The following is a 60,948-nucleotide window of genomic DNA, read 5'->3' on the forward strand; positions in this document are numbered from 1 at the left end:
CAGAATTCATAGTGGAGAAAAACCTTATATGTGCAATAAATGTGGGAAATCTTTCAGGGGCAGCTCAGATCTCATTAAACACCACCGTGTTCATACTGGAAAGAAACCCTATGAATGCCCTGAATGTGGGAAGGCCTTCAGTCAGAACTCACACCTTGTTAGTCACCAGAGAATTCACACTGGAGAGAAAACCTTTGAATGTAGCAACTGTGGGAAGGCCTTCAGTGGGCGCACAGCTTTTCTTAAACATCAGAAACTTCATACTGGAAAGGAGCTTGGGGAACACAAGAGAGTCCACAAACAGGACTTATTCTAATAGGTAACAGAGACCTAATGAACGTAGGAAAAGCCTGATGGAGACCACATCATATTGCACAATAGAAGGCTTTTATTGCTGAAAACTCTTTGAAGGTAGGAAAACATTAGAAGAGCCTACTGGATGGAAAACATATAAGTGTAATGTGGGAAAGCTCTTGGACATAATCACCTTTTTTCTGCCTCAGAGTTGACACTGGAGTATGGTCCCCAGGATAAAATTAATTGAGAATGTTTTAGGGGACTTCCATTGTTAATAAAATCATTAGAAATCACTTTGTCACCAACCCCCAAACTAAATTCTTCATGGAAGGAGCCATTTCAATCTCGACTACCTAGTCCAGTGACAAGTATAAATCTGTTTTAGGTACTTTAGAGTGATTAAATCTTTGTCTGGGATGAGTTCTTCCCGTTAGATATATATTTTATACATATTCCCCTTTTATCTCCTTATAAAAATATGCTTATGCATATGTGATAATACTAATTAGAATGATCCATTAATTCAGGGGTCTCCAACCTCCAGGCAATGGACGGGTACTGGGCTGAGGCCTGTAAGGAACCAGACAGCACAGCAGGAGGTGAGCATCGGGCGAGCAATCAAAGCTTCATCTGCTGCTCCCCATCACTCGCATTACCTCCTGAACCATCCTCCTCCCCCTCCACCCCTGATCCATGGATAAACTGTTTTCCACAAAACCGGTCCCTGGTGCCAAGAAGGTTGGGGACCACCGCATTAATTTAGAGGAAACAAAAAAATAATAGAAATGACTTGACAACAGGAGAGCTGAAGGCCAGGACACAAGAGCCAAGTGAGGTATTCCCCAGAAAAAGAATGGTGATGATTAGGAGTATCAGGAAATGAAAGAGCAAAGAAAGGACAGTGGGTGTTGGGAATAGAATTAGACTGAGCACCAGGGAAGAGCATTTAGGTGACCTGAGTTGCTGGGAATTAGAAGAAAGCAACAACTGTGAAAGGTCAGGTGATTAGAGGAGAGTAGTTTTATCTTGAACCAGAGCTTTGTAATTATTTGAGAACTGGAGAGTCTAAGTAGAACTCTGAAAGAGATCAGTGGGGGTTGCCTTCAAGATGGCAGAGAAGTAAGACGTGGAGATCACCTTCCTCCCCACAAATACATCAAAACTACATCTACATGTGGAACAACTCCTACAGAACATCTACTGAACGCTGGCAGAAGACCTCAGACTTCCCAAAAGATGCCCTCAGGTGACCTGAACACAGAGGTGGGGCCAAATCCAAAGCTGAACCCCAGGAGTTGTGCGAACAAAGAATAGAAAGGGAAATCCCTCCCAGCAGCTTCAGGAGCAGCGGATTAAATCTCCACAATCAAATTGATGTACCCTGCATCTCTGGAATATCTGAATAGACAACAAATCATCCCAAAATTGAGGTGGTAGACTTTGGGAGCAACTGTAGACTTGGGGTTTGCTTTCTGCATCTAATTTGTTTCTGGTTTTATGTTAATCTTAGTTTAGTATTTAGAGCTTATTATTATTGGTACATTTGTTTATTGATTTGGTTGCCCTCTTCCTTTTTTATTTTACATATATTTTTTTTTCCTTTTTCTCTTTTTGTGAGTGTGTATATGTATGCTTCTTTGTGTGATTTTGTCTGTATAGCTTTGCTTTTGCCATTTGTCCTAGGGTCTTAGAGTTCTGACTGTCTGGGTTTTCTTATTTTGTTTTGTTTCCTTTGTATAGTTTTTAGCACTTTTTATCATTGGTGGATTTGTTTTTTGGTTTGGTTGTTCTCTTCTTTCCTTCTCTTTTTTTTATTACTTTTTAAATTTTTTATTTTTAATAATTTTTTCTATTTTAATAACTTTATTTTATCCTTCCTTCCTTCCTTCCTTCTTTCCTCCCTCCCTTCCTCCCCTTCCTCCCTCCCTCCCTTCCTTCCTTCCTTTCTTTCTTTTTCTCCCTTTTCTTCTGAGCTATGTGGCTGACAGGGTCTTGGTGCTCTGGCCAGGTGTCAGGCTTGAGCCTCAGAGGTGGGAGAGCCAAGTTCAGGACATTGGTCCACCAGAGACCTCCAGCCCCTACATAATAGCAAATGGCAAAAGCTCTCCCAGAGATCTCCATCTCAACGCTAAGACCCAGCTCCACTCAACGACCAGCAAGCTACAGTGCTGGACACCCTATGCCAAACAACTAGCAAGACAGGAACACAGCCCCACTCATTAGCAGTGAGGCTGCCTAAAATCATAATAAGTTCACAGACACCCCAAAACACATGACCGGACGTGGTCCTGCCCACCAGAAAGACAAGATCCAGCCACATCCACCAGAACACAGGCACCAGTCCCCTCCACCAGGAAGACTACACAACCCACTGAACCAACCTTACCCACTGGGAGCAGAAACCAAAAACAATGGGAACTACGAACCTGCAGCCTGTGAAACGGAGACCCCAAACACAGTAAGTTAAGCAAAATGAGAAGAGGGAGAAATACACAGCAGATGAAGGAGCAAGGTAAAAACCCACCAGACCAAACAAATGAAGAGGAAATAGGCAGTCTACCTGAAAAAGAATTCAGAGTAATGATAGTAAAGATGATCCAAAATCTTGGAAATAGAATGGAGAAAATACAAGAAACGTTTAACAAGGACCTAGAAGAACTAAAGAGGAAACAAACAATGATGAACAACACAATAAATGAAATTTAAAATTCTCTAGAAGGAATCAATAGGAGAATAACTGAGGCAGAAGAACGGATAAGTGACCTGGAAGATAAACCAGTGGAAATAACGAATGCAGAGCAGAATAGAGAAAAATGAATGAAAAGAAATGAGGACAATCTCAAAGACCTCTGGGACAACATAAAACTCACCAACATTTGATTTAGAGAGGTCCCAGAAGAAGAAGAGAAAAAAAAAGGGACTGAGAAAATATTTGAAGAGATTATAGTTGAAAACTTCCCTACTATGGGTAAGGAAATAGTCAATCAAGCCCAGGAAGTACAGAGAGTACCATACAGGATAAATCCAAGGAGAAACACGCCAAGACACATATTAATCAAACTATCAAAAATTAAATACAAAGAAAAAATATTAAAAACAGCAAGGGAAAAGCAACAATTAACATACAAAGTAATCCCCATAAGGTTAACAGCTGATCTTTCAGCAGAAACTCTGCAAGCCAGAAGGGAGTGGCAGGACATATTTAAAGTGATGAAAGGGAAAAACCTACAACCAAGATTACTCTACCCAGCAGGGATCTCATTCACATTCAATGGAGAAATTAAAACCTTTACAGACAAGCAAAAGCTAAGAGAATTCAGCACCACCAAACCAGCTTTACAACAAATGCTAAAGGAACCTCTCTAGGCAGAAAACACGAGAGAAGGAAAAGACCTACAATAACAAACCCAAAACAATTAAGAAAATGGTAACAGGAACATACATATCAATAACTACCTTAAATATAAATGGATTAAATGCTCCAACCAAAGACACAGACTGGATGAATGGATACAAAAACAAGACCCGTATATATGCTGTCTACAAGAGACCCACTTCAGACCTACGGACACATACAGACTGAAAGTGAGGGGATGGAAAAAGTTATTCCATGCAAATGGAAATCAAAAGAAAGCTGGAGTAGCAATTCTCATATCAGACAAAACAGACTTTAAAATAAAGACTATTACAAGAGACAAAGAAGGACACTACATAATGATCAAGGGAATCCAAGAAGAAGATATAACAATTGTAAATATTTATGCACCCAACATAGGAGCACCTCAATACATAAGGCAAATGCTAACAGCTATAAAAGAGGAAACCGACAGTAACACAATCATAGTAGGGGACTTTAACACCCCACTTTCACCAAGGACAGATCATCCAAAATGAAAATAAATAAGGAAACACAAGCTTTAAATGATACATTAAACAAGATGGACTTAATTGATATTTATAGGACATTCCATCCAAAACCAGCAGATTATACTTTCTTCTCAAGTACGCAAGGAACATTCTCCTGGATAGATCATATCTTGGGTCACAAATCAAACCTTGGTAAATTTAAGAAAACTGAAATCGTATCAAGTATCTTTTCTGACCACAATGCTATGAGACTAGATATCAATTACAGGAAAAAGTCTGTAAAAAATACAAGCACATGGAGGCTAAAAAATACACTACTAAATAACCAAGAGATCACTGAAGAAACCAAAGAGGAAATTAAAACTACCCAGAAACAAATGACAATGAAAACACAACGACCCAAAACCTATGGGATGCAGCAAAAGCAGTTCTAAGAGGGAAGTTTATAGCAATACAGTCCTACCTCAAGAAACAAGAAACATCTCAAACAACCTAACCTTACACCTAAAGGAACTAGAGAAAGAATTAAAAAAACCCAAAGTTAGCAGAAGGAAAGAAATCATAAAGATCAGATCAGAAATAAATGAAAAAGAAATGAAGGAAACGATAGCAAAGATCAATAAAACTAAAAGATGGTTCTTTGAGAAGATAAACAAAATTGATAAACCATTAGCCAGACTCATCAGGAAAAAAAGGGAGAAGACTCAAATCAATAGAATTAGAAATGAAAAAAGAGAAGTAACAACTGACACTGCAGAAATATGAAAGATCATGAGAGATTACTACAAGCAACTCTATGCCAATAAAATGGACAACCTGGAAGAAATGGACAAATTCTTAGAAAGGCACAACCTTCTGAGACTGAACCAGGAAGAAATAGAAAATATAAACAGACCAATCACAAGCACTGAAATTGAAACTGTGATTAAAAATCTTCCAACAGGGGCTTCCCTGGTGGCACAGTGGTTGAGAGTCCGCCTGCCGATGCAGGGGACACGGGTTCGTGCCCCGGTCTGGGAGGATCCCACATGCCGCGGAGCGGCTGGGCCCGTGAGCCGTGGCCACTGAGCCTGCGCGTCCGGAGCCTGTGCTCCACAGCGGGAGGGGCCCCAGCAGTGAGAGGCCCGCATACCGCCAAAAAAAAAAGAAAGAAAAAAAAATCTTCCAACAAACAAAAGCCCAGGACCACATGGCTTCACAGGCAAATTCTATCAAACACTTAGAGAAGAGCTAACACCTATCCTTCTCAAACTCTTCCAAAATATAGCAGAGGGAGGAACACTCCCAAACTCATTCTATGAGGCCACCATGAATCACCCTGATACCAAAACCAGACAAAGATGCCACAATAAAAGAAAACTACAGGCCAATATCACTGATGAACATAGATGCAAAAATCCTCAACAAAATACTAGCAAAAAGAATCCAACAGCACTTTAAAGGGATCATACACCATGATCAAGTGGGGTTTATCCCAGGAATGCAAGGATTCTTCAGTATACGCAAATCAATGTGGTAAACCATATTAACAAATTGAAGGAGAAAAACCATGTGATCATCTCAACAGATGCAGAAAAAGCTTTTGACGAAGTTCAACACCTATTTATGATAAAAAAAACTCTCCAGAAAGTAGGCATAGAGGGAACTTACCTCAGCATAATAAAGGCCATATATGACAAACCCACAGCCAACATCATTCTCAATGGTGAAAAACTGAAACCATTTCCACTAAGATCAGGAACAAGATAAGGTTGCCCACTCTCACCACTATTATTCAACATAGTTTTGGAAGTTTTAGCCACAGCAATCAGAGAAAAAAAAGAAATAAAAGGAATCCAAATCGGAAAAGAAGAAGTAAAACTGTCACTGTTTGCAGATGACATGATACTATACATAGAGAATCTTAAAGATGCTACCAGAAAACTACTAGAGGTAATCAATGAATTTGGTAAAGTTGCAGGATACAAAATTAATCTTTTTTTTTTTCTGCGGTATGCGGACCTCTCACTGTTGTGGCCTCCCCTGTTGCAGAGCACAGGCTCCAGACACGCAGGCTCAGCAGCCATGGCTTACGGGCCTAGCCACTCCACAGCATGTGGGATCTTCCTGGACCGGGGCACAAACCCGCATCCCCTGCATTGGCAGGCAGACTCTCAACCACTGCGCCACCAGGGAAGCTCGCACAGAAATCTCTTGCATTCCTATACACTAATGATGAAAACTCTGAAAGAGAAATTAAGGAAACATTCCCATTTACCATTGCAACAAAAAGAATAAAATACCTAGGAATAAACCTACCTAAGGAGACAAAAGACCTGTATGCAGAAAACCATGAGACACTGTTGAAAAAAATTAAAGATGATACAAACAGATGGAGAGATATACCATGTTCTTGGATTGGAAGAATCAACATTGTGAAAATGACTATACTGCCCAAAGCAATCTACAGATTCAGTGCAATCCCTATCAAACTACCAATGGCATTGTTCACAGAACTAGAACAAAAAATTTCACAATTTGTATGGAAACACAAAAGACCCTGACTAACCAAAGCAATCTTGAGAAACTAAAACGGAGCTGGAGGAATCAGGCTCCCTGACTTCAGACTATACTACAAATCAAGACAGTATGGTACTGGCACAAAAACAGAAATATAGATCAATGGAACAGGATGGAAAGCCCAGAGATAAACCCACCACATATGGTCACCTTATCTTTGATAAAGGAGGCAAGAATATACAATGGAGAAAAGACAGCCTCTTCAATAAGTGGTGCTGGGAAAACTGGACAGCTACATGTAAAAGAATGAAATTAGAACACCCCCTAACACCATACACAAAAATAAACTCAAAATGGATTAAAGACCTAAATGTAAGGCCAGACACTAAAACTCTTAGAGGAAAACATAGGCAGAACATTCCATGACATAAATCACAGCCATATCCTTTTTGACCCATCTCCTAGAGAAATGGAAATAAAAACAAAAATAAACAAATGGGACCTAATGAAACTTAAAAGCTTTTGCACAGCAAAGGAAACTACAAACAAGATGAAAAGACAACCCTCAGAATGGGAGAAAGTATTTTCAAATGAAGCAACTGACAAAGGATTAATCTCCAAAATATACAAGCAGCTCATGCAGCTCAATATCAAAAAAACAAAAAACCCAATCCATAAATGGGCAGAAGACCTAAATAGACATTTCTCCAAAGAAGATATACAGATTGCCAACAAACACATGAAAGGATGCTCAACATCACTAATCATTAGAGAAATGCAAATCAAAACTACAGTGAGATATCATCTCACACCAGTCAGAATAGCCATCATCAAAAAATCTACAAACAATAAATGCTGGAGAGGGTGTGGAGAAAAGGAAACCCTCTTGCACTGTTGGTGGGAATGTAAATTGATACAGCCACTATGGAGAACAGTATGGAGGTTCCTTAAAAAACTACAAATAGAACTACCATATGACCCAGCAATCCCACTACTGGGCATATACCCTGAGAAAACCATACTTCAAAAATAGTCACATACCACAATGTTCATTGCAGCTCTATTTACAATCGCCAGGACATGGAAGCAACCTACGTGTCATCAACAGATGAATGGATAAAGAAGATGTGGCACATATATACAATGGAATATTACTCAGCCATATAAAGAAACGAAACTGAGTTATTTGTAGTGAGGTGGATAGACCTAGAGACTGTCATACAGAGGGAAGTCAGAAAGAGAAAAACAAATACTGGATGCTAACACATATATATGGAATCTAAAAAAAAAAAATGGTTCTGAAGAACCTAGGGGCAGGACAGGAATAAAGACGCAGACATAGAGAATGGACTTGAGGACACGGGGAGGGGAAAGTGTAAGCTGGGACGAACTGAGAGAGTGGCATGGACATATATACACTACCAAATGTAAAATAGATAGCTAGTGGGAAGCAGCCACATAGCACAGGGAGATAAGCTTGGTGCTTTGTGACCACCTAGAGGGGTGGGTTAGGGAGGGTGGGAGGGAGACGCAAGAGGGAGGAGATACGGGGATATATCTATATTTATAGCTGATTCACTTTGTTATAAAGCAGAAACACACCATTGTAAAGCAATTATACACCAATGAAGATGTTAAAAAATATCTATCAAGAACTAAAAAAATTTAAATAAAAAATAAATTAAAAAAATAAAAAGCTTGTGAAAATGTAAAAAGAAAAAAGAGATGAGTCATCTTTAACCTGATAACTGATATTGGTAATTAGGCTGTGCATTTATATCTGTGCATTGCATATCTGTGCTATCAAACTCAATCGTCAAATATTTCTTGTACCCTGTGCTACTGGTAGATTGTATATGAACTTACACAAATCAGCAGATAAGAAAGTTACTGAATGGGACAGTGTAAGGCAAGAATTTCGAGCTCATATCTTTCCTCAGTGGGAGTGGCTTGTGAGATGCACAGAGGGGATCAGTGGTTCTCAGCGGGGGTGATTTTGCCTCCGAGAGGACATTTGGCAATGTCCAGAGACATTTTGGTTGTCGCAACTGAGAAGAAAATATTGGCATCTAAAGACCAGGAATGTTGCTAAATATCTTACAATACATAGGTCCTCCCCAACAAAGAATTATCTGGCCCTAAGTGTCAATAGTGTCATGGTTGAGAAAACATGCCCTTGGATATTTAGAACACGTCACCTGGGGCCACTTAAGCAAGCACTTCAGTGTGATGTGGGTGGTGGCAGTGCATCCCAAGGGGAACCCAGAGTCTGATAGAAAACTGTAGTTTGATGAACTGTTTCAGGAGAAGCAACGTGGTGTAGTGAAGGGAGCACAGATGTGGGTTTGAATCCCAGTATGACATATTGGCTTCAGGACCTGGAACAAATGATGTAACCCTGATCCTTATTTTCCTAATAAAATGGTGATAAAATTATCTACCCCATGGTGTAATTGTGAGGTTTAAATGAGAAAACTGAAATTACTGTTGACACATAGAAGGACATCTAGAGCTTCAATCATGTTAAAATAGAAGATGAAGTATTTACAAGCAAAATATATAATGTGTAAGATACAGTGGAGTCCCATGGCTGGTGTAAAGAATATGACCCCCTGGGACTTCCCTGGTGGCACAGTGGTTAAGAATCCGCCTGCCAATGCAGGGGACATGGATTCGAGTCCTGGTCCGGGAATATCCCACATGCCGTGGAGCAACTAAGCCTGTGCGCCACAACTACTGAACCTGAGCTCTAGAGCCCAAGAGCCACAATCACTGAGCCCACGTGCCACAACTACTGAAGCCTGTGCACCTAGAAGCTGTGCTCCGCAACAAGAGAAGCCACCGCAATGAGAAGCCTACGCACCACAACGAAGAGTAGCCCCCGCTCGCCACAACTAGAGAAAGCCCGCGCGCAGCAACAAAGACCCAACGCAGCCTAAAATAAATGAATAAATAATTAAATTTATTTAAAAAAAAAAAAGAATATGACCCCTTAAAGTTCAAAGCACTGGGGGCTATGGCTTCCCCAGAGGGGCATCCTGAACAGTAGTGGGATGTCTTGAAGTGGAGAAGCCCATCCACATCATCCCTGAAAGCTGGCTCCTGGGGAATTCCCTGGCAGTCCAGTGGTTAAGACTCAGTGCTTTCACTGCCCTGGGCCCAGGTTCGATTCCTGATTGGGGAACTAAGATCTCCGCAGGCCGTGTGGTGCAGCCAAAATAAAAAGAAAGAAAGAAAGCTGGCTGCCTGCCTGTGGATGATGTGTGGCACGAGGGGTCCAGGAGCCTGCCTGCCCCCATCACCTGCCTCAAAGGTTTAAGCTCTTTAGCAACTTCACATAAATTACTGAATGGTCTTTTTATATCAGAATATCTTTATATTTGAGATGCAAAAGGAATTCAAAATAGCTATCCTCAGTGATACACTTGGATTAAAAATTAAAGATACTTAAATTTTTTGAGTTATCCCAGACTCTATTCAAAACCTTTAGCTAACCAGAACATATTTGCATTCTATTTTTATAAAAGAAAGGAATTGGAAATTAATTCTGAAAAGACTTTCCCCGTCTCCTTTACCTGTATTTATAGTGCTGTACAGTGAGAGTGATGTTTTTTAGGATAAGCAGGATATTGAAAATGGACTTGAAGGTAATTTAATGCAGTGGTTTCTGACTTTTAAACACCAAAGCCCTCTTTTTTACTCCCTTGTGCCCTGTGTTTCAAAAGCTTTTGTTTGCCAAACTGCATTTATTAAAGAATAATTCTTTTATTTTTTGCTATTCAAATTCATGTACAACCACTAATCATACTTCTGATTGGTATGACATAACCAGACTTAAGTATTAAAATTCCTGTCCAATTTGTAAACCTGAGTGCCACAGAATAAGATCTACCTGTTAGGGAGTAGCCTACACTGGAACTTTGGGAAAAGAGCCTGAAGGATGAAAATTTACCTTCATGAGACCTTAAAAAGCTAAAGAACTAAACTCAGGACCAAAGCTGAGAGAGCATCAAATCTCTTTGAGGAACAGGGGTGATTGGAACGTGGGTTAAGCATTGGCTCCATGTAAAGATTTCATAGGAAACAAGATTGCTACAACCTGGGGAGAGAGAGTGTGTGAATATAGTAGAGGAAGGGAATGTTACCCAATAATGTGCCAATTTAGTCCACTTTTCTTAATTTTTGATGCCCTTACTTAAAGAAGCCACCATCTTCATCTCGTGTTATTACCACAGCCTCCCTGCTTCCATTTCTGTACAGAGCAGCCTGAATGATCGTTCTTTAGAATAAATCTGATAGTGCCACCCCTCTCCGGACTTCTGCAGTGGTTTCCCACTAACCTAAGCCTGAAGCCCAGCCCTTAGCGGGGACACATGTCCTGATCTGGCCCCATTCACCCACTCCTTCGATAAATATTTATTGAGCTTCTAATATACCACAAGCACTGGGGGGTATGAAGAGCAGAAACAGACAACAGTCTCTGTCCTGGAGCTTATTTATAATAGCAGAGGAGAGATTAATTAGAATCTTTTTTTTTTTTTTTTTTTTGCGGTATGCGGGCCTCTCACCGTTGTGGCCTCTCCCGTTGGGGAGAGCACAGGCTCCGGACGCGCAGGCTCAGCGGCCATGGCTCACAGGCCTAGCCGCTCCGCGGCATGTGGGATCTTCCCGGACCGGGGCACGAACCCGTGTCCCCTGCATCGGCAGGCGGGCTCTCCACCACTGCGCCACCAGGGAAGCCCTAATTAGAATCTTAAGTTAAATTACAACCATTGGAACTGGCACAAAGGAGAGGCATGATACTGCAGTGGGGACCTTTCTGCAAAGTGCTCACCTTTCTAAACCCAACATTTACCCCTGAACTATCTGCAGTTCCCCAAGCACCTAGGCACTACCCTCTTGCCTTTCCACGAGCTGTTCCCTCTGCTAGGAGGGCTCTCTCCCTCCTTACCTAGCTCCACTATTTTTTTAGTACTTCCCACGTGTTGGGTACTGTGACAAGGACTTACCACCAATTTCCTCTTGCATTCTTTGGCTCAGTCTTAATTGGTGGGTACTACTGTTATCCCCGTTTTCTACACAGGAAATTAAGGTCAAGAAGGCGACGTAATTTGCCCAGAGACCCGAAACTAGTAAGTGAAGAAACTGGGATTCAAGCCCAGGACTGCCTGACTCCAAAGCCCATTTTCTTAGGCACTGAAGTACTGTGTCTCCCAACTCCTTCACGTTCACCTCATTCTCCCCGGTCGCCTTCCCTGACACACACCCAGTCGGAGTTGAGCGCTTCCACCCTGTTCCCACTGGCCACAGCCACCACAACACAGTAATTTTAACTTTCTAGTCACCACACTAGACGGAGCACACCCTAGACAAAGACCGGATCTGCATCTTTGCAAGCTCAGTGACTGGGGAGGAGACTGCAGCTCACGTGGGTGGAAGTGCAGCATCCCCACTCCTCGGGCTTGTCTAGGAAGACCGGAGGACTGGACTTGGTGGCCATCCGGTTCTTGCGCCCCGGGGGTGCGGGGCGAGGGGCGGGCTGGCCTGACTCCGAGCCTCCCCTGGCTGGCCGCGGCTCCACCCGTGACAAGTTGCTGGTGGGGGTGGGGGGGACACAATGGCCGAAGCGGCAGAGGTAGCATTAAGTGATGGGGACACTGAGGGTGGCCCGGCGGCGAGGCCCCGTAGTGGCGGTGCGTGCGGCGCTGGGCTCCTGGGCTCAGGTCTCTGGCTCCGAAGGTCTGGCCCAGCCGCCAGGGCCCCAGTCAGTCACGGTCTCATCCCGTGGTCTCCCGCTTGCAGCCCCAGCCCGCAGCTTTGAGGTCCTCCGGGCGGCCCACCCAGCCCAGGTAGGCAGGATGGCCCTTCCTGGCTCAGTGCCTCCAGGGCTGTTATCTACGGGAGCAGAGACCGTACGGGATGCGGCCAGGCCGGGTGCGCTGCCAGTCCACGCACAAGGCGGTCTCCGCGAGAACCGAGTGCGGGAGAGTGAAGGGGACAAGGTCATGCTGGGTAAGGAGCTTCTTCAGTGACTCCAAGAGTTATTTATGGGGACCTTGTGACCTTCGCAAAACAAAGTTTCTTCTGGGTTGGATGAGGGTCAGGTTGGTGGCTTCTTGGATTTGGAACAAGCATCACAGACCTCTGAATCCCTCTGGGATACAGAACTGTCTCTGTTCCGTTTTGAACTATTATCTAGAAAGTCAGGCTCACTGCGCCAGTGCTCGTCCCTCCCACCCCCACCCCCCAAAAATGCCTCTAGCAAATAAAATGAGACATCCTGATGCCTTGCAGTAATTCCTGCACTCAACTAAAGTAAGTTAGATTTGGTACAGTAATAAACAGAATTAAAGGTTTCTGAACAGTGATTAACATGACGAAAGTGATGCATAACTAACAGCATTGTCCAGTCTGAACTGAAGCGGGAAAATCTGGGTGTCAAGATCATTAACCAAGTAACAAAATTTAAACTATCCATTATTTATTGAGCGCTAACTCTGCCAGGTGTCATTTTAAGCACTTTACATGTATTTAATCCCCACAAAACCTCTTTTAAATGCTATTACTGTCCACATTTGACAGATGAGGAAACAAAGGCACAGAAATGTTAAGTAACTGAAGGTCACACGGCAAATAAATGGTAGAGGCAGACAAGGCAGCCTATGTCCAGAGCCCATGTTCCTAATGACTATGCTCCAGTCTCTTATGGTAATCTACTGAAATCTGGAAAGCCATGAGTGGTGCCAGGGGGAAATTACGGGAATGGAAAGAATGACGTTTTTTTCTGGAAAATTAACTGGACTTCATAGTAAGCGTATTAGTTTCCTAATTACCACAAACTGAGTGGCTTAAAACAACAGAAATTTATTCCCTCACTGTTACGGAGGCTACAAGTCCAAAATCAAACTGTTGGCTGGGCCATGCTCCCTCTGAAGCCTCTAGGGAAGGATCCTTTCATGCCTCTTCCAACTTCTGGTAGCCCTAGGAGTTCCTTGGTTTGTGGCAGCATAATTCTAATATCTGCCTCCATCTTCATATGGTTGTCTTACTTCCAGTTCTCTGTCCAAATTTCCCTTTTTTTTTTTTTTTTTTTTTGCGGTACGTGGGCCTCTCACCGCTGCGGCCTCTCCCGCCGCGGAGCACAGGCTCCGGACGCGCAGGCTCAGCAGCCATGGCTCACGGGCAAAGCCGCTCTGCGGCATGTGGGATCCTCCCGGACCAGGGCACAAACCCGCGTCCCCTGCATCGGCAGGCGGACTCCCAACCACTGCGCCACCAGGGAAGCCCTCCCTCTTCTTATAATGACACCAGTCATATTGGATTCAGGGCCCACCCTAATGACATCATCTTAACTTGATTACATCTTCAAAGACCCTATATCCAAATAAGGTCACATCCATAGGTGCCAGGTAGACATGAATTTTAGGGGGACACCATTTAATGCAGCACAGTAGGGAAAAATTATTCAAGAATAATGTAAGATTAGGAGCTTGGGGCAGGGCATTACCAGAGACAAGAATATTAGAAAAACATGTCAGTTTCAGAATTGTAAATTTAGAAATAATCTGGTTTCCAAGAGAAAATATTCACCATTTCATTTGGTTGTGAGATATAGATTTTGTTCAGGAAGTCCAGCTGGCTCTTTAGCTGGGCCTTACGCTCTGATCACCAGATTTCAGGGTCTGGTCCTACACTTTCCAGGTCCAGAAATTTTACTTTGTCAGTGTACCTATCCAGAATTATTCAGGCCAGGGAAATAGACCTACCCAAACCACAAGAAAGTGGTATAAAAAACAGGGGAAAATACAACTGCCTGATCAGAAATTGAGTGGGCTGTCAACACATTTTCTATCTAGGAAAACCTATAGAGGAAGGTAAATTCTAATTAGAAGTTTGCTTAGGGCTTCCCTGGTGGCACAGTGGTTGGAAATCCTCCTGCCAAAGCAGGGGACACGGGTTTGAGCCCTGGTCCAGGAAGATCCCACATGCCACAGAGCAAGTAAGCCCATGTGCCACAACTACTGAGCCTGCGCTCTAGAGCCCGCGAGGCACAACTACTGAGCCCGCACGCCACAGCTGCTGAAGCCCATGTGCCTAGAACCCGTGCTCGGCAACAAGAGAAGCTACCCAATGAGAGGCCCACACACCACAACGAAGAGTAGGCCCCGCTCGCCGCAACTAGAGAAAAGCCCACACGCAGCAACAAAGATCCAAGGCAGCCAGAAAAAAAAGGAAGAAAGAAAAGTTTGCTTAGTGGGCATGGAAACAAAGCAAGGGCATTGTCAGGTAATATTAATGCAGATGTCATCCTGCTCTGATCACTTGGTATATCTACGTGCTCTTGGGAGGAGGGCAGGTGTCTGCCAAGGGGACAGAGAATATCCCCATGAGCTGGAGTGAGCACCCTCCCCTGAACCAGTGCTGGAGGCACAGGCACATTTTTGCTCTCTGAGTCCATCTTTTCTAGATGTAGAAACCTAGTGTTTCTTCATGTCAGGTTTAAGACAATTGATTAAGTTCCCCTGTCTTGATTATTATAATCATACTCCATCCAGTGCTCCTCTGAAACCAGGTCCTGGTAACTGTGATTGGACTTAGGAATTCCAGGATTTCCTTACCTCTTTGAGTTATTTCTGCATGTGGATAATTTCAGCCATTATATGTTGATACTTGCTGGTTTATTATTAAAGAGTAATCTCTTCCAAGTTCTATTGGCATCTTTACTTTGCTCCTTTGAAGGGATAGCAAGCCCACCCATCCTTCCTTTACCTCCACTACTCTCTATACTTCCCCACAGACTTATGTAATCCGGCACAGTGCTGTGTTCTTACTGGGCCCAGAGACAGCCTCTGCATTTAAAGTGGTGCTTTGAGGCAATTACTTTTCAGTCCTTCATGGTTGACAGTTGAGATAAAACTACTTGCCATTCTTCTCCCTATTTATTGGGTATATCCACTAAATGGCCAAGAAGATGAAACTGTAACTAAGGGTCTCACCTCTCAGGCAAAAATATGTCATAAACAACTCTTGAAGTATCAAGGTTGCTCACCATGATCCACCTAACTGCCCTTCTCACCTCCAGAGGTGGGCTCCCAGCAACCAAGTTTATCCTGTGTGATACCCCCTAGCCCCTACCACCACCAATTACAGTCAAAGTCAACATTTGACCTAAACTGGGATAACTGATTCTCTTTTCTAAGATTTTGGAAGTGGAACTAAAGAAATCTAGTTAATACAGGGCTGGTCTTTTGCATAAAGGAAATTTTAAGATCCAGGAGCTAAGGTACTAAAGGAAAAAGACAGTTTGCCGAGAGAATGATGTGGACTCAAAGTCTGATTCAGTAGCTCTCCCGTGTGTTTCTGACAATCAGCCGAGTTTGGGAACTGCTTTTATAGACCATAGAGACCAAAGTTAGGTTTAGAAGCCTTTCTCTTTCCCAGATTATAACACCATTTTTGAGAATCTAGAAGCATAACCCAATCATAGAAATGTTTTACTTTGAACATTTGTTTCCCCTTATAAGAATTTCTTTTCTCCTAGCATAGTGGAGGGAAGCCATATATATGTAACGAATGTGGGAAAGGCCTTAAATCAAAGCTCAGATCTGATTATCCATCACAGCATTTATACTTTTAACTTACGTTTCAGATAATGAAAAGAAAACCAAGAAGGAGGAATGGAAGCTAAAGCAGGAAATTTCTGAAGAAACAGGATCAGGACACCCAGTACAAATACCCCATGGATCTAAATTCTTAGGACCCAGGGAAAGTGAGAACAGCTTGGAGAGGCAACAGGTAAACTCAGCAGAGGCTGGACTGCTACACTCTTCTTTTGAGGAAAAGGGGTTCAGCCAAGTGAGCATTACCCTTAAGAAAGGAAAGCTTGACATTGATAAGAAACTGAGAATTTGTGATCTGACCCCAACTGTTACACATCAGAGAGTTTCAACAGAGGAAAGAACCTATAGGTGCAAGGCATGTGGCCAGAGCTTCAAACAGAAGTCAGGACTTACTCAGCATCAGAAAATCCATACCGTAAAGAGAAGCTGTTAGTGCAATGAATGCGGAAAGGTCTTCACCAGGAGCTCTAACTTGGTTATACGTCAGAGAATTCACACGGGAAGGAAGCCTTATGTTGGTGGTGACTAAGGCAAAGATTTTAGCTGAGCTCCAATCTCATGTGACATCCACGAATTCATACCAAGGAGAATCCCTATGAATGTAATCAGTGTGGAAGAGCTTTCAGGGAAAGCTCAAATCTTATCCTGCACCAGAGAATTCATAGTGGAGGGAAGCCATATGTATGTAATGAATGTGGGAAGGCCTTCAATCAAAGCTCAGATCTTATTATCCATCACAGCATTCACAGTGGAGAGAAACCCTATGAATGTAATGACTGTGGGAAAGCATTCAGTCAGAGCTCCCATCTTGTTAACCACCAGAGAATTCATACTGGGGAGAAACCCTATGAATGCAGCGAATGTGGAAAAGCCCTCCGGCAGAGTTCCCTTCTTATTCAGCATCAAAGAATCCATAGTGGAGAGAAACCCTACAAATGCCCTGAATGTGGAAAAGCCTTCTGTGGGTGCACAGTTTCTCTTAAACATCAGAGACTTCATATTGGAGAAAAACTTGAATATGAGAAAGCTTTCAGTTCAGATTCAGAACTTAATGGACAGGAGAGAATTCACAAGGAAAAGAAATCTTATGAATATAATGAATGTGGAAAAACCTTCCTAGGCAGCTCAGATCTTATTAGATATCAAACAATTCACACTGGAGAAAAACCTTTTGAATGCAGTGAATGTGGAAAGGCCTTCGGCAGGAACTCAGTCCTTATAGAACATCAGAGAATCCATACTGGTGAGAGGCCTTATAAATGCAGTGAATGTGGGAAAGCGTTTAGGGGGAGCTCTCAACTTATTCAGCATCAAAGAATTCACAGTGGAAAGAAACCCTATGAATGCAATGAATGTTGCAAGACTTTTAATCAGAGCTCAGACCTTATTCGACATCACAGGATTCATAGTGGAGAAAAGCCCTATGAATGTAATAAATGTGGAAAAGCCTTCAGATGGAGCTCAGACCTTGTTAGGCATCAGAAAATTCACACTGGAGAGAAAGTTCATGAATGTAATGAGTATGGAGAAACTTTCAGTCAGAGCTCAGGTCTTAGCATCAGAGACACCACACAGAATCCTAGGAAGACAGTAATGATAAAATGTCTATATATATATATATATATATTTGTTTTTAAATACTGTTGTGTCTACCTTTAGCCATCGTAACTATAATACTTGGAAAATTCTAAGCTTCTTAAGAGTGATTTTCATCTGATTCAGTTTAGAGTGTTCAGCCTCAGGCTGTGTGCAGATTTGTCCTTCCTAAACACTTTCCACAAAGACCTTGATGGGGTAAGCCTTTAATTACATTTTCACTCCTTACTTTATCATCAGAGGTTCCACACCACAGGGAAATCTTGCAAATGGAAGAACTTGCTTGTAAAGCACCTACATCATCACAAAATTGTGTCCTTGTGTGTCTTCTTCAGCAGCACCAGGAATCTAATAACTTTTCCCATCTTTTTATCCATAATATGAACTGTACCAAGGGAATATAAGATAGGTGTGATATCCTGAACTCTAGAATGAATGGCTCTTCCTGGGACAGAGTCTAATCCAAAAGTCTGAAAATGGTCCTGATGTTTTCTCATTAGAATAAATGTCAATAAATAGAGTAGATTAGAGAGTTTGAGCTTGTTCTTCCATTCCTAGTAAAATCAGATACAGAAGCAGCTAGTTTAATTAGGAAAAGGAAGTGACTAGTAAATCATAGGACAGTTACCTTCTTTCATATAAGGGTAGAAGTTGTGATGAAATCTCTTCTGTAGGATTTTAAAGTATAATGGCACTTTGGAATCTGACATACTGAAATCCAGGTTCTGTCACTTTTAATCTATGTAATCTTAGGCAATTTTTTTTTATGTTTCTGAGCCTTGGTTTTCTCATATGTAAAATCAAGATAACAATACCTCCCTTGGGCTATCGTGAAGATTAAACGAGATAGTTTTGTTAAGCATTTAGCAAAGTTCTAGACACATAGTATACAACAAATGATAGATGTTTTTGTCAGTAGTTCCTATGGGCAGTGATTATCTAAGGCATTTTGAAGGAAAGGAGACAACATATTCTCCCAGGCTAAAGCCTTCTGGAAAATTACATGATTCTGCATTTCCTGATCCTACTTGAAGTCAGAAGGGGCTTGGCTTAGTGTAAGTAAATGGTAAGGATTGGGGAAAGTGGGGGTGGGGCGGATTTATACAAATTTTCAAGGATGCTGTATCTTTTTTCTTCTTTTATTTATTTATTTTTTTTGTGGTAAGAACACTCAACATGAGATTAACCCTCTTAACAAATTTTTAAGTGTATGACACAGTCTTTTAACTATAGGCACAGTGTTGAACAGCAGACCCCTAGAACTTACTTATCTTCCATAACTCAAACTGCACCTGCCAAACAGCAACTCCCTATTTCTCCCTCCCCCCAACCCCTGGCAACCACTATCCTACGCTTTGCTTCTGTGACTTTGACTCTTATAGGTACTTCGTATAAGTGGAACCATGCAGTATTTGTCCTTCTGTAGGATGCTATATCTTGGAATAATAAAGTTAGCAGTGAATCTGAGAAAAGTTATATAGCACTATAGAGTTGAATTAAGATTTTTCTTGGAGAGGCTAGCGTTAAGCTGAAAGTATTAAGAGGTCAAATCAATAAGTATCTTGCAAATATGATAGTGAACTTTAATTCCTGTAGGTGGCTTAACTGGTTTTGAGACAGTAATAATCAGAGAAAATAAGGAGGTCTCAACTTTTTCACATGGTAGAAGGCAACAAATAAAAGTCCAGGACCAGATGGCTTCACAGGCAAATTCTATCAAACGTTTAGAGAAGAGTTAACAAAACCCTGACACCAAAACCAGACAAAGATATCAAAGAAAGAAAGGAAGGAAGGAAGGGGGAGGGAGAGAGAGAGAGAAAGAAAGAAAGAAGGAAAGGAAGAAAGGAAAGGGAAGGGAAGGAAGAAAGAAAGATGGAAGGGAGCAAATTACATGCCATATCATAAAAGGCAAATTGTAGTGAGTTGGAAAGGCTCTTTCGACCATCTGAACTATTTCAAAGGAGTCAAGGCACTGTTGTATGGTTTAATTTTTGTGTTCTTATAACTCATCGGGTCTCCAGTCCAGTCACCTTTCTATCCATTGTCCCTCCCTGGTTTTTACCCTTTCTTATTAGATACCTCTGTCCAACACTTCAGCCACTCTTTTACCAATATCCTTTTTGCCTCATTCTTCAGTCACGTGTACCTGGCCAAAAGAAAACTACCATGGACAGTCCTAATTGTCCTTCCCTGAGCCTGCACCTGGGTTGAGGAAGAAAATCACAAACCTAGGGAGACATAGGCCTTTGGGCACTCAACACTAATACAATTCTAGTCAGCACTCTCTCCCATTGTCTGTAATACCACTAAACACCTCCCCCTCTCTTTGCACATCTAACCACCCACCCACCGCCCTTCTTAGCACGTGATCTCTTCACAAAGAAAGTAGAGACCTTTGCACAGCAACATTTTCAACTTTCTGCTTCCATTCCTTTCCCTTACACATCTCTCATATACTGTACCCAACTTTGCTCCCTTCTTAATAGAACTGCCTTTTCTCATATCTAGGGGGTCACCTTTCTGTCTGTGCTTTCTATTCCACTCCCTCTGGGACCTCACCGCATCCCATTATCCCATCTTCTTCCTGTATCTTCACCTCTCTGCTCCACTGCCCCTTCCCAGCTGTGTACAAATATGTTCAAGTATCTTGCATCCTAAAAACCAAACAAAATTCAACCCCAACCCATTTTTTCCCTATATCATCTCCCTTTGTAGCCAGTTTTTGCAGGATCTTAGTTCCCCAACCAGGGATCAAAACCGCAGTGAAAGCACAGAGTCCTAACCATTGGACCACCAGGGGATTCCCACATTGTCTCCAATTCTTAACTCTCTTCCTCAACCCATTGAGGTCTCTCTCCCAACACACTATCAAATCTGTCTTTACCAAGCACACCAGTGACATTGGTCACTAAATCTCCTCTTGAGCTGGCTCCTTTCCTCCAAACCATTTCTTCCCTGAAGCAGGATGGGTTTGAATGTAGCAGTTGAGGATGTTGAAAATAGAGCAGGTAAATATGTTGATGTCCTTTGGCTGCAGCTAGAGTACAAATAATTTCTCCTTTCAGCTTCTGAATCTCTCATGAAATAAAGATTTGGAGGAAATTTCTCCCTACCTCTGATGTTTATGAGATTAGAAGACCTAAAATTCTGGTCAGTCATGTGACACTATGCCCATGTCTTGTATGGTTGGGCATGAGTTAAGCCTATGGTGAAGAGGGCCTTGAACAGCTGGGGACGAGCTTGGAAGGACTGGTTTCTCTGTCTCTGGAGTTTTATTAGAATCTTGGGTAAAATGATTTTTCCTCATTACCTCTGAAGGGTATCCATGACCATTTTTTGGATGTGTGATCAAGGAGACTGTACCCCCATGTGCTTTCTTTCCTCTTAGCATAAAGAATCTGGATCAGATCTGGCAGCACCTTGAGATCCTGAGAGTGAAAGTGAACTTGGCTTCTCTGAGCCTTGGTCTTCCATTGCTGTTCTACTTGCCTCAGAACTGTTCACCTGTTTAATCCATCATACACACCACTATTTGATTTTCTTGAAATACTGCTTTTATTATCTCACACACAGACATGCAAACTCACATTCAGAAAGTAGCCAGTGGGTGCCCATTACCTAAAGTAAAAGTTCTTGGCTTGGCATTTAGTTTGAGGTCTGGTCTAATTACTGTCCCTAAACAGCTAATGCGTTGTCCTGACTCTTATCTCAGGCTCTCCTGATCCCCTGCGGCATTCAGAGTCCCCACCGCTTAAACTAACTTTTTCTTTAAACACAGGCAACGTGTCTGACAGGTTCTGGCACACACTCAATTCTTTAAAGGAAAATGCCTTGTCGCTTTTTTTTTTTTTTACATTGTTCATTGTAAGAAAAATTCAAACACTGAAGCATGACTTGTTTGAATGAACAAACCAAAGTCCTTTGTTTCTCCAGTCTCACAGCTTACAGGAAGCCTTTTTTTTTTTTTTTTTTTTTTTTTTTTGCGGTACGCGGGCCTCTCACTGTTGTGGCCTCTCCCGTTGCAGAGCACAGGCTCCGGACGCGCAGGCCCAGCCGCTCCGCGGCATGTGGGATCTTCCCAGACCTGGGCATGAACCCGCGGCCCCTGCATCGGCAGGCAGACTCGCAACCGCTGCGCCACCAGGGAAGCCCCACATTTAGCTTTTTGAAAGCAGGGAACTACGTTTTGTTTTTTTTTTTTTTTTTTTGGAACTACGTTTTTGTATCCCCTCTCCTCCAACACAGACCTAGATTTACATATATATTTTTGTTCAATAAATGTTTGAATGAATGTCCGAGTTTATAATTTTCTAGTTTTGTGGCAGTTGTTGAAAACTATAGTCATCACAGGAGCACAGTATGTGTAATTTCCTTTCTTTTCTTTCCATTCCAGATGTAACCATAAACTAGTCACTGCAGAAAAAAATTCAGGTTAAATTATATTTTGCTTGCTTGGTCAAAGTATCCATTTATTTCAAATTAAACTTGGTGACTGGTTTCTAGTTGAGTGTTTTTGTTGTTTTGGCTGTGCCACGCAGCTTGTGGGATCTTAGTTCCCTGACTAGAGATCAAACCCGGGCCCGGAAGTGAAAGTGCCAGAGTTCTAACCACTGGACCTCCAGGGAATTCCCTCTAGTTAAGTATTTTAATGATTCCCATTTAAAACTCAGTTGTTTGCCAGAAAGTGGTGCTTCATGTTACATCTAAATGTAATTGCTCTCTAGCACTTTCTTGGGGTCTTCTTACCCACCCCCTGCCACCCCCAGTCAGGGTTGTTTTATATATATTTGGCTGGTGCACACAATTTTGGTAATTTATATTTTGCCAGAAGATCATCCATTTCATCTAGGTTTTCCAATATCCTACCCTAAAGTCCTACCCTAATGAAATGGTCTCTAATTCTTTTCATCTCTTCTGATTCTATGGTTATGTTCTATTTCTCATTCCCATTCTGGTTAATTTTTCTTTTTCTTAATAAGGTTTTAAACAAGTTTATCGGCTTTATTGCTCATTTCAAAGAAATTAGCATTTGAATTTATCTCTTCTTTTTAATTTTTCCATGTTTTTTTAAAGTATTTATTTACTTATTTATTTGGCTGCACTGGGTCTTAGTTGCAGCATGGGGGATCTTTTTTTTTAGTTCCAGCCTGTGAACTCTTAGTTGCAGCATGTGGGATCTAGTCTCCCTGCATTGGGAGCGCGGAGTCTTAGCCACTGTGCCACCAGGGAAGTCCCCATTAATTAGCTTTTATCTTTACTGATTCACTCTTCTTTGCTTCTTTGGGTTTATTTTACTATGATTTTAAAGTTTCTTGGGACTTCCCTGGTGGCACAGTGGTTAAGAATCTGCCTGCCAATGCAGGGGACACGGGTTCGAGCCCTGGTCCGGGAAGATCCCACTGGCCACGGAGCAACTAAGCCCGTGCACCACAACTACTGAGCCTGCACTCTAGAGCCCGCGAGACACAACTACTGAAGCCCACGCACCTAGAGCCCGTGCTCTGCAACAAGAGAAGCCACCGCAATAAGAAGCCCATGCACTGCAACGAAGAGTAACCCCCGCTCGCTGCAACTAGAAAAAGCCCGGGAGCAGCAACAAAGACCCAACACAGTCAAAAATAAATTAATTAATTTAAAAAAAAAGAAAATTTAGCTTAAAAAAAAAGTTTCTTAAGGTGACTTAAATTGTTTTATATCTATTTTCATTAACAAGTGAGGTAGTTAAGGTTATACATTTTCAAGCATGGCTGTTGCTAGGTCCTATAGATTTTACCACGAAGTGTTCTGTTTATTGCCTGTCCCTAAACAGCTAATGAATTGTCCAAATTCTTATCTCAGGCTTTCCTGATCCCCCCTGCAGAATTCAAGAGTTTGTAATTTCGCTTTTGATTTCCTCTTTTGATCCAGTTGGATTCTTTTCTTTCTGATTTTTACTAGTTTGCTCAAGTTCTAGTGCATCCTATTTTTTCCCTTGTTAATTTGGACGTTCTACTGTACTTTTCCATTCTCATAATGGTTACCTCCCCTAGAACTCATAATCAGACGCATATTTCTCTCATTATTGGAAAAGAAGATGGCAGTGATTTCCTCTATCAACAAGTCCTTTTTCCCCTACCCCAGTAAACTGCAACCTTACATTTCTTTTTACTCCTCCGCAGGAATTGTTTTTTATTTACTAACGGACACGCATAGGCCGGTGGTTGGGAATATTTTCTCCCTGGGGGTAACTTCCTCCTCGGCTGTGACCCTTTAATCAGGTCTGGGAAGATGTAACGAGAAAACAGAACGCAGAGGAGGAAACGCTGCAAAGAGGCCACGCACAGGCTGGAATTTCCCTGCCGTTTAAATCGGCTTGGACGGCCCCTGGGCCTACAACTGAACAGAAAAGCGAGGCCCTCCAGCCATTAAGCCAAAAGGCCCGCTCACACCGGCCCCGCTCCCCTGTCCAAGGACTGCGATTCCCAGAGCCCTCCGCGACCGGAGAGGTCGCGGCCGCGGGTGCGCAGGCGCACACCTGCCCCCGCGGGTGGGCTGGAACCGCGCTACGCAGAAGTGGTCAGATGGGAGCTCCGGGACCTGCGAGGTGAGTCTTAGCGGCGGCGCCCCGGGTGTCGCTCTTTGGCCCGCGCTGCTATGGCCAGTCCCGGAAGGCAGCGGCGGTTTCTGCAGTGAGCACACCCCGCAGGCAACCCTGTGAGGAGCCGAGGCCAGACCGCGCGGAACGGGGTCCGGGTCCCCACGGTTCCCGCGCCCGGTTGCACGGATTACGTCACGTGTTGTGGAGGGCGGTGGCTGGCCCGGTGCGCCTCTTCTCTTTTCTGGAGATCCCAGGGGTTAAAGTGAAGGGCGGGGAATTGTAACTGGTATGGAGGACAGCCCCCTCCCCAGGCGATCGGGCGGTCCCCTGCCCAGTGCCGTGCGCAGGAGTTCAGCTGCGGGCTGGCGCCGCCGGAACATCACCCCGAGAAACAGCCTTCTGCGCTCGTCTTCCGTGCTTCCTTTGTCCTCGGCCAGCGCCCCTGTTTGTGTGCCTTTAATGGCCTCTGGGCGCGTCCCACCTCCTTCCCTTTAGATTTTCCTGACGCTGGACACCTTACCCGAGACCACGTCTTGCCCATAGCAGCCGCATCTCAGGACCCTACTACAGATCCTGGGCGTTTGAATAAGATTGCCTCATAGGAATTTTAAATTTTTCTTTTGTTGTGGCCACTACAGAAACTTGAGAAAGAGTGGAGAGGCCATCTGGGAGGAGGCTGCCTCTTCAATACCTCTGAGAGTCAGTCACCTTGCACTGAAACGTTCCTCAGCTCTGAGCTCTGGAAACTTGAGTTTTGCTTAAGACTTGTTTCTTCCAGTGGGATCCCGGAACACTTTTTTTTTTCCTGCTGTTTTCTCCTGCTATAGCATTTATCTAGTTGTATTATCTAGTGTAGCAAACTCTTTACATATCTGTCTACCAGATTGTAAGTATCTCAAAGGCAATGACTCTTACTGGAATAAGAATCTGGAGAGGAATGGAGAAAAAAGTATTAAAGGGTATAGTACAGGGTTTGACTCTTGGTAGATTCTGAGTGTGTGTTAATGAATTAAAAAAAAAAAAAAAAAAAAAAGAATGGGACTTCCCTGGTGGCACAGTGGTTGAGAGTCCGCCTGCCAATGCAGGGGACGCCGGTTCGTGCCCCGGTCCGGGAAGATCCCACATGCCGCGGAGCGGCTGGGCCCGTGAGCCATGGCCGCTGAGCCTGCGCGTCCGGCGCCTGTGCTCCGCAACGGGAGAGGCCACAACAGTGAGAGGCCCACGTACAGAAAAAAAAAAAAAAAAAAAAAAAAGAATGATTTCTACTTATGTTACAGGGTGCCCCTGAAAGACTCCTGCTAGTATGGGCCTTCTACAGAGCCAGTCCAGGCTAGGATGGCTGGATCACTAACAGCAGCTGAAACTCTGGCCCTTCAGGATACACAGGGTCAAGAGAAGATTATGATGATGGAGCCAAAGGAAGAGGAACAGTCTTGGGAGTGTGAGACCAGGCTACATGGGAACCGCTCTCCCAGTCAGGAGATCTTCCGCCAACGCTTCAGGCAGCTCTGCTACCAGGAGACTCCTGGTCCCCGGGAGGCCCTGAGCCAACTAAGGGTGCTCTGCTGTGAGTGGCTAAGGCCCGAGAGGCACACCAAGGAGCAGATCCTGGAGTTGCTGGTGCTGGAACAATTCCTGACCATCCTACCGGAGAAGCTCCAGTCCTGGGTGCGGGGACATCACCCTGAGAGTGGAGAGGAGGCTGTGACTGTGCTGGAGGATTTAGAGAAAGGACTTGATGAACCAGGACTGCAGGTGGGAAGGGGAACATACGATCTGTTGTGGGAGCCAGATCAATGACCTTCAGGCTGGACAGAGGGGCAGCAGTAGGGGGAGTTGCCAAGTTCAAAACTCTTTTGGGCCAGGCAGAGCAGTGAGTGTGTGTTTCTGTGTGTTTTTTCTGCCCTCAAGTCCTGAATAAGACTCTAGCTCCTCTTCCTGCCCCTGTGCTGACTCTGAGGAGGCTCTCCAAAGTCTCCTTGGAAGCTTTGGCTCCACAGAAACCGAGTGGTGCCTGATCACCTCCAGGTCCCAGGCCCGGTACACGGACCTGCACAGGAAGAGCCGTGGGAGGAGAAGGAGCCTGTGGGAGCAGCCCAGGAGAAACCAAGCATCCAGCTCCAGCCTAAGGAGACCCAGCCTTTCCCAGAGCGTGGTGAGGAGCAGGATTCTGTGGGGAGGGAGAGGAGGAGGAGAGGGTATAAAGGGCACAGAGGAGGTGGTCAAGAGTTGGCTCTCCTCATCTTGCCCTTACTATTCTTACCTCTTAGGTGAGAGACGTAGCCTGTTTCATCACTCACAAAATTAGGAATAACAATAACCTACCTCATGTAGTAGCTGTAAGGATTAAATTTCAATCATAACCTGGCTGTAAAGCCTCACCAGCATCTCCGGGCTTTAGAGGGCCCTAAAACAGGACCAGAAAATACTTCATTCACTTCCTGCCTCATCATCTCCACTGCCCTGGGCTACAGGCCAGCCTGGAAATCTTTTTCAACTTTCTCATGACTCCCAAAACATACTTTTTAAGCCATAACACACTCCGCGTGAGACACAGCCTGTCATCACCTTTATCTACCACCTACGCCCCACCTAAAAACCCTATTTGATACTCTCTTCTATCTACACTTCTGCCCTTCAGATTCACCACAAAAACTTCCTTTCCGGCCTGCCTTCATCCCCACAAACATCCTCTCCTCCTTCCTACGGCAAACTCTAGAGGGAGAGCCTCAGGACCACACACTGGCCTTGCTGAGTGCTGTATAACCTCATGAACCATCGGGAACGTGACATGAATATTTTGCTAATCAAGAAGACTCTATTTAAATACTTCATTTTACACCACAACCCCACCACCATCAGACAAAAGCCTATGAAAATTCAAATTCTTGTTGGCAACAAAATGGGAAAAACTAGAAATGGAGATTAATCTTAGTGTCTGCTCCATAAGTATGTTTTTATTTCCCAGCACTTCCTTGCCTTTCTTGCAGAGTTCTCCTTGTCTCCTTTACTTCTGTTTTGTAAGTCTCTCTTCAAAGCTAACTACTGTTTGACTTTTTTTTTCAGCAAGCATGTTTCAGATTTCTTTAACCACAAGCATTTAACCTGAAAAAAAATGTATTTTTAAAGTCTTGCATTACCTTATAGCAATTGCTTTTTGTCCTCTTTAGACTACAGAAAGCATTACAATTAAAAGACAAAAAGCGTTAGAGATGTTTTAAAAACCAAAACGCAAAGCACTCTTCTCTTCATTTTTTAAGGAGCAGGTCAAAGGGAAAGGCAGAAAGCACCAAGAAGGCAGTCGTCCCTTCAGTAAAGGAGCCAGCTGCTTGGGGATCCTTTTCTGTGGCTAGAGATTTGTGGGGCAGGGAATGACAGGGAAGAGGTGAAGGTCACGGAGTCAGGAGGAGCAGGGTCTTTGCGCGTTTAGGAACGTCCCTTTTCCCTCAACCTGTGATTCTCATTTTCCCCTTCCCACACAACATCACTCCCCAGTTTCTTGAAAATATTATTTTTGCTCATATTTTTTAAGAGTAAATCCTAAAAAAGAAGGTCCTGCCTTGAAATTTATTTTTCAAATAACATTTTTGCAGTGTTCCGTTAAGGAAAATTTAGAAAAAACAGATAAGGGGGAGGGGTGAGAAAAAAGGAGAAACCTTCTCCCCTACAAAATCCCATCACCAACAGATGACCAGTGTTCATATTTAAATGACTTTCCTTCTGAATTTTCTCGTCTGTGTATATTGAATATTTTTTAAGCTTTTATTTTCATGCCAGAAATCCTAATCCAAGTGTCATTTCTCTATACATCCAGAACAGGTATATTTACATTTTCCATCAGTTGTTGCAGATGATGATGCAGAGCCCAAGGACAAAGGGTCGTTGCCAGAACCACCCATTACTGACGTGGAATCACAGGTGCTCAGAGAAAAACTCACCACCAGCACCTCTACATTTGAAGCTGCCTCTGAAGTTGAGGCCCCTTTAGAGCAGCAGCAGAGAAATCTCAAAGGGGAAAGGCTGAAGCAGTCCCCCGCTCAGGGGAAAAGCTTCAGGCAGATGGTCGTCACCCTTAAGACAACTCCCACAGGGAAGAAAGACCATGAATGCAGTGAATGTGGTAAAGCCTTCATTTATAACTCACACCTTATAATCCACCAGAGAATCCATTCTGGAGAGAAACCCTATAAGTGCAGTGACTGTGGGAAAACTTTCAACCAGAGCTCAAACCTCATTCAGCATCAGAGAATTCATACAGGAGAGAAACCCTACGAATGTCATGTGTGTGGGAAGTCCTTCAGGTGGAGTGCTCACCTTGTTCAACATCAGAGGGTTCATTCAGGGGAGAAGCCCTACGAGTGTAATGAGTGTGGGAAGGCCTTCAGTCAAAGCTCATATCTAAGTCAGCATCTGAGAATCCACAGTGGAGAGAAACCTTTCCTATGTAAAGAATGTGGGAAGGCCTACAGATGGAGTTCTGAGCTTATCAGACATCAGAGAGTTCATGCCAGAAAAGAGCCTTCCCAATGGACTGTGGGTGAGAAAGTCTCCAGACAGAATTGTACTTTTGTCTGATCAGTTTTAGGACTATATTCCATAAAAGTTATAAGCACCTTAAGATTTTTCCTGTGTCTTTCTTGATTTAGGAAAAAATGTTTACCTAGTCCCACCTTCAGCTCATCGCCTCATGCCCTCTGTTTGAGATGACTGTATCAACTAGCATGCCTTTGGCTGCGAGTAACAGCCAAGATGCCGAATTCATTAGGGTTCTGGGCCTGGCACAGAGCAGCTGTGCAGGCAGTGCCATCCTATATTAGTATTATTGTGAATGGGCCTTTGGTCCTGGCCCTTCCTCGGCCCCATACTGAGCTGCCTCTTGGGACAGGGTCACATCTACAAGTGTCCAGGCATGAGACAGAAACCACACTTGTTCTTTGAGCAGGAAACGTTTAATACAAAGAAGTGCTAGCTAGTAAAGGGGGATTATCTGTTAAAGGAGGTAACGAGATCTTAATATAGGAATAGCAGCATGGGGAACAGCTACTACCTCTAGGACTGAGGGAGAGCATCAGAGGAAGAAGCAGACCTAGGAGAGCCAACCCTCCCCCGCACCCCCAGCCCAAGACTGGACAGGTGAAATTCAGGCCTGACTGGACAGGTGTGGCTGCCCCAGGGGTATGTGCGAGCTGGTCTGTACAGGCTTGCAACAGCCAGTTCTGCACTTCTTTTCGCCAGCCTGCACTGAAATTGGTCATGGTGAGAGTATTCATGCCGTGGAAATCAGGAATGCTACAAATCAGGGCTTTTCTTTTTTAACTAGTTGTTAAATATTGACACTGGCTGGTGAAGTTCATCAAGGCGCTGCAGGTCAGAGCAGGAAGCCACTGGTCGAGGTGCCCGCAAACTCACCAGAGGACGGGTGCTGCACTGTAAGGACAAGAAGGAAAACTACCAGAAGGACAAGCCCCTTCCTCTTTGCTTTGTCCCTCCAGTGCCCTTTACTGGCAAAGCCTGACACTGTGCCAGCTGGCAAAGGGGAGATGTCGACAGTTCCAGCTCCAGTCTCATAGAGTACGGCAGGGGACGGCAGACTTGGAGTGAGGAGGTGATTACTTGCTAACTGGCCCGTGTTATAAACTCCTTTCCACCTCAGGACCTCTGTCCTCATTCTCCATTCCCTAACTCCATGCTCTCCTCCCAGATAGTTACATAAGTCACATTTTACTTTGTCTAGATCTCCACTTAAGTGTCACCTCTTGAGAGAGGCCTTCCCTGACTCTGAGATACAAGTTTTATTTCTCTCTCACATAAATGTCCAGACATGAGCAGGTGGTCAGCAAACAGCCCACAGGCCAAATCCATCTTGCGGCCTGTTTTTTTAAAGCCCACAAGCTAAGAATGGTTTTTGCATTTTTTTAAGTGTAAAAAGCAGGAAAGAAGAGTTAAGTGACAGACTGTGGCTCACAAAGCCTAAAATATTTACTTCTGGCCCCTTACAGGAAATTTTTTTCAAGCCCTGGTCTAAGGGACAGCTCAGTTTAATTTCACCAGGTACGTCAGGGACCCACCTTGCTCCTCTGTCCCCTGGATTAGGATGTGTTTGTCTGCATGGTTGATGCTGGATCCTTACCGTATCCACATTCCATTTCCCAGGAAGAGTGAAGTAATGGTCTCAAGGACTGGCAATTTCCTTTTCAGCAGGTGTCGCAGAAGGGGACCCAATCCTTTGGTGAAGATTCAACTACACAGCCACATCTACCTACCAGGGAGGCTGGAAAACACCTCTAGCAGGGTGACAATTTGCCCAATTAAAACTGGAGAAGGAGAGAACAAATTTGGGAAGACCATGAGCGTGCTCCACCCCATGGAACATCTCCCCACTTCTGCAGCCTGGTGCTGCGGACTGACTGGCGAAGGAGAGTCCTGGTCCCTGAAAGGGCAGAGCAGGATCTGGGAGGCAGATGATGTGGTCAAGACGTCAAGGGTATGGATTAGAGCTCTGGTCTTGGTGGTGGTCACTCCAGAAATAGCCATCATTTTGACTGCAGCACCCTGTATTCATCACTGAAAAGAGCTGAAACCAGAATAATTTGTAGGCAAAATGTTGACCTGAGGCCATCTCTTCTGACTTCGTTAGTGCAAAAGAAGCTATTCCAACAGCAGAGGTTCTGTATACTTAGTTTGGTTGTATTACAGGAACTAGTTCCGTATCCAAGAGGGGCTCCTGGGATTTAAAGGTGCCATACTGGTCCAATCATAATCTGTTCGTGTTTCTATGTATGAGTGCCCTGCTCACATGTGCATTTTGGAATTCACTGATAGCAGAAAGTTCCCCTAGCTGTGCAGCTGAATAAACAAAAGAACTTGTACCTGCTAACGAGTGTGGTCTTTTGTCCACAGCAGGAGATAGAGGAAGAAACAGATTGTTCCCCCTCTCAGGAAGCTGATAGGCAGCCTGTAGTTGAGAGAACCCTTTCAGCAGCAGTGGTCAGTTCAGCAGTGGTGGGCTCTGCAGGCAGGCAGCCAGTACAGATCCCAAAGCTCAGGACTCACTAGCTGTGGTGATCCTGTGAGTTCATGAGGGCTGCCCGAACAAAGTACAATAGACTGGGCGGCTGAAACAATAGAAATTTATTTTCTTAAGATTCTGGAAGCTAGAAGTCCAAGATCAAAGTGTTGGTAGGGTTGGTTTCTTCTGAGGTCTCTCCCCTTGGCTTGCAGATGACCACCATCTCCCTGTGTCTTCACATGGTCTTCCCTCTCTGCATATCTGTGGCCTAAATTCCTCTTATAAGAGCACCAGTCATCGTGGGTTAGGGCCCACCCTAATAACCTCATTTTAACTTCACTACCTCTTTTTTTTATTTTTTTACGTACGCGGGCCTCTCACTGTTGTGGCCTCTCCCGTTGCGGAGCACAGGCTCCGGATGCACAGGCTCAGCGGCCATGGCTCACGGGCCCAGCCACTCCGCGGCATGTGGGATCTTCCCGGACCAGGGCACGAACCCGTGTCCCCTGCATCGGCAGGCGGACTCTCAACCACTGCGCCACCAGGGAAGCCCTCACTACCTCTTTATAGACCCTATCTCCAAATGCAGACACATTCTGAGGTACTGGGGATTAGGACTTCAACATGAATTCTGTGGGACACATAACTCAGCCTTGGGTAAATCACTCTCCTAGTCTCAGCTTTCTCTTCTGTAAAATGGGGGAAATAATAGTACCCATCCATAGGTCATGATAGGGATTAAATTCAATAACACCTAGCCCAGTGACCGGAACAGGTAACATTAAAAAATGTTAGCTTAGGGCTTCCCAGGTCAAAAATATTTAAAGGAATTAAAAAAAAAAAAAAAAAGTACCCAACAACATACAGTTTACAATGCCTGGCACCCAATCAAAAAGGCATGCAAGAAAAAGGAAAACATGATCCATAATGAGGAGAAAAAATCGATAGAAACAGATCCAGCAATGACACAGATGATAATTATTAGACAAGAACACTGAATGCAGCTATTATACTCCGTATGTTCAAAAAGGTAAAGGAAAACATGAGCACGGAGAAAGACAGAGAAGAGATATTAACAAGACCCAGACTGAATTCTAGAGATGAAAGATATGTCTGAGATGAAAAATGTACTGGATAGAAACTATCCAAAATGAAATACAGAGATTAAAAAATACATTTTAAAAAAAATAGATGAACAAAGCATCAATCAGTAAGTTGTGAGACAACTTTAATCAACCTAATACATGTGTAATTAGAGTCCCAAGGGGAAGAAAGAGGAAAGCAGAAAAACATTTGAAGAAGTAACAGCTAACAACTTTCCAAATTTGCTGTAAACTATAAATCTACAGATCCAAGAAGTTCAACAAACACAAAGCAGAAGAAACGTGAAGGCAGATACACCAAGGTACTATCAAAATTGAATTGCTTAAAGCCAGTAATAAATACATAGGCAGCAGAATTGGCTGAGATATGGAATTTCATTTTAGAAACAAGAACTAAAACTTATAAGCAGTAGAAAGAAGTTTTGACTTTTCCTATAAGCACTTCACAATGGAATTCCCACTTGTAAAGGAAGAAATCTTCTGTGGTAGACCTGCAAACATAATACATTGGCCCTGACAAAGAAACAGTGTTATAATGGTAATTAGATTCCCATGTCAACTCACAAGGGCTACTTAGTGTCCTTAAGGTAGATGAAATAATGTACATTTAAGACAAAACACAGAAAGAAAAAAAAAACAGGAAATAAAAATAAGTACAATGTAGTGGTTAAGATGCAATTTTTATTCTCTTTGAATTCTAACGCTTGTGGGAAAGCATCTTTAACTTGGGGTAAATCAGAGGAGAAAGAAAGTGGGTAAAAGAGAAAAAGAAACTGCATTTATTGGGCTCCTACTATACACAAAGCAGTGGACTGTCAGATATACCATTTTGTACTATACTCCCACAAACTTGAAGCGTGGGTATTTTCCCCACTTTATGGATGAGGAAATTGAAATTCAGGGAATAACCAAGATTAGACAATCCACGATGAATTCTGAAGGGATTTCTGGGTGTGTTTGGGGTCTTTACAGGCTGGTGGCACTGGTTATTTGGTTGTTTGCCTTAAAAACAAATGGCTACTTTTTCCTTGATTCACTTGCATTTCCTGCATTACTGCTGTTTCTTTGCTTAATTGGAATTTATTTCTAGCTAATGAACGGGTCCATGTGGCATAGAGAGAAAAAAGGGACACTTTTCCCCAAGGTACCTGAGAAAACATTTTAAGAGAAAAAGAAGCTCTCCCGCTCTCCCTCTCTTCCTTCTTTCCTCTTTCCCTCCCTCTCCCTCCACCATGTGAGGACATAGTGAGAACATGGTCACCCACAGCCAGGAAGAGAGCTCTCAGTAGGAACCAAATTGGCTGGCATCTCAATCTGGGATTTGTAGCCTCCAGAACAGTGAGAAAATAAATTTCTGTAGAAAGGAATGAAGGAAGGAAAGAAAGAGAGAGAGAGAGGAAGGAAGGAGGGAAGGAAGGAAGGAAGAAAGAAAGAAGGAAAGAAAGAGAAAGGAAGGAAGGAAGGAAAGAAGAAAGGAGGAAGGAGGAAGGAAGGGAGAAAGGAAGAAAGAAAGAAAGGAGTTAAAGAGGCGTTGCCTGTATTCAACGGACAGAACATCCAGCCTGGCAGGGTTCTGCTGTAGATAGTGAGGCTCCCAACATATGGTTTGTCCTGCAATAGATTCTAATCCTTTCAATAACAAGTCATTTAAAAACTAATTTTCAAGGAATTCCCTGGCCATCCAGTGGTTAGGACTCCACGCTTTCACTGCTGAGGGCCCAGGTTCAACCCCTGCTCAGGGAACTAAGATCCCACAAGCTGTGTGGCTCAGCCAACAAAACAAAACAAAACACACAAGAACAACTAATTTTCAAGATTATCCTGAGCATACTACTACATATGAAGAAAACATAATCCTGTGATGATGCTGAAGCAGCTGCAAAAGTAAGAATACTGAATCCCAGCAAATACATTTAAGATATAGCTCACATGAAGAAAAAAATATAATATATCCAAGAAGATGGAAATAATGTATAAAAACAGAAACGAGATCAAGAAGTAAACAAAGCCTCTTATGAAAGAAAGATTTTGAGGATGGTACAGGTGAAGTATCTGATTTGGGTTTTGTTTTGTTTCAGTGCTGAAAGTTGCAAGGAGAAGAGGTGTGTTTAAAGCAATCTGTGGCTATCTTGTATTTGAGTAAATCGTATAGTGGATCAATTCCCTCAGCTAAAGAAAGGTTTTGGTTCAATGTTTAACATTTTACGTGTCCCCATATCACATAAAGAGATATAATTTATATTAGATGGGTGATATAGACCTTTAATGCCATGGCCATCATTTTAGGGGATAAAGGATCTGCATAGAAAAATAAAGGACAGCAAAGGCATTATGATTCTACATTCAGTTAATTAAATTTGAAATGTCCAATTCATCATTTATGGCCTCTTATTTATTTAAGTCATTCATTGGTTAATTTCTGAGTGGCAACCCTGGGCTGAATGCGATACGCTCTTCTACAACAAGGTAGCCCTGTCCTCAAGGAGCAGGACAAAATTAGCTGGCACAAAGGGCATTTCCAGTCTAGTGACATCAGTAGAGAAGAGGAAAGATCAGAGCAAAGTTTCAGGTCGGAATGAAAGTGTCCTACAGTGAGTAAATCCCCAGATCGCTGTGCACTGTGGATGCTCTGATGCTGAAACTGGTGAGAGTTCTGATCAGAGGCTTTTCCGCATTGGTATTCCAAGGGCCTCTCCAGTACAAGTTTTCTGATGAATTCCAAGGTGGGAATTCTGTCTGAAGGTGGAATTCATTACATTAGCAGGGTTGCTCACCAGTGTGAACTCTCTGATGCAGAGAATCTCAGCTCCACCCGACCGCATGAAGACCCCTCGGGTCTCTCCCACATTCGCTGCACTCCTGGGATTCCTCCCACTTGGGAGTCAATGGAGTGGAGTGTGGATTATAGTCCTGTGACTAAAGTTCCGCCCTGTCCCCACCACAACCCAGCTCAGAGAATGCCAACATAACCAGCAGATCAGGGGCACAGAAGCATTTTTCTCCTTTCTAGATGATGTTTTGGGTAATCTGCCCACTCCAATGCTTAATCACCCTTCTTAGCAAAAGGCCTCAAATAATCAACTCTGCTGGCCACCCTGTGCTCATTCCCTCCACATCTGTCGTCTCAGTTCCTCCAGCAGCCTCAGAGGATAGTGCTTTCTTCCTTCTTTCTGAAGCCAAACCTGCCTTCTGTACCTTGAGTATGTCCTTTCCCACTGCCACTAAATTAAATTTTAATAATTAGTTATTAGATAAGTATCTTAATTGGCCTGGTTGGAAATTCGAAAGAACCTGGGCCGCGGCAAGGACTCCATGAACATCAGGGAACGGCGGAATAGATCCCACCCTGGGATGTGAAATGTCCTCACAAACGACAAATCACGGCGGCCTGAGAGACGCCAGCCCAGGTCCCGTCCGGCGGGCGCCCCAGTACTTGACTTCGGGGTCAGCAGCGCGCAGTAGCCCACTCTCGGGGCCCTCTCGCACCTCAGCCTCCGGCCCCCACCGGTCACCAGCAAAAAGGCACCCCGGGCCTCGACCAATCACGCCGCGCGCCGCCCCGGCCCGCCCCCGCCCGCCAGGTGGCGCACGGACAAGGGTCCCCAGGCTTCCGAGAGCGGCCCCAGCCTCAGGGCTCGATGAGGCTCTTATCAGTACCTCTTGGTCCCGGAGGCAGTGGTGGCCGAGCGATTTCGATGACTTAGAGGTTCGTCGGTGCCGGCAAAGTTGGGTCCACCGATGAAAACACTGTCTGCAAAGCGTAGTACAAATAAACATCAGCATTCTCGTCAGCGGCACCGCAGGAGAGATGCGAGTCACGGCCGAGCCCCAGTGCGAGGCCCGGGCTGGAGAAAAGGACGTGGCAGGGACGGCCAGCGGGTGCAGAGGGGTGAGCTCGCGTCCTGGGTCTCGAGGAGGGGGCCGCGCCTGCCTCGTCGGCCACCGCTCCCCAGCTCTCAGGGAGGAGGCGGGCTTCCTGCTCCGTGGGAGAATCGAAGCCTTCTCGCCTATTCCCACTCCGCAGCGCTGACCTCTCCTGCATAGCTCAAGTCCCCACCAGCCTCTTAGCGCTTAGCCCCCCGCGCGTTGCACAGGTCCCAACGCGTTGTAGGGGCTCAGCAGGTGGTTGATGAATGTGCAGGGGCCCCGTTATTGAGGCTCCTCTCCTCAGGTTATCACCAGAATCACCACGTCCCGCTTCCCACTGGATTTTACTGAGGCTCCAACTCCCGTTCACTTTCAGGGGTTCACCCAGGCGGATAGTCTTGGCATAGCTTCATCCCCAAAGCTGAGGGATGTGATGAGGTAGAGGTTATTGCGGGTTACTTGGTAATTTGTTTTATAGGTAAAAGTTTGATTTCAGGACCGTGTAAAGGACTACAGAGGTCCAAAGATGAGTTTCAGATGGTCCATGAGTTCCCTGAATTTGCATGCACATTTTTCTAGATAGAGCTTTCCTGAGTCTCAAAGACCCTGTACCTAACAACCTAAGGAAACTGCCTCAGACCAGGAGTCACACAGGAGAACATGTCAAAACAAAACAATAATAAACACCAGCACAGAAATCTCAGTAACATTTTTTTTAAATCCAGAATATCTTTTTTTTTTTCCCCCCTGCACCGCAAGGCTTGTGGGAACTTAGTTCCCTGACCAGGGATCGGGCCCTCAGCAGTGAAAGCACGGTGTCCTAACCACTGGACACCAAGAAATTCCAGATCCAGAATACCTTACATTAAGTTGATAATCCTGAAAAACTATCTATCTAGATAAACAAAGTAGGTAACATTTTCCCTGTCATGAAAGATAAAAGACCTCACCAAGCAAAGCAGAAGATCAAGGACCGAGTAAACAGGACTTCCCTGGTAGTGCAGTGGTTAAGAATCCGCCTGCCAATGCAGGGGACATGGGTTCGAGCCCTGGTTCAGGAAGATCCCACATGCCGTGGAGCAAGTAAGCCTGTGTGCCACAACTACTGAGCCTGCATGCCACAACTACTGAAGCCCACGAACCTAGAGCCCATGCTCCGCAACGAGAAGCCAAGCAATGAAGGCTACGCATCGCAACGAAGAGTAGCCCCTGCTCACTGCAACTGGAGAAAGCCCTCACGCAGCAATGAGAACCCAACACAGCCAAAAATAATTAATTTAAAAAAATAAATAAATAAAAGGACAGAGAACAGCTTACGTAAAACCAGAAGCTACCAGAGCACATTGGGGGTACTAAGGTGAAATTTATAGGATGGCAGGAAAATGGCATACAAAGTCATATTAAGACCATAATGAAACAATGTACTTTGGAATATACTTAGAAAGGCATCAAATCAGTAAAATTGTAAAGAAATACTTTATTTACATAAAGTGTTAATATACCAGTAAAACTGTTTAATTAGGGAAGGATGAAAATGTACATGGTTAGGTCTGCAAAAATTCTGAAGGGTATTTCTGGGTATTTTGGTAGGTTTTTGAGATTGTGAGGCCTGGTATTTTTAATGGGTCTAAAATTAAGAAAATTCACATCTTTTCTTTCCTTGATAGAATTCTACTTGCACTAGATTATGACTACCAGTCAATTATATTATGGTCAGATTTTGGCTCCTAAGAAAATTGAGGGGGAGGGGGCAAACAAGGAAAAGAGAGAAATATTTCTGAGCTAGCTGGGTGTAAGGTGGATAAGGGCAGGTAGTGAGGTTACAGGATGTGTGTGTAGTGCATATAACAAGGTGAAAATAATTTCACTCACCAGAATTTCTCTTGGGAAAGAATTAATATATGTTGGAAAATTCTTCTTAGAATGAGAGGTGAGAACTTCTTCCCCTAATATGATCAGGCACAACAAAACTTGGTCACTAAATTGCCTTCTAGTGTTCCAATGAGCGGTCTGTTATTGAAGGGCCTAAAAAGGAGCTGAGGTGACAGTCCTGAGAGGGGAGGACAAAGAGAAAAACCTTCAGTGGCAGTTTGGCAAAGAAAGGACTGCTGAGAACGAGATGTCTAGTAGGATACAAACCCCCTTCTCCACCTCTTACACACCAGAATCTTGAGTAGAGTCCGTATTACTCATGGATATGTTTCTGTGAGGGGATCCTTTCTGGGGAGCTTGAAGAGGTGCTGAGTTCTATATTAAGGGCTGGCAAGGGGTGAATGTGCAAATAAAATATTCAAACACAGGAATAAGAAGTTAAGGGAATAAGTAACATCCAGGTTTCACATGAGAAAGATATGTTTGGGTATAATTCAATTTGAGCTTGAGTGATGAAAAAAGGAATGAGAGCACACTGCACTTGTAAACACCCTATGGAAAGAGATGAGTTAAAGAACTTCTACTAACGTCTAACTACTAGAGACAGAGGTACCTGGAAGGATGTGGAAACTGTGTAATCAGCTTTTTTGTTTGTTTTGAGATGGACTTTTTTTTGTCTTTACTGTATTTGTTACAATATTGCTTCTGCTTTATGTTTTGGTTTTTTGGCCTTGATGCTTGTGGGATCTTAGCTCCCCGACCAGGGATCGAACCCACACCCCTGCATTGGAAGGCAAGGTCTTAACCACTGAACTGCCAAGAAAGTCCCCATCAAATGTTTTACTTGTACAGCCCTTTTCTCAAGCCAAGAGCATGAGCCCGGGGGTGGGGGCACATATTGGGGTACAGAATAAACCCACTTGATGGGTTTTGGCTATGACCAATTATGTTTCCAAGGACATGATTTAAATCCATTATATTCAAATTCATGTAGTAATTAATAATGAATAGAAAATGTACAAAGGATTTCGAATAAGGCAGTAATGCATGCACCTATTCACAGTACAACACAGTGCTTAGGAGCACAGCTCAGGGCTGGAGTCTTGGCTCTAGCACTTACCAGCTGTGTGATCATGGGCAAGTTATTTGACTTCTCCCCTGCCCCTCACCTTTCAAATTGGTGTAAGAGAACCCACATCACTGATGGTTGTGCAACTCTGTAAATTAACTAAAAAGCATTCAACTGAACACTTAAACAGGTGAATTTTATGGTATGTAAATTATACCTCAATAAAGCCGTTTTGTTTGTTTTTAAAAAAAGAGTACCCACACCATAGGGAGGCTGTGAAAACAAAAATGTAAACTGTCTGGCGCTGTGCCTGGCACATAGTAAAAATTCAATAAATACTAGTGATTAGTATTAGTGTAATAAAGAGGTTAAAGAATAAAACACTGAAGATATATAAAGTTAAATTTTTTTAAAAGAAAAAAGGAATTATTGGGCCAGTTGAAACTTGAGATCACTTAGTTCAACTCCCCTCATTTTACAGATGAGGAAATTAGGGATCAGCAGGTGAAGTGCCTTATTCAAGGTCTAGTTCTAAGACCAGACCCCAAGCAAGCTGGATCCCCGTTAGTGCAATTCCCACTACCATTCACTGCCTCAGAAACATTGACACATGAAAATTTGAGGATGTGTTTCCTTGAAGAAAAAAAAAAACAAAACACGTAAGAGAACACAGAAAACACATGTAGAAATGCTGAAGAAAGAGAATTCCAAAGCCAAGGGCAAATTGAGAAGAGGCTGTCACATCCTGGCCTATTAGCCAGGGACCCCAGCAGTGGGGCCCAGGTCATGGGAGCTTAAGTGCTTTGGCAAGGCAGGGTCCTGGTCAGTCAGGTGAACCAGCTCATCACTGTGGCCAGGTGCCTAGTGACAATGAAGCTGCAGTCCTCTTTGTTATTTCCTGACACAGGATCTGTCAGCAGCAATACAAGCTGGGGCCCAAAGTGAATGCAGCAGAGTTCTTGGGAGCACTCAGTCTGAACGGCCCTGAAATGAGAAAGAGCTGCAAAAGAGCTGCTTCTGCCCATGCTGAGTAGTCTGGCCCCACTTGTTTATCCCCTGGCCTTGCTAATCAGCCCCTCTGGATTCTGAGGGCCTTCACTTAACAATGCTATAAATTGCTTGTCAGTTTCCTCTATCATGGCACCCTCTCAGATGACTAAGGAAGCCTAGCAGGAGATGGGAAATGACCCAAGCTTCCCGCTTCTTCATTAATGCTGCCATCTTCCAAGGGAACTTGATAGCGAGTTTGGAAGATTTTGAAGCTAATAAAAGCTTACTAAATTCCAATGCTAAACAGTGGGAAAGAGAGAGGTGTGTCTTCTAGGCCATGACTTTAACATTTCAGGGGTAATATTCGAGGGGTCAACTCTGTCATTCCTAGGAAGTGGTGGAATCATGTTCCTCCATTTTTCCTGAACAGTAACAATTTGGGCTAGATGGCCAGTAAAGACCCCTAATGTTATGTGATCCACTAGTGGGGAGGAAGGAAGGAAAGGAAAAAGGGATAGTGGAGAATTAAGGCCTGAAACAGCTTTTATGATTTAACTCAGTACACTGAAACTTCTCAATGAATAGTTCATAAAAGTGCCTCATCCTTTTTGACCAACTGTTTAAATAAAAATCAGTAAAAGGACAGAGGAGGTTCTGTCCATTCATTTGATCTGAGAACTTGGGGTACAGACTGAGAACAATAAGTCTGACTTCAGCTTTTCCACATAAGGCTTTCATGCTTTGCAGATCATTCCATACAGTGAACACTTTGATGTCGGAGGAGGTGAGAACTCCGACTAAAGGTCTTCTGACATTCTTGGCACTCGTAAGGCTTCTCTCCAGTGTGAATTCTCTGATGTATGATAAGTTGGGAATGCTGGCTGAATGTTTTCTCACACTCATTACATTCATAAGGTTTCTCTCCAATGTGAATTTTCTGGTGGAGAAGCAGCTCAGAGTTATCCCAAAAGGTTCTGGCACATTCATTACACTGATGAGGTTTCTCTCCAGTATGAATTCTCTGGTGGACAATAAGGTGAGAGGTCCGCCTAAAAGCCTTTCCACACTCAAAGCATTCATAGGGTTTCTCTCCAGTGTGAATTCTCTCATGTCTAAGAAGTTCTGAGTTTCCCCTAAAGGCCTTCCCGCATTCCTTACATACGTAGGGCTTCTCACCAGTATGAATTCTAATATGTCTAATAATCTCTGAGTTCTGGCCAAAAGTTTTCCCACATTCATTACATTCATACGGTTTGTCTCCTGTATGAATTCTTTGATGCCGGATGAGCTCAGAACTCTGACCGAAGCCTTTCCCACATTCATTACACAGATAGGGTTTTTCTCCAGTATGAATTTTCTGGTGTCTAATGAGGCCTGAACTATGCTTGAAGGCTTTGCCACACTCATTGCATTCATGATATCTTTCTTCAGTATGAATTCTCTGATGCTGAATAAGCTGTGAGCTAACCCTAAAGGTCTTCCCACATTCATTACATTCATATGGTTTCTCCCCAGTGTGGATTCTCTGATGTAGAATAAGGGCTGAATTCTGACTGAAGGCTTTACCACATTCTTCACATTTATAAGGTCTCTCTCCAGTGTGAATTCTGTGATGGTGGATGAGATGTGAACTCTGAATGAAGGCCTTTCCACATTCATTACAAGCAAAGGGCTTCTCTCCAGCATGAATTCTCAGGTGCCTTCGAAGGCTTGAGTTAGTTCCAAATGTTTTTCCACATTCTTTGCATTCAAAGGGTTTCTCTCCACTATGAACTCTCATATGCTGAATAAGATGTGAGTTTTGATTAAAGGCTTTCCCACATTCTTTACATGTATGAGGCTTTTCTCCCAGAGAATTTCTATGTGTTTTATTAGGTCCTAAATTCTCTATGAAGTTTTGGCCAGAAGCAGCAAATGTGCTAACTGCCTCTGCTGTAGTATCTCCCTGGTACGTGATCAGGTTTGAGCTAGGATTGTAGGCTCGCTCACTTTCATTATTCTCATGGTCTTTCTCACTTGAGGGTGATTTCTTAAAGATAATCAACCCTGATGCAAAGTCTCTCTCCTCAGGGGACACCTGCTCCAGAACCTCTTCTGTGGACTCTCTGGAATGCTCCTCCAATATGTCTTCTTCACATGCTGCTCCAAACTCGTGACCCTGATAAACCACCTTTGGAAGTTTTTCTAATATTGCCCCATGTGGTTCAGATTCTTCAGAAATTTCTTCCTTGGGAATTACCTCCTTGTTCTCAGTCCCCATCTCACAATCTGAAATGAGAGAGGGTAAGTCTGTGAAGTGGCTGTATCACAGCTAAATGAAGCCAATACTAGGGAGTATGGAGCTTGACATGGTTCTGACAGCACCCAAAAGCACTCTCTGTATCTGGTGAGATTACAGGACGCTGCTGAAGAGAAGAGAAAGATTTAGGATTATGGTGGACATGCTACACAAAGAGCAGACGCTGACTGAGAAGAGTGAGGGAAATTATCAGAGGAAGAGATTTAAGGAGAGAATAGGAAATGGATGGTAAGAAGATGCTGATAAAAGTTCCATAATATTAACAGTGAATTGAGGCAGAACCTGAGGTTGGTAATAAAAACATTTAAGGAAAATTGTGGCCATATTAATAGATGGTATATGGAAAAGGTTGGGAAAGGGACAAAAATGACTAATATAACCTTTGGGTTTATAGAGGAAGAAACCAGAAATGAGTAGCAAGAAGAAATATCTTTAGCCCAGTTCTGTGGTGCTCACCAGCTCTAGAGAATAGGGGATTGTATATGTTGTAGGCATTACCTATTCAAAAGGTTAATGTGACTTAGCTATAACAGGGACAGAAGGAACCACCCTTGGCTCCCGTATATTTGGATAAAGTATGGTTCTAGCTTAATTTTCTCCAGATGGTTACTAAATTGTATCAATACCTAATTTTCCCTAATAATTTGAAATGCCTCCTATACCATAGTCTAAAGTTCCATATATATCTGGGTCAATTTCCAGGCTCCATTCAGTTCTATTGATCTATTCCCTCTCTAACACCAAACTGTTCAACCTACTGTAGCTTTAAATTTTTTAATATGTTAGAGAAAGTGCTCACTTGTTAATCTTCTTTTCAAATATTCCTGTCTATTCTATTTTTCCAAATAAATTTTAGTATAATTTTGTAAAATTTCCAAACTTACCCTGATGTTTTTATATCCATCACGTTTCTGTATGTCTTCTCTTTTAGTGAGTTTTTTATATTTTCTAACTGGTTGTTATTATGTGTGTGTGTGTGTGTGTGTGTGTGTGTGTGTGTGTGTGTGTGTGTACACATATATATACACATACATATAGCAATGCTGTTGATTTTTACTTACTAATATTGTAATTGGTCCCTTTATACAATTTTCTTAGCACTTTTTTTTTTAGTTTTTTAAAAATTTATTTTATTTATTTTTGGCTGCACTGGGACTTCGTTGCTGTGCGTGGGCTTTCTCTAGTTGCGGCGAGCAGGGGCTACTCTTCGCTGCGGTGCGCAGGTTTCTCAATGCAGTGGCTTCTCTTGTTGCAGAGCACGGGCTCTAGGTGTGCGGGCTTCAGTAGTTGTGGCACGTGGGCTCAGTAGTTGTGGCTCGCAGGCTCTAGAGCACAGGCTCAGTAGTTGTGGCGCACGGCTTAGTTGCTCCGTGGCATGTGGGATCTTCCTGGACCAGGGCTCGAACCCGTGTCCCCTGCATTGGCAGGCGGATTCTTAACCACTGCGCCACCAAGGAAGCCCCTCTTAGCACTTTTATAAATCTTAAAGCCTATACTTTTTTAAAACTTCTAAAAGGCTGTGGCAAGGATTTTTAGTTGTCTATCCCAATCTCCACTCTTCCCCACCTCATCAGCAACAGAATAATGAATTTATTTTTGTAGCAATGAGGCTGCCTAAAGAAATATATTCTCAGCCTTCTTTGCAGCTAGATTTGGCCATGTAACTAGCTTCTGGCCAATGAGACAGTAAAATGCAAATGACAGCATGAGGGACTTCTGGGATATCTCCTTAAAAGTAAGGGGATACATTTCTTCACCCTCTTCTGTGCTGTGCCTGGGGCATGAAGTGACAGCTGAAGTGCCCTCCTGGACCATGAGTTCACCAGCATACCTTACAGTGGGACAAGAACAGGAAGGCACCTGGGTCCCTGATGACTCTGTGGAGCTGCCATACTTGCCCTGGAACGCCTGCCTCTGGACTTCTTTTATCTAACAGAGAAAAAAGCTTTTTCCTTGCTTAAGCTATTATGGTTTTTTAATTTATGAAGCCAAACTTGCTCCTAATTGGTACAATGGCCCCAAGGATTTAGCTGTCCCCTCACAGAAGATCCAAATGCTGGGGAAATGAGCCCAGCTTCTGTTCAGGTATTAAGCAACCGGGAGCTAATATTGAAGAGGAGAGGCCCTTTGCCTAGAGCAGTGCATCTGTGCACCACAGCAAATCTGAGCAACACAATCCTCCCATCAATAAAAGTGTTAATTGCAGAAGGTGATTCTCAAGGGGGAATGGGGCAGCTATGGGACTTCATCCTTACGTTGCAGGGTCATGGAATGGTTTTTAAGCCAAGGAATGACACAGTTCATGGTCAGATTAGCATTTCAGGTAGATATACACAAGTGGCCATTTAGTGGCTGAACCAGAAAGCAGCAGACAAGGACATAAAGGAGATCAGTTAGAAGTCTGATGCAGTCATCAAGGCAAAGGGTGATGAGATCTAACTAGGGTAATAGTGGTAGTGTGAATGAAGAGGAAACAGACTAGAGAAGTGCTTGAGAGGACAAATTCTCTAAGACTTGGGGTATGATTGGATATAGGTGTAAGGAAGGTGTAATTAGATGGAGAGTGATACCACCAAGGTTGGGTATATTGAGGAGCAGCTACGTTAGGGGGGAAGATGATAAATGAGCTGTGTTTTGGACAAGATGAGTTTCAACACATCCATACAGAAGTACCAAGGAATCAGTCAAAATATATTGGTCTAAAGCTTAGAGCAGTCAGGACTAAAGATACAGACTTGAGAGTACTCAGCATAGACAATAATGAGTATAGTTGTGACAACTGTCAGATACTGAAGACAGAAACCTAGAAAGCCAAGGCCAACATTGAAGAGTACTCCAGTTAACTTCCATGTTCCCCTCCAGATCTTTCAACTTTTCTTCACCCTGTTCTCTGCCCCAGAAGGTAACCTATATAGCACTCATCAAGGGGCCCTCTGGCTTCCAGTTGTGTTCCACCAATGGGGAGCCCTAGCAGGAGGCTGGAAGGAGGGAGGACAGTGAGGTCAGAGTATTTATCCTCCTGGTTCCTTCCTATGAGATCACCTTGGGTTCATGGTGTCCCTCAATTGAAGTTCATTACTCCTCTCAAGGAATCATCCTACCCAGTTGTCTCTGTGGGCTCCAGGCCCTCCCCTACCTCTTGCCTCTTCTGGCCTAGGGCTGGTGACTACTCTGCTATTGCCAATCCCAGCTTTCCTCAGTATCCTGCCTACACCTACATCTTTTATATTAACTTCTTTGCAAATAAACCCTTCTCAAATTATCCTAATTTGAGCGAAGTACCTGTTTCCTGTTAGGACCCTAATGATAAAGGGGTAGGTAGAGGAAGAGAAGCCTGCCAAGAAGAGAAAGAATGGTTAGTGAAGTAGGAGAAGAACCAGAAAAAGTGTCATATAAGTCACCAAGGCAATGGCAGAGGGAATTACAAAGCGTCACACACAGTTGATAGATCCAGTAGGATAAGAACTGGAAAACGTCTGCTGGGACAATTAGATGGTCACAGATGACATGTAAAAACAGAGTCAATGGAATGACAGAAGCAGAAGCCAGGTGGCAGTGGACTGATTAATTAATTTGCTGCTTCTTTCAAAAAATCTGGGTGAAAGGAGAGGACCAAGATGGGCAGTAGTGTAAAAGGTCAAAGAAAGTCAAAGAAGAATTTTCTCTGATGGTAGAGATTTGAACATGTTTATATTAGAAAGGATGGTGCCAGTAGAGAGAAAGGTTAAGAGGGAAGAAAAGATGAGATTACTGAAGAAATGAAGATCCTGAGAGGCAGGAGAGACTGGGGTCAAGTGGTGAGGGAAGGGGAAAGGGGTGATTTTGGGGTGCCCTTTGTACTGCCCCTTTTCTCTGCCCAGCCTCCAGTCATCCACAGGATCCTACCCTCTGGCCTCCCTAATCACTCAGGGGTGCAGCCCTGGTAAGCCCTCTTTCCTGACACCTGGAAGGAACCTGATCTCCTACTGAAATCCTGAAGTGTTGGAAGCTCTTTGCGCTACCCCTAAAAATGACCTGGAATCTTCTTCAACTTTCCCCCACTCAGCGCCTTCTCTAATTTTCCCCTGGAATAAGGGCAGGCACACAAAAACTGGATTTCTCCTTTTCACTGAAATTTTTGAAAATTATAGATAATGTGTACCTATGTAACTGTAAGAATCCATTGTAGAGAATTCAGCTATCTTCATCCATGGTACTATTTGAGTTAGAAAGCACTGTCTTAAATAAATTTCTCTCTAATGCTCGGCCAGGAACAAGTTCTACAAGCTGGTACTTCAGTCCCTATCTACTTCTGACCCCCTCGCTGGCCTTTCCTTTTCACCAGCATCTCTCCTATAGTTACTTCTTTTCCAACATCAAGCTCCGTACAAAGTCAGCATTCATAAAACCCACATCTGTCCCACACCATATGGAAAATCACGTGTCCACAGTAAAACAAGATGCAAGACATAGAAGTTAGGTATGTATATCTATCCCCAACTTCAACACCTGGTTCAAAATTCTAGTCCAGAAAGTCTTCCCCAACTAAAATTTGCCCCCTCTGACTATTCTTTTACTTTGCATTCCACCAGTGACACAATATTAATGCCATTTGTTAAATATTGTTTTGTTTAATAGACACCTTCTCATACACAAATCAATGCCATCCTCCTTTCTATTTTCTTTGGATGCACTGTGCGGCATGCAGGATCTTAGTTCCCTGACCAGAGATCAAACCCATGCCCCCTACAGTGGAAGCGCAGCGTTCTAACCACTGGACCACCAGGGAAGTCCCAAAGCCATTCTCCTTTTGGTTGATTTTCCAGAGGCACAGATACACATTAGACCTTGTCCTCATATGGAAACACTCTATTACTCATAGCATAAATTTAAATTTCCAAACATAATTTCTTGTGTTTGTCATTTCTTCACTTTTCTAAATTTGAAATTAGTTGTTTCTGGAGAGAGATAAGATGGATGTGCCATCTTAGGAGTAGGATGACCACTCTTGGTCCTCAGTCTGGGGGATGACAAGCATCTACTGGGTCTCCATAGTTCAGAATAGGGTCTTCAACTCTGCAGATCTGGAATTTTTTTTTCAATGCACTCAGAAATCCTCATTCACAAAATACTGATGCATAAACCAAATATCCACCTATTAATTAACCATGAGAAATAAAACTTCAAAAGGACCATACTGTCTACATGAGAAGCCACCACATAAAACCCAAAAAATTGTTTAGTTGGCTTACAATCACAGCAGGAAGATTTTTTTTTTTTTTAATGAACGATGCTTAAATAATGATTCTTGGCCTGGAATTAGGTTAGATGAAGAAACGTCAACTGGAAAATCTCTAAAAATACTAACTTCCAGGTCCCACATCAGACCTCTCAGAGTCAGAATCTCCAGGAGTAGGCAAAGGAATGTGTATTTTTAACAAGTGCCCAGGTGATTCTGATGCCCTATCAGGTTTGGGAACCACTGTGTTAGACAGTCTGAGTGACTGGAGTTATCTAACTCTCAGTCTGGTGCATCCATCTCTACCAAGGTCTGGTCCACCAAGCAGATCAACACATGTGCAAAGCAGCAGGATTACAGATAACACTGCCAGTTCTTGCTCTGCATTCTTTTTTCCTGCCCTCCAACTTGACCCCTCCCCCAACCCTACCCTAAACTTCTGGGAGCAGACAGGGAATATAATACAACTGATTAGGTCACATTTCCATTACGCTTATCAGACTGACCCTAGTTACTGTGACTGGACCTGAGTTTGCCCAAACTGCCTAAATCAGAGTTTACAGCAATCTCTTAGGATAGCAATATCACTTAGTCCTCTAAACTTATCTGCCAAAAACATATTGTGATTTTTAGTAAAAAATCATTGAATAATCTATCAGCTGACAGCCTGATTAGGTCTTTTTTAAATGTTGTTAAAAGCAAAGATTGGAAAAAATTAAAAAATTTAAAAAAAGCAAAGATTGGGACTTGAGGTATAAAAGGTCCAAGAATCATTTACTCCCTCAGTAAATTGTCCCCCTGTGTGGCACTCCAGAGGTTTTCCCACCCCAGAGTGATATGCTATAGTAAAATTAAGGAGGGCATGGGTGAGAGGTATGTCTTTCTTCTGTAAAGGAGGAAAAGAGCAATTGTGAAAAAGGAGGTGGAAAAGAGAAATCTATAGGCCACAGGTCCACTCTCAAGCACACTGGTGGTAGGCAAGGGTACAGACTTAAGTCAAGGATCTAGAGACTGATGTCCTTTCAACAATCCATGCACTTACAGATGTTACAGAAAATGTTTGTGGACTCCCTCAATATATGTCATTTGAAGACTACTGCACTTAACAGCATTCTGGGCAGAGCATGGGGTGAGCAAAGCCTCAGAGACTTAGGAAGTACAGGAGGAATAAGAAAAGGAACAGAAAGAACATTCTGACCTCAATGTAGCATGTGCAGAGTTGGGGTAAAGAAGGAGAGAAGATAAGTGAGGACGCACTAAACTTCTGGGGAGTAATGAAAGCTCTTACTATGTGCCAAGCAACTTACACACATTCTCTTGTTACACCCTTACAACCTCTTGCTGAGACAAGTATGCTGGAGGCATCAGTGTAGAGAGGAGTGAAATCAGCCCATCGGAGTGCTTTCCTGACTTTCTCCATCAACACTTTTGACAGCCCCAGAGCAGGCTGGGAATCTGGGGACACGTGTGGTGGAAGAATGAGAAAGTGAGGGACTTGAGGATGTTAGCCAGGACACAGTTGAGATGACCAAGTGAGACAAGGAGACAAATGAAGTGGGGGAAGGAGGGAAGAGTGGAGGTTACAGACAGGGTGAAGGATGTGGTGAGCATACGGATCCAAGGGCAGGAATCCTGCCAACTGGCATGACGTTTAATTTTGAAATGTCAAAATTTATAACATACCAAAAGTAACATCCTTTGCAACTATTCAAATTCATGATGAAAAAATGATGAAACATTTTGGATGTCAACTTACAAACACGTAAGGGGATACACAAAGCTTTTCAAATTATTTTATGGGATATTTGAGCAAAAAAGTTTGCAGTGGCCTCGCACTCTTTGCAGGAGATCTGACCTCACCCAAGAGCTCCAGGAGTGAGCTCCAAATGAGTTAAACCAGTTAAGTTAATACCATTCCCCTTGCCAGTAACTGTTCAGAACAGTAGGGATTGTTTCAGGAATGGACAAATGCCTTCATCTGGGTCAATGATACTCTGAGGAAGTTTGCTGGGAACTTCTGGGAATAGTTTCCTGCCGTCCTGAGAGAACCACAGTAGAGACTTCTACATATTGTTGCCTGGAACCGCTGCTGCCATTTCACTACCAGCTGTGGATGAAGGCAGGACAAGCTGAGACAATTGAGGGGAAATGGAGCCAGCAGGGCCACTAGATTCAGTCATTCCTGAAACCACTTTACCTCTTGACTTCCAATTATGAGAGCTTATACACTAGTATTTTTTAGGCCAGCTTGAATTGTATCCTGTGACTTATAGACAAAAGCATCTTAATTCATAAAAATACTTTCCCTTAACTTCTGAAAGGTCAGATCCTACTAAATACTCAGTATCCAGTACAAGGATCACCTCCTCCCCAAAGTCTTCACTTACACCTGCAGGAAGGAGGTTATCTCTTGGTCCTCTGAATCAGCATTTCACTCACCTCTTTCTTTGTACTACAGTTATCATGTCGCTTCCTGTTCACTGCTCTCCAATGGCTACAGAATAAAAACTTCTTAACATGGCTCATCATGCCTTCCTGGTCAGGTCCCTGTCTCCCTTCCCATCTCCTGTCCCATGCTCTCCAATGACAGGTGGGAGCTGCAGTCATGCTCAGGGTGCTGCAGTTCAAACACTTCTTATTCTTTAAAGCTTCTCTGCCTTTGAGAACAGGTTATTCCCACTTCCTGGAATACTACTGCCCACCTTTTACACTTAACAAACATCTACAAGACTCAGCTCAGACACAGAGAGTCCTCTCTGTCTTCTTCTCTGTCCCTAAGACTCCTTCACCTTGTTGCAGCTACCTCATTGTACTGTTACTCTATTTTCATCTCTGCTTCCTTCTTCAGACCATGAACAAGGATGATGTTCTATTCATCTTGATATTCCCAGCGCCAAGCACATTTCGGGTACCTGCTAAATATCTGTTAAATGAATTTGTGTAAATATCTTATTTACATAACTAATCTGTGACACCCTTGAGGACTATCTGGATAGTTCATTCATTTTGTATCTAAAGAGCCTAGATCGGTGTCTGACACATAGCTGACGTCAATAACTATTTGTAAAAATAAGTTCCTTCTGCCAATCTGGATGACACTTAATTTAAAGCACTGTTATCCTCTTTTCCTCTGTCCTCCTGGTTTCCACAATCAAAAGGCTCTATTAACTCTGCACTGAAATCTGTCTCCTTTCCGTAACTAACCCTCTTAAACCAATATCCGGCCCTGGGCACAGTCTGCCAGGAGGCCTGAAGTTTATGACACTGCCCGCCATTTCGTCCCCGCAGCTTACTTGGGGATGGAATGTCAGAGGAAACCACAGCTCCCATCATCCCCCACGTAAGGACACCCCCGCGGAAGGGGGTGTCCCTGCTGCTCCTGTGCCCGCGGCTGACAGGCAGGGAACCAGGACGGAGACGGACCCTGGCCGCGTCCAGGGTATGTGCCGGTGGGGACCCGGTGCGGAGTGGGGAGACCATAAAGTCCAAGGTCACAGAGAGAACCCGAGTCAGGCACGGGCCTAAACGTCGGGTTTTCGCGGGGCTCGTGGGCCAGGGGTTCGGGAGCGCAGCACCCTCCACCCCCGGCCGGGACAGAATGAGGTCTCACCTCAGGCAGCTACCGCCCCACACACGCTCCCCTCGGGCTCCCCGCGCTGCTCCGCCCGCTGCCTCAGAACCCGCAGCTGTTGTCTGGGTTTCACTGGCTATGGGCATCAGCCACTTCCGGTACCCGGGCGGCACTCCAGCCAATCAACGCGCGCCGCACTCCCAGGAGGAACAGGTGGTCGGCAGGCCGGGGTCTCCTCACCCTTTCCAGGCTTGCTTTGCGCCGGTTCTCGCGCTCACCCTAGCCCCATCTCGCCGCTGCCCTGCCACACCACCTCTCTGAAGTGGCCCTGTGCGCCTGGCGATGCCCCACTTCAGCCCCAGGATCACTGACGAGCTAGGTCCTCCGAGTTTCCTAGAAAGGCTCCAAGGACGCACTTCCGCCCTGGGATCGGCCGCTCTGCGCGCTGCTGTCGCTCCCCAAGCATTGATCTGTACTTGAGAAATTGAAAGTTGGCTTCGCTTTCTCACCGGGCAGAGATCACGCGCCCCCCTGCATCCCTTATCCCGTCACTCCCTCCCTTGAACTACACGAGTCTGGTAAACACAGACCCCTACATCCTAGGAACAGGCCAGTCATCTGCTGGGGGCGAAGGGAGACCCGCTCTTGAAGTCAAGGAGGGCTTACTGGAGGGAGTGATGTCTGGGCTGAAATCTGAAGGTTGAGCGGGAATTACCCGGGTCAAGAGTGAAGGGGACAGCGGTTCCGGCAATGGGAACGGCATTCTCCCCTAGCCTCCTTATTTCTTGAACAGCTTGACCCTTCTCAACTCAGCACCTTTGTGCTTGTTACTTCCTCTGCTTCTTGTTATTCAGGTCTCACTTCAAAGGTAACTCCATAGGAGAAGCCTTCCATCCTATCTAATGTTGCCTCAAACTATGATACCCCTCCCAAATATCAGTTACAGGGAAGGACTATGATTGGCCTTGTTTAGGTCTGGTGCTCACCCCTGGACTAATCATTGTATTCAGGGGAAAGGGATAGTAGGTTTAGCCAAATCTGGGTCACTTGTCTGCCTCAATTGTGGGGGCAGTCTTCTGTGTTTGCCTCACCATAATCCTATGGAACAGGGAAGGGAGTGACTACTCACAGAAAGTGATATTATGTATATATCTAGTACACCACCTATCAGGAAAAAAAAGAAAAAAGAAAGAAAGGGGAAAAGAAAGCTTTTGCTTGAGTTCATGGGATTAGGCCCTAGACTATAGGGTCCATCACTTTAGCCATTCTCACACCAATATCCTTAACTCCTTTGCCCTACTGTCTGCAACTGCATTGGAAGTTTGTTAACCCTGGATCAGTTGAAATGTCCATTTTCCTTGCCCAGGCCGCTGACAGCTGGTGGGGAAAATCGTACATTTTGGAGAAGAACCCCAAAATAAATTTATGGTCTCCACTTCCCAGAGGTCTTTCACTTCTGCCTAGAAATCATCTTGTTTCCCTAGTCAGCTTGTCTACCATTTTCATGATTGCTGTTTCAACCTTCTTCATTCTGCTTGAACCTCTGTCCAAGCCATGACCCACCATCACAATCACTGCCACCTGCATTCATCCCAAGGAAAGATGTCCATACTACGAGAGTATCCTGCCACAGACCAAGAATGGGAGACATTTGGTCCTACTGTATTTATCTAGTACACCTACATTAACAGTCTTCTGTCTCAAGAACCTAGATCAGTAATTCTCAATCTTGGCTGCACATTGGAATCACCTGGGGAGCTTTTTTTTAAGTATGTTTTTATTAGTGAGCAGTATTCAATTATTTGAATACACCACATTTTTTTAATCTATTCACTTATTAATGTTCAGGTGGTTTCTTGTTTATGGCTATTACAAAGTTGCTAAGAACATTCATGTACACTTCTTTATATGCACAGATGCATAAGCTTTTATTTCTCTTGGATAGCTGCCTAGGAGTGGAATGGCTGTATCATATGGTAAGCACATATTTAACTCTTAAAGAATCCAGCAAACCATTTTCTAAAGTGGATGCACATTTTACATTTTCACCAGCAGTGTATGAGTCTTTTTCCTCCACATCCTCGCCAACACTTGATCTGATCAGTTCTTTTTTTCTTTTTCTTTTTAAATTGAGCATTACAATAGAGATCTAGTGGCCTCTTATAGTGGTTTTACTCTGTGTTTCCTTACTGACTAATTCACCTGGGGATCTTTAAAAATATTGATGTCTGGTGCCACCCACATAGATTCTGTTGAAAATGATATGAGATATAGTCTGGGCTTCATTGTTTTGTTTATTTCCCAAGCAATTCCAATATGCAGCCAGCAAGGTTGGAAACCAATAGCTTAGGTCAGTGATTCAAAAAGTGTGGTGTCTGAATCAGCAGCATCTGGAATGATGGTTAGAAATGCAAATTCTCAGGCCCCACCCACAGATCTCCTGAATGAGAAACTCTGGAATTAGAGCTGAACAATCTGTGTTTTAACAAGCATTTCAGGAGTTCTAATGCACTCTAAAGTTTGGGTATCACTGGTGCAGACATTAACAGTGCTTCATTTGATCAGCCCCTGTACGTGGGTTAAACAGGAAAAAGATAGGCTGTATCCTCCTGGATATTCCCCTGCCTACCATCTGCTTCATTACACTAGCCAATTTAGGGGCCATCTGGAGTAATGGGGACCTACCAAGGGAAGGAGGCCAAGGCATATGGTCCACAAATACCATTCTCATGCCCAGTGTGTATGAGGATGTGTATGACTAGGTAGGGGCTGATGTTTCACTGTCTCCTAACAGGTTCAGGACTTCCATCGAATTGAGTCTTATTACAGGTAAGTATGAGAAGTTTTGCTCCTTTTGAAAAAAATGGCAGGTAGGAACGTTGGCCGCCCTCTTGAATTCACACAGAGACAGGTACATGGAAAATAAAAGCCATACTGCTCTTGCTCGACCTTGTCCCTTCTATCCGTGGAAGATGTGGGAAGGAGGGCTACCAGTACTGGCTACTCTCCTATCTTATACTTCAAAACCGTGTCATTTCTCAGATTAGTTTACAGCTCTGATGTGGACCTAAGTACTGATCATAATTATATTTTCTATTGTCTATGGACCATATTCCAAACTACTACCAAAATATTAGTAACAGCACTCAGTGTCCCCTGAGATTTAAATAACATTGTGAATGTAAGTCATTGTTAGGATTCTGGAAGAAATGACCAAAAGCACCAACCCTGCAAACTTTCCGGTCTTTCAAAACCCTTCTCTCCCAGGTGAATAACCCTGGGCCAGGACACAAGGACACTGGCTTGGATAGCTTTCTCTTCCTGTAAACTTCTCTTACCAACTCCCCACATCCACTTCTTTTATCACTATCACCTCTCTCCTTGATCCTGCCTTCCTTTCCTTTCAACTGCACCAACCTCATAGTACATCCTACAGACCAAAATCTCACTCAGCATGACACAAATGCATCTAGCCTTATGTGACTTAACCATTTCCTACAAACATACCTTTCCCCCCATATAGACAGAGCGTTCCTTGAGAGCCAGCACTCTGTTACATGTCCCAGAGAGGTGCTGGCTGTGCTGGGCCCATGTTTAGTAGAAACAGGCTGACCTGAAATATTCATATCTCACCTCCACACACTAAAGCAACTGGCTGAAGCTGAGTCGAGGCTCAGTTAAGTCTTCAGGGAATCCCCTGGCAGTCCAGCGGTTCGGACTCCACGCTTCCACTGCAGGAGGCACAGGTTAGATCCCTGGTGGGGGAACTAAGATCCCTCAAGCTTTGCAGCAAGACAAAAAAAACACAAAGTCTTCAGTGTTCCCCTTGCACCTCCAGCTATGAAGATGCAAGGAAGTAAAACAAAAAGGCAACTTCCTTTTCTAGAGTTACAATTACCCCAAGGAGCTCAGGGCAACCGATTCTGAGCCTGATCCAGCAAGGTCATGTTATCACTGAGCCAAGATAGCAGATCCTTCTTGGGCAAGTTCTAAACCTAAGAGCGTCCTCCAGGGTCCTTGTAAGGTCCATGTCTCTCTCTCAGGTGAAACCATGGCCCCTTTCACATGGGATAAAATGCAGCAACACCTGAAAACCTTACTCTCCCAGTACCTGCTCCATGGTTCAGTGCCAGGTGGAGAGACAGAGAAGAGAAGGCTGCCCTGGCAGAGGGGTCAGTGCTGGGCTTTGAGGAAGGCAAGCCGGAGGTGGTGGGAGGGGATGCACTGGAAATAGACAACAGCAGAATGTACAAGGGAGCAAGTGATCAGAGGACAAACCAGGAGCCCCAGGGTACAAGGTTCCTCCCCAGGGCTCTGGAGTCTTCACAAGGTCAGCAAGATAATGAGCCCACTGCCACCAGGGCTAAGACATGACTGAGCCCTGACAGTGCCCCTGCCCACCGAGCCTGCCTAGAGCCTGCTTATCACAACACTTCAGGAAACTGCTACTAAGTAGTCTGAATTCCCATATGAGTAGAAATTATTTGCCATCCAGGCCAAGGCAGTCCTACATGAATATTTCTGAGGCTCTATTTTGAGAAACAACATGGGAGGAAAATCAAGTCCAAGTGTCTCCCACCATCACAGGGACATATAAGTTTCCAATGTGACTAGTGAACCTGAAGGAGGCCAGAATGACTCCTCACTCTGTCTTCATGGTTTTGTTTTCCCAGCTCAAGATACAACCCCTAAAAATCATGGATGATATTCGGAAAAGATGAAAACTCTAACTCGAAAAGATACATGCACCCCAACGTTCATAGCAACACTATTTGCAATAGCCAAGACATGGAAGCAACCTAAATGTCCATCAACAGATGAATGGGTAAAGAAGATGTGGTGTATAAGAGACATTGGAATACTACTCAGTCATAAAAAAGAATGAAATAATGCCATTTGCAGCAACATGGATGGACCTCGAGATTATCATTCTAAGTGAAGTAAGTCAGAGAAAGACAAATCTCATATGATATCACTTATATGTGGAATCTAAAAAAATGATATAAATGAACTTATTTACAAAACGGAAAGGCTCACAGACACAGGAAACAACTTATGGTTACCAAAGGGGGAAGGTGGGTGGGGAGGGATAAATTAGGAGTTTAGGATTCACAGATACATACTGCTATATATAAAATAAACAAAAAGGACCTACTGTATAGCACAGGGAACTATATTTAGTATCTTGTCATAATCTATAATGGAAACAAATTTGAAAGAGAATATATATATATATATATATATCTGAATCACTTTGCTGTACACTGGAAACTAACACAACACTGTAAACCAACTATACTTCAATTTTAACAAAATCTTGGATGCAATATTCAGTCCTTCAGCAAGATCCCTTCTCTATGATGCAACCTTTCTCTCAGGCTAATGCAATCCATTTGCCGTCTCCCATGCTCTGTTTATTTGCTGTTCATAGTGTATTTTCTCTTATGCCACATGCCTGCCCACAATGCTGCCCTTGGGTCCACTGCCACTGAAATCCATAGCTGTGATGACACCTCAGGGTCTTTCTCAAGCAAAAGGATCCCTCTGTCTCTGAGGCTTAATTCTGCTGCCAACACCCACACGTCTTCTCTCTAGATTTATCTCGGGCTTGTTGCCTTCCTCCCTCGTTCAAACTCTCTCTGCAGTAGTGAGTCATTCAAATGATCCTTAACCTCACTACATTAATGCCATCCGTATATGATATCATGGTGTACAGATCTTATTCAAGTGGGCAAAATACAAGCTTTGAGGCATGGTTTAAAAGAACGATAAATCCAAACCTTACAAATACCTAACAGTTTACAAAGCCCTCTCATATAAACTAGCCATGATCAGGGTCTCTGGAAGCTTAGGCTATCTATGGCAACTGTAGAAAAGTCTTTCACAGGTGATGGTGACCCAAAGGATTCAGCGACTTGTCCAGGTTTACTCAGGTCAGAAGAGGGGAGGGGGCTTCCCTGGTGGCACAGTGGTTAAGAATCCGCCTGCCAATGCAGGGGACATGGGTTTGAGCCCTGGTCCAGGAAGATCCCACATGCCGCGCAGCAACTAAGCCCATGTGCCACAACTACTGAGCCTGCGCTCTAGGGCCCGTGAGCCACAACTACTGAGCCCACGTGCCTAGAGCCCATGCTCCGCAACGAGCCCCTACTCCGCAATGAGCAGCCACTGCAATGAGAAGCCCGTGCGCTGCAACGAAGAGTAGCCCCTGCTGGCCACGCAACTAGAGAAAGCCCACACGCACTCAGCAACGAAGACCCAACGCAGCCAAAAATAAATAAATTAAAAAAAAAAAAAGACGAGGGGAGACTAGATTAGCACCCACATCTTCAGACTCTCCTCACTCCAATCTGGCTGCCCTCCTAAAGTCCCACTGAATACACATCTACCTCCATCTCTTCATGGGGCTCGGTTTTGTCCAGGCCTGTTTTGGCACTATTTTGACCAAGAATCAGCTGCAGAGAGGAAATTTCAAATGTGACATCCAGAAAAATCCACATCTGCCTTACATGTACACAAAGTATCTCCCATCTACTGGAATAAAATCCTGCATGATGAGGGTGTTTGGGTTACTTATCTGGCTTCCCTACTTCAAGACCCGGTTCCAAAAAATCACATCCACAAAGACTTCCCTGATTCCTCTCTTCTCATTTCAGTCGCTCCTCCACTGTCCTCCTGACCCCTGGCATTTGGGCTAATTTGACCTTTTGAATCTTGTATGCTCTTGTAAGACTATTTGTCATCTCCCCACCTAGTGATAAAAACCCAACCTGCCCTCTGGGATTTTGCCCAGAGCACAGCGCTGAGCAGAGACAGTCTGTACATGTTGACTGAGAAATGTTTACCTGGAAAAGTCTTCTGTGATTAAACTGAATTTTAACAATGGCCTCAAGGAGCAGTACCTTAACCCAGAAGAGTAATGGCAGGAACTGGGGACACAGGATAAAGCTGGTTACAAGAGCAAATATAGCCAGCTGGCTTTGCAAAGCTCCTTATATCCCACTAGATCAGTAGTTATCATGGGATTGGTAACTTTTTCACAGGGTGATAAGGAACATTAGCTGACCCTAGCGTCCACAAGTTCTACCGAATATAGGAGGGTCAGTGAACCAAAATGTAGCAACCAGATGGATCAACCATAAAGCTTTGTTAATTTCATTCTTTAATTTTGGATAGGGCCACCCCTGGATAAGCAACAATCAATCTTATAAAATTATACATTCTAGATAGTCAAACTAGACCTTTCCTTAATCATGATTGAGTATGTAATTTGACCTACCGTGCTGGACCCCAAGGGAGGACACACTGATTCAGGCAGTATCTTTGGTGCCAAGATGTTGAAAGAATCTGGGATTGTTTCCAGCACTAGAGGGCAACTGTTGAAAGTCTCCAGAGCCCAGAGGGAAAAGCAGCATCCCTGGAGGAGATGGACAAACAACCTTAAATTAGGCAAATACGTCGCACCTCCCATCATCCTAACAAATATTGCTTAATACGAGATGTGGGTTGTTAGGATGAAAGAAGAAAGGGGCTGAACCTGGAGGAGACTGGGATTCATGGAGAGGGACATAAATGATTATATTAGGTCTCGTCAAAATCGGGGGATTCCTTTCCCTTGACAAGGCCTAAGTGTGAAATTACTGAGACAATGTACATTTCAACCCCTCAGAGACCAGTCAAAGGTCTATCCTGCTCCTTTAGAATAGCACGCTCAACAACAGTGCGCCATGTCCAGGTATGGCTACATTTGTTTCAGCCCTCAGCTTGTGGGACTAGCCTTCCACCCTAACACCATCCAACAGATGAATTGTTTTATATCCTGAGATATAGAACGTCTACCTTGTGGGGAGGAGAGCCAAAGAGCTTTGCCTAAAGCCAGGCATTTGCTTCAAACGGGGAGGTGTTCTGACTTCTGAGATCAGCAGCAGAAACCACATCCATGCAAAGCTCCAGGACCTCCTTTGAAGCAGGTTTAATGAGCAGATCCTTTCCTATTCTTTGGTAGCAACATTAAACCACAAAATGTCATAATTTTAGGGAATAAAAAAAAATCCCAGGCTGCTCTGTAGACCAAATATTTCAGAATTTCTGGAGGTGAGGTGGAAACGTCAGCAAAGCTCCCTTGGGGGGATTCCAAAGTGCCCCAACTTAAGAATCCCTGGTTAGACTATTGGGGAGCCACCTGGATCTGGGACCAAGTTGGCTTCTCTGGAGTTCAGGTGCTCCAGGCAGGTGTAGATACCTGAGTGAAAGTGGCCTCCTGACAGGAAGGAGGAAGAGGGGCAGGCGTGCCCTTTAAAGGGTTAGGTCCCAGCTCCTGCTTTGGAGAGGTGAAAAGAGTATTGGATTAAGCATCACAAGACCTGGATTCCGGTTCTGGCTCTGCCATTTAGCATTTCTGGGACCTTAATAAGTGACTTAACCTCTTGGCTTCCTTATCTGAAAATGGGCAGACGTGCCACGTCTGCCCATGATATGCCTGATGAGAAAACCACCAAGTACAGAGCTGACAGTTTTAGGCAAGAAATTAGTTTCTGGAGACATCACATAATTTAAGGCAATTTCCCCAAAAGGAATAAAGATAAAGTGAGCTGGTGTCATCACGTAGCTCATAAACCTATAATCAATGAATATGTTTTGCTTTAAGGCTATGCTTATGATGTATACAATTTCACAAGGTACTCTCTCCTAAACATATAGGATCAAGTGGCATAGCAGTTCTTGAAACTTTTCTACGGAGTTTTATTACATCTCACTTTCATTTTTCAATGCTAACATTAGCACCATTACACAATAAGTACAAGGGTGAGGTTATAGAATGCAAAAACATTTAAAATTATAACAGTACATTTTTGCCACCTTTGTAATTCTTTGTTTTACCTTTTTTTTTTTTTTGGCCGCACTGTGTGGCTTGCAGGTATCTTTTTTCCCAGACCAAGGATCGAACCCAGGCCCCCACAGTGAAAGCAGCAAGTCCTAACCACTGGACCACCAGGGAATTTCTTTGTTTTATTTATTTTAAATAAACTTTTTAAAATATAAATTTATTTATTTTTGGCTGTGTTGGATCTTCGTTGCTGTGCGTGGGCTTTCTCTAGTTGCGACGAGCGGGGGCTACTTTTTGTTGCAGTGTGCAGGCTTCTCATTGCGGTGGCTTCTCTTGTTGTGGAGCACGGTCTCTAGGCATGCGAGCTTCAGTAGTTGTGGCGCGTGGGCTCAGTAGTTGTGGCACACGGACTTAGTTGCTCCGCGGCATATGGGATATTCCCGGACCAGGGCTCCAACCGGTGTCCCCTGCATCGGCAGGTGGATTCTTAACCACTGCGCCACCAGGGAAGCCCTTAAATAAACTTTTAACTTTAGAACAGTTTTAGATTTATAGAAAAATTGCAGAGGTATTACAGAGAGTCCCATATGCCCCACACCCAAGTTCCCATATTAACATCTTTTTATGTATTATTTATTTATTCATTTATTTATTTTTGGCTATGTTG

At 43.8% G+C, this 60,948-nt stretch overlaps 4 protein-coding genes and 1 long non-coding RNA gene across 8 annotated transcripts in view; 4 read left to right on the forward strand and 1 right to left on the reverse strand.

Moving 5' to 3' along the window:
* The window catches only part of ZNF594 (zinc finger protein 594), a 9,096-nt gene extending 8,409 nt beyond the window's left edge, over positions 1-687 (forward strand). Inside the window, 2 exon segments of the mRNA XM_059996518.2 lie at positions 1-289; positions 292-687. The exon segment at positions 1-289 is cut by the window's left edge and continues 1,696 nt beyond it. Of these exon segments, the coding sequence (XP_059852501.2) occupies positions 1-289; positions 292-354 (352 nt within the window). The 3' untranslated portion in view covers positions 355-687.
* An 11,624-nt stretch (positions 688-12,311) lies between these two features.
* On the forward strand, positions 12,312-18,124 carry LOC132414258 (zinc finger protein 892-like). The gene is made up of 4 exons (XM_069540113.1): positions 12,312-12,512; positions 12,571-12,675; positions 16,869-17,237; positions 17,478-18,124. Exons 1-4 carry the CDS (start codon positions 12,312-12,314, stop codon positions 17,940-17,942), a joined length of 1,140 nt encoding a protein of 379 aa, XP_069396214.1. The 3' UTR covers positions 17,943-18,124.
* A 6,288-nt stretch (positions 18,125-24,412) lies between these two features.
* ZNF232 (zinc finger protein 232) lies at positions 24,413-31,373 on the forward strand. 3 transcript variants are annotated; one of them, XR_009516974.1, is made up of 5 exons: positions 24,413-24,462; positions 25,734-26,211; positions 26,485-26,611; positions 28,271-30,061; positions 30,655-31,373. XR_009516974.1 is itself a non-coding variant. In XM_059997212.1 (4 exons), exons 2-4 carry the CDS (start codon positions 25,792-25,794, stop codon positions 29,029-29,031), a joined length of 1,308 nt encoding a protein of 435 aa, XP_059853195.1. In that variant the 5' UTR covers positions 24,413-24,462; positions 25,734-25,791; the 3' UTR covers positions 29,032-31,373. The 3 variants fall into 3 exon arrangements, 1 of the variants encoding a protein (XP_059853195.1); XR_009516973.1 differs by having other exon boundaries at positions 30,658-31,373; XM_059997212.1 differs by having other exon boundaries at positions 28,271-31,373.
* A 6,369-nt stretch (positions 31,374-37,742) lies between these two features.
* On the reverse strand, positions 37,743-51,789 carry ZFP3 (ZFP3 zinc finger protein). Its single transcript, XM_059997211.1, has 2 exons — positions 51,494-51,789; positions 37,743-42,634 (listed from the first exon to the last, which is right to left on the reverse strand). The coding sequence occupies exon 2, from the start codon at positions 42,624-42,626 to the stop codon at positions 41,115-41,117; it is 1,512 nt and encodes a 503-aa protein (XP_059853194.1). The 5' UTR covers positions 42,627-42,634; positions 51,494-51,789; the 3' UTR covers positions 37,743-41,114.
* LOC132414562 (uncharacterized) lies at positions 49,308-60,497 on the forward strand. Of its 2 annotated transcripts, XR_009516975.1 has the most exons (4): positions 49,308-51,322; positions 54,249-54,283; positions 56,128-56,394; positions 60,372-60,497. It is a non-coding gene; the product is annotated as an uncharacterized lncRNA (long non-coding RNA). The 2 variants fall into 2 exon arrangements; XR_009516976.1 differs by lacking the exon at positions 54,249-54,283 and having other exon boundaries at positions 49,315-51,322.
* The last annotated feature ends 451 nt before the right edge of the window (positions 60,498-60,948 follow it).

This window comes from Delphinus delphis, chromosome 19 (genome assembly GCF_949987515.2).
Source record: "Delphinus delphis chromosome 19, mDelDel1.2, whole genome shotgun sequence".
NCBI classification, from domain to species: Eukaryota; Metazoa; Chordata; class Mammalia; order Artiodactyla; family Delphinidae; genus Delphinus; species Delphinus delphis.

Coding starts and splice junctions, on each gene's coding strand:
- ZFP3 (XM_059997211.1), bottom strand. CDS start 42,626: ATGGGGACTGAGAACAAGGAGGTAATTCCCAAGGAAGAAATTTCTGAA.
- LOC132414258 (XM_069540113.1), top strand. CDS start 12,312: ATGGGGACACTGAGGGTGGCCCGGCGGCGAGGCCCCGTAGTGGCGGTG. Junction 12,513..12,570: donor GGGCGGCCCACCCAGCCCAG/GTAGGCAGGATG, acceptor CTACGGGAGCAG/AGACCGTACGGGATGCGGCC. Junction 12,676..16,868: donor AGGGGACAAGGTCATGCTGG/GTAAGGAGCTTC, acceptor ATTCATACCAAG/GAGAATCCCTATGAATGTAA.
- ZNF232 (XM_059997212.1), top strand. CDS start 25,792: ATGGCTGGATCACTAACAGCAGCTGAAACTCTGGCCCTTCAGGATACA. Junction 26,212..26,484: donor TTGATGAACCAGGACTGCAG/GTGGGAAGGGGA, acceptor GATCACCTCCAG/GTCCCAGGCCCGGTACACGG. Junction 26,612..28,270: donor CCAGCCTTTCCCAGAGCGTG/GTGAGGAGCAGG, acceptor CTATACATCCAG/AACAGGTATATTTACATTTT.